We start from the raw sequence: 72089 nt of genomic DNA, 5'->3' as shown, positions 1-72089 counted from the left end.
GTACCCCCTCAGACCACCAGCTCTGCAGCCACTCTCCCAGGAAGCAACCCTTTCAAAGATGCCAACTGGCAGTCAGTTCTGTGGGTATAGCAGCCACAGCTACTAAAAAAAAAAAAACAGAAAAGAAAATTCTCACCCTCCAAAATTTTTGGCATTATTAAATGGCTAAAAATCAAAAACAGATATGGTTTTATTCATGGAAATGACATTAAAGCTGATGCATTACCATCTGCCTTGCTGGTATACCCTAATAAGGACCATGAAGACTTATTTGTTAAAATGCTTTTGTTTTTCCTCTTTTTCCAGTGAGAAGGAGAGATGGGAGGGAGAAACATTTTTTTGTTAATTAAAAAATTTTAAGGACTTTTTCTACCCTGCCAGTGAAACCTGAGATATCTCTCACCATTAGAATGTGAGTTCCTTGAGACAAAGTCTTACTTTTCTATTTGTATCCCCATTATGCTTTGCATATAGTAAGTTCTTTTTTTTATGTTATTTTGTTATTTTGTTATTTAACTTTTCAACATTCATTTCTACAAAATTTTGAGTTCCAAATTTTCTCCCCATCTCTCCCCTCCCCCCAACCCCAAACTCCAAGCATTCTAATTACCCCTATCACTGATCAGCTCTCCCTTCTAATATCTCTCCCTTCCCTTATCCACATCTTCTCTTTTGTCCTGTAGGGTAAGACAAGTTTCTATACCCCATTACCTGTATTTCTTATTTCCCAGTTGTATGCAAGAACAATACTCAACAGTTGTTCCTAAAACTTTCAGTTCCAACTTCTCTTCCTTCCTCCCTCCCCACCCATCCCTATTGGGAAGGCAAAAAATTCAATATAGGCCATATATGTATAGTTTTGCAAATGAATTTCATAATAGTCATGTTGTGCAAGACTAACTATATTGCCCTCCATTCTATCCTGCCCCCCATTTCTTCTATTCTCTCTTTTGACCTTGTCCCTCCCCAAGAGTGTTGACTTCTAATTTCTCCCTCCTCCCATTACCCTCCCTTCCGTCATCCCCCTACCCTGCTTATCCCCTTCTCCCCATTTTCCTGTATAAGAAGATAGGTTTTCATACCAAAAGGAGGGTGCATTTTATTCCTTCCTTGAGTCGAATGTGATGACAGTAAGTTTCATGTTTTCTCTCTCATCTCCCCCTTTTTCCCTCCACTGAAAAGTCTTTTACTTGCCTCTTTTATGAGAGATAATTTGCCTCATTCCATTTCTCCCTTTCTCCTCCCAATATATTCCTCTCTCATCCCTTAATTTCATTTTTTTAGATATGATCCCATCCTATTCAACTCATCCTATGCTCTCTGTTTCTGTGTGTGTGTGTGTGTGTGTGTGTGTGTGTGTGTGTGTGTAATCCCACCAACTACCCAGATACTGAGAAAAGTTTCAAGAGTTACAAATATTGTCTTTCCATGTAGGAATGTAAACAGTTCAACTTTAGTAAGTCCCTTATGACTTCTCTTTGCTGTTTACCTTTTCATGCTTCTCTTCATTCTTGTGTTTGAAAGTCAAATTTTCTTTTGAGCTCTGGTCTTTTCATCAAGAATGCTTGAAAGTCCTTGATTTCATTGAAAGATCATTTTTTCCCCTGAAGTATTATACTCAGTTTTGCTGGGTAGGTGATTCTTGGTTTTAATCCTAGTTCCTTTGACTTCTGGAATATCATATTCCATGCCCTTTGATCCCTTAATGTAGAAGCTTCTAGATCTTGTGTTATCCTGATTGTATTTCCACAATACTTGAATTGTTTCTAACTGCTTGCAATATTTTCTCCTTGACCAGAAAACTCTGGAATTTGGCCACAATACTCCTAGGAGTTTCTCTTTTTGGATCTCTTTCAGGTGGTGATTGGTGGATTCTTTCAATATGTATTTTGACCCCTGGTTCTAGAATCTCAGGGCAATTTTCCTTGATAATTTCATGAAAGATGATGTCTGGCTCTTTTTTTGGTCATGACTTTCAGGTAGTCCCATAATTTTTAAATTGTGTCTCCTGGATCTCTTTTCCAGGTCAGTTGTTTTTCCAATGAGATATTTTACATTATCTTCCATTTTTTCATTCTTTTGGTTTTGTTTTGTGATTTCTTGGTTTCTCATAAAGTCATTAGCCTCCATCTGTTGCATTCTAATTTTGAAAGAACTATTTTCTTCAGTGAGCTTTGAACCTCCTTTTCCATTTGGCTAGTTCTGCTTTTTAAAGCCTCCTCATTGGCTTTTTGGACCTCTTTTGCCAATTGAGTTAGCCTATTTTTCAAGGTGTTATTTTCTTCAACATTTTTTGGGGTCTGCTTTAGCGAGGTATTGACCCTCTTTTCATGCTTTTCTTGCATCTCTCTCATTTCTCTTCCCAACTTTTCCTTCACCTCTCTTACTTGATTTTCAAAATCCTTTTTGAGCTCTTCCATGGCCTGATACCATTGAGTATTTATTTTGGATGTTTGGGATACAGAAGCCTTGACTTTTATGTCTTTCCCTGATGGTAAGCATTGTTCTTCCTCATCTGAAAGGATGGGAGAAGATATCTGTTCACCAAGAAAGTGACCTTCTATAGTCTTATTTTTTTCCCCTTTTTGGGCATTTTCCCAACCAGTTACTTGACTTTTGGGTCCTTTGTCAAGAGTAGGGTATACTCTGGGGATCTGTAAGATCTCAGTTCCTCCAAGGTGGCACAATCAAGTATGTACACTGGTCTGGGAGCAAGAAGAGATTTTTGTGCCCAGAATCTTAGCAGAGTTTCCTCTTCACAATCACCTCGCCTCCAGTTCCACCAAGCTAGCACTGGAGACTGAGATTCTGTGTGAGATAAAGATCAGTTGCTGCAGAGCCTCTATATAGGACTGAGGAAAGAATCAGTTGCTTAGTGCCCCCAGGGGTTTTACGATCCAACAATGGATGCGGGCTGCTGTAGGGGCTGCTGTGGGAACTGCTGCTGCCTGCCTGATGTGGCCTCTGCTGCAGCTGCCTGAGGCCAGAGCTGTGGGAAGGCCCTTCTCCCTTCTCGGCCAGCTGAAAAAACCCTGTCGCTGACCTTTGGTGCCTGTGGGTTGAGAGATCTGCAAACTGCTGCTACTACGACTGGGGATTCCACCCCCAAGGCCTGCTCTTGAATTTGTTGAGAGTCTTTCTTTGCAGGTATTTTATGGGCTGTGTGGGAATAGCCAGTATATGTATGTCTTTCTACTCTGCCATCTTGGCTCTGCCCCCATAGTAAGTTCTTAATAAAGGTTTTTTCAAAAAGAAATTCACTCATCCAAACATTAAATGCCTTCTATGTATGGAGCATGATGAAAGATACTAGAGGACAAAGTTGGGAGAAGACACAATTCCTCTCCTCTTCCTCCACAATTCCTCTTCTTTTTCCCCAAATGTGAGGGACATCTTTAGTCCTTCTGATCCATATCTGGCCAATGGACCCAGATGACTCCAGAGAATAAAGTGAGGCTGGTGATCTCATACAGCCCTGCCTCACTTAAATCTGATTCACTTGCAAGTCATGGCATCACTTCCCTGATGTCATGGTTGTCTTCCAGAAGGACAAATGACAACCTGACCCTCTCATTTATCCAAATTCTTCCCACCCGCTAAGGCCCATCTCCAGCATCATCCCCTCCTAGAAGCCTCCTCTAGCTCTTCCAATATTTGATCACCTCTGAGTCCTCTGGAATATGACAGCATGGACAGTCTGCTTCCCATAACCTATCAGAATTAAAGACTGTCTTGTTTCATGCACTCTTGTTTCCAGTGTGTTTATTTTATTTTTCTGACAAGATTGAAAACTCCCTAAGGATGGGCATTATGCCATAGTTTTCTTTTCTATCTTTTTTAGTTCTTGGCACTGTGCTGGGCACGGAGAAAAAGCCTGGTAGATATTTGCTGACCTGACATCTGTCTTGAATTAATCTTATGAAATGGTGACTTTCCAGGCTTGGGCTAAGGGGAAAGAGGTACCAACAGGTAATTCTGAATAAGACAACGTGGCACATGGAGACACTCAGGGATCTGGAGTGCTGGTGTGTCTACCCCACCCCTTTCAGCTCCTCTTCCTAAGCCGCTGTACCCTGAAACTCTCTTAACATTCTTGTGGGATCCACAAACATTCTTGAGGAATCCCAAAAGCAGCCAGGGTTTCTATCCCAAATAGGCCATATTAGTGGAAGGTAATTTTTACTCTTTCTTCTTCCAGTACATGAAGGGAGAAGAGTTGCTGGTACGGTGGACAGATGGGGGGAAATTAGCATGACCTGAGAAAGGAGATGGTCCTAGGGAGGGCAGGGTCCCAAGGGCTACCTGCCTCAGGAAGCCCTCCTCCATCTCAGCCTCCCAAATTCTGCCTGCAAAGGGCAGTGTATTAGTTCTTGGCACTGCCTGGCCTCTGTTTTGCTGACTCAGCTCTCTTAGGTCTAGCACAGTAGAGCGTTGATTGATGGGAAGCCACAGACCCCCCAGGAATTCTGCCACCAAGACAGTCTAAGAAAGACCAAGTGTTGGGGGAGGTGTGGATGAGTTGGGACCAAGGAGGGGAAGAGAGGACAGCGTGGTGTGGGGTCCTAGGCTCCAACAGGGGCAGGTGACACTGTGCAGAGCACTTTGGGGGACTTACACAGGGCAGGCCTTATGCAAAAGTAGGTGTGGCAGCTGTTTGTAGCATGATTTAAAGGATGCTGCAAATTGTCCCTCTTTATTAACCTCCCACTTAAATACCCCAGTGCCTGATAGTGTTCCCTTAGTTACACAGTCACACAGTATGACTATGAGCAAATCACTTGACTGTTCAGAGACTCAGTTTCCTCATGTATAAAATGGAAGTGCCATTACAGTCATTACTTCACAGGGTTTCCAGGAGAAGAGTACCTTGTGTACTTTAAAACGCTACGGGAATTAAACTCTGTATTAGTGAAATACTGCTCTATCCTTCATTTTCTTCTTCCTCCTAGGTCTTCTCTGACAACAAAGGACAAACACAAGGTGCACTAAGTGGTTCAGTGGATAGAGCGCTGGGTCTGGAGTCAGGAAGATCTGAATGAATCTGATTTCAGACACCTATTAGTTGTATGATCCTCAGCAATTCACTTAACCTCTGTCTGCGTCAGTTTCCTCAATTGTAAAATAGGAATAATAATAGCACCCGTCATATAGAGTTATTGTGATGATCAAATTGCAACTTTCCCCATTACAGTTTTGATATATTGCAGGTCAGCATAAGAAATTAAATGGGAGTTTGGGGAGTTTTGAGGAAGCCACAGATGACACAGAGCCTATGACCAAATACTTAACCTAAACTTTATAGTAAGGTACAATAAACACCCCCGAAAAGAAAAATAAAAAAATCAGAGTACTTCTCCATCATGAAGGGAAGGTCAAAAAATTTACTCAGATTTTCCAGATTGCAGCAGATCTGCACCCCTAACTCCCATGATATGGAAGGGATAACTGTATTTATAAAACACTTAGCACAGTGTCACACATATAGTTGTGGTTGTGTTTGTCCTTCATTCTTGAAGACCATGACATCAAGATGATGACATGACTTGCAGCTGACTTTGATTTGAGTGAGGGAGGGTTGTGCAAGGTCACCAGACTCACTTTCTTTTCTGAGCCATTTCCAGGCATATAGTAGGTGCTATATCTATTTCCTTCCCTTGCCCTCTTAAAATTTAGTTGCATTTGAGAGAGAGGAAATTAATTCACATCAGGATCACTGATCACAGAATGTCAGAGCTGAAAAGTACCTGAAAGATAATCTGCTCCAGTTCTCATATCTGACAGGTAAAGAAATCGAGTTTCAGAGTTATGTGACCTGCTCAAGATCACACAAGTTCTAGGGGAATTTTCACATCCCATTCCCAAGATAGGCAGAGGGTATAGGAGGGAAAATAGGAAGAGAGGGTGATAGGGTCATGGTGTCAAAGACATCCTTGCCAAAGGTTGGACTTGCCCATATATCCAAGCACTTCATCCAGGAATTGGCCATTAGGACCTGCCCATTGCAAAACCTATTAACATCACAACTTCTCTAGTCCAGTTTATCATTCATCATACATTTAAGGAGCACCTACTGTTTGGAAAGCCCTGTGTGACAGAAAGTAAAGTGTTAACAGGAAGTTCCAATGCTAGAACCCTGGAGAAGAATGGAGTCCACACGTGTGCTATCCATCACCACAGAAAGAAGAAGGGAGCTGGGAACAAAACCAAAAGGCTAGTTAAAAATGCATACTTCGTTACAGGAATAATCAGAGCAGCCAGGAATGATGACAGAATGAAGCAGAGACCCAGGATATAACATCTGGGGTCCTCTTGGATGTGGCCCTAGATAGGAAAAGAGGCGTCTCAAAGTGCTTAGTCAGAGATGCAGACCAAGGCCAAATCTGAACCATCCATGTCATCACAGATCTTTCCTTCCAGGGAGTGGCAAGCTGAAATCATCACCCCACTTCCCGTCTTTCCTCTGGGGCAAGAATTGATTGGAAGATGGGATGTGCAGATACCTAATAGTCCCTCTGCACACCACCCTTGCATGAACAGCTGCTTTCCCAGGAGCCAGACCATAAACAGAACACATGGGTTACCCAAACTGCAGCCACAGTTTTCCCAATGTCCCTAAAACTAATCTGGGTCAGTTCCTCTCTCCCTGATAATCCAAGTATACCCAATGGCAGCTAGCTGCCTGTATCCACCAGGGTTAGCTGGACCAACTAGATAGCACAGTAGACAGCCCTGGGCTGAAATTGGGAAGGTTGAATCCAGTCTCAGACACTTATTACCTGCATAAGACCCTAGGCAAATCACTTAACCTCTGTTTGCTTCAGTTTTCTCAACTGTGAAATGGAGTTAATAATAGCACCTACCTCCCAGGGCTGTGAGGTTCATGAGATACTTGTAACACTTATTGCTTCTTGGTTTCCTTCCAAAGGTAAGTTGGGTATATACTCATTATGCTTTACTTTGTTTCTTAGAGGGAGAGCCTTGAGTTCAGTAACAGGAAACTCTGGAAGATGAATAAGAACGACTTTCTGGCCTCATGAATCTTACCATCTAATAGAGAAGATATGTCAAATAAATACATAATAGAGGAGATGCATAAAATAAAAATAAATAAGTATAATATGGCAGGATGTAAAATTTCATCAGAGTATTATGGCTTGGAAAAGAGAGAGATCACATCTGGTTGGGGGAGAAGGGAAGACTTCAGGGAGGAAATGAGATTTTAGTCCATTCTTAAATAATAGGTAGAGGACACTTTCAGTTGTACTTGCCCCCTCTTCAGCTGGTAAAGGGTTACACTCCAGCATAGTCTGGTGAGATTTCAAAGTTGATGACTTGGGCCAAGATCTGGAGTGAACAAACAGTTTCACAGACACTGCACTCAACACCATATCCCTCATGCCTCCAACTCAGTTATTTTGATGAAAGATTTTTGTTTTACTTCTTGGAACCCTCACACCACACAGTTGGGCAGTCAATGAGTCTATAAAGCAGTCATCAAGTTTTAATCAAGCACTTCATAGGTACTAGTCGTCACAGTTCTGTTCTTTGTTATTCCATTACTATTTCAGACTGTCCTCCTTGGAAAAAGACCTTGGCTTGGAACCAAACCATTGATAGCCTTGCCTCATAGTTCCAAAGCTCATCCCAGTTTATAAAAAGGCCTCAGTTTCCTCATCTGTAAAATAAGGGGGTTAGACTAGATGATCTCAAAGTTTCCCTCCAACTCTAATATATTGTGGTTCTTTTATTTTAACAATTAGAAATGGGTTTTGAGGAATAGCAAGGAGAAGCAAAAAAAAAAATGGTCCTATCTTTATTGTTGGTGAGAAACATATCTGGGTATGATTATATGTAACCCATATAACATTACATGTAACCCATATGATAGAAAGTCAGGCACTGGGTTTACTAGCATTGGACACAATCTTGGGGGCTTCTACTGTACAGGTTATATTTATAAATTTGGGTTTTTTTGCCCCCACCAAAAGTTTTTCTGAGAACTCCAGAGTATTACTTGGTCTAGATCTCCACAGATATGGGTAATAAGGTCCTAGCTCCCATTCAAGCACTCAAGGTAACAATGCATATCAGATATAGGACAACCTATACTTCACATGTAAAACAATACAAAGGACTCATAGTAGCCCATAAACGGGTAATACAATGATCCTACCCTTTCCAATGAGTCCCGTCCTTACCATAGGGACCTATATAGGCCTTTAGTTTTGCCAAGCTTCTTAAAGTGTTTGAACTCCCCTAAGAAGGGAGGCTAACTTAAGGCTGCTAAAGGGGTAAGACTCTACTTCCCCTCTTTACTTTAAGGCATTCCAGTGAATCCCAAGTTCAATCTAAGGAATTATACAGGTCAGGTGCTTTACCCAAATTGCTTGGGCTCCACTTAGAAGGGAGCTCTATCAACCCTGATGGTTCCCTGGGAGGTTGCTGGAATGTAGAACCTTTAGAATCCCACTGTGAACCAAAATCTGCTCTCCAGTTTCATCTTTGATCTGTGCTCAGCTCTCTATGGCTCTCTTGAATTGATATGAAAGCCTTTTATAGGCCCAGTACAAAAGGGTTGCTCTAATCCATAATAGCTTGCTCCAGGATTACAGAATTTGAGCATTGGGATAGACTTCAGCAGCAAAACTCATAAATGAAAGGAATTTCCAGTATAATGTTCCTGATAAGTGATCATCTAGCATCTGCTTGAAGACCTTCAAGAAGGGGCCACTCACTCTTTCTCTATGTAGCTAATTCTACTTTGGGATAGCTCTAATAGGAAAGATTTCACCTCCCCCAGATATTAGGCCTAAATTATTTTCTTTACAATTTTTGTCCATTGATGGTACTACATAGGAAATGACCCAAGATGTGAGCTTAATGGCAGGGAGGAAAATGCCCCACGTGTGTGGGCAGTGTGGGAGTGTGTTTATATATTTATTGTTCTTCATTTCCAAAATTATCAATGACATCACAGGTGGTGACTTGACTCCTGCATGAATTGCATTTAATTGAAGCAGAGTTGCACAAAATCATCAACCTCATTCTCTTTCAGGGTCATCAAAGTCCAGTGGTAGAACCAAAGTCAGGATGACTGGAGATGGCCTGGGATGTAGTGGATGACCTTGGCATCTTCATATCTGATCTAAGTGCTACACAGCATCTGCTTCAGTCACTTTAATGGCCATTGGAACAAAATTTTCTCATCCACCCAGGGGAAGTCTTTACATGGTTGGGGCAGATATCCCCCTAACTCATCAAAAGGTTTGAGGTCTATCAGTTAACCTCAACTTGGTTTAGCTCTGGTTTATAGAAATGAATCTTCACCCAGAGGGAATTGATCAAAATTATGTTATCAAAGGAATGCATGGTTAGAAAGGAAGATGGGTTAGTAAGAGAAAGTTATAACCAATGGATGGCCTTTTTGCTCCACTGGTATTCTCTTATCAGGTCAAAGCCAAAACATGTGTATGTGTATGTATGTGTGTGTGTGTGTGTGTGTGTATACACACACACATATATATTATGGTAAGACTTGGATTGGAGATGCATAGAATAAGCAGACATAGGTTGAACTGTATTTCCCTTTGTTGAAGGGATTAGACACATGGTGAAATGAAAGACCCTCCAAAGCATTTGAACAATATCCTCTTTAGCCCCATGGTCATTCAGAAAGGATGATCATCAGGCACTAGGCAGGCACCTCTGCTGCTCCACCCCTTACCACTGGGAGTCAGACTGTTCACCGGCTTACAATGGAGTTTGGCTGTCATGAATGACTCAATTTCCGCATATTGAATACCTCCCATTTCTATTCAGTGGCCAATCACAGAGGCCCAGGGGAGCAGACTCCAGAACAATCTGCTTGTTATGTCCTCCAGATTCCTGGGGCACCTCCATTTGACCTGCCAAAGTACCCCAAGGTCCATTGGGCCTTGTCATTTTCCCTAGCATTGAATCCTTACGGCTTCCAGACTTTTCCATCTGCTTTACAGATGAACTCACCAGTCAGTTGTTTCTTCTAATTAGAGTATAAGCTTCTTGAGAGAAGAGATCACCTTGTTTTTCTATATTTATCCCCAAAGCAAAGTAAACACTTGGTAATGCTTTTTAACGTAAGGATGCTTTCATTCTATCCGATTTGCAGAAAGAGCCCAGACAATGCCTTTGCTTGGCCAATAAATTTATCATTGGGAAGAGAGTTGAGAATGGGACAGGAAGACTATGAGGTCATCCATTCTGCTCAATTAAGAAGTCTGAGATTTTTCTGGTTTAAGGACATGGCCTCCTCCATTAAAGTCTTTCTCTGATAACTCACTGTAACATGAAGGTGTCTCTGGGGTCTCAAAGGCTATGTAAGTAGAATGAGAGTTTTGTCAGTTCCTAACAAGCTGAGAAAGATTTGAGAGTCTGTCTAACGAAGGGCTATATGTCTATGGTCCAAAGACTGACCTAGTTAAATGCAGAAAGGCTCATTACCAAAAAACTAACTACCAAATGAGGATTAAGGGAGCCAAAGAAACTCATTTCATCTGAGTGGAGAAGGACTTGTGATCTTCATAAGTAGAGAGCTTACCCACACCAGTGCAAATACAGATCCTTGAAACACTGAGAAACAGAATTGGCTTTGGGTTAGAGAACCCAGATTCAAATCCTGACTCTGCCCTTTACTACTTAGGTGACACTGAGTAAGTCACTTAACCCCCTTAGTTTTCAGAATCCTCATCTGTGACATGAAGGAGTTGGACCAAATAGTCTATGAGGTTCCTTTCAGGTCTAGAACTGTAATCCTACATAAGATAACTCCCTGCCCTTGAAAGTTAGAGCCCCTCTCGCACCCTGAATTGCTTGACTTACTCTTGCAGAGCTGTGACCTTTACTGATGCCCCTTCCCCACCTCTTGCTAGTACCTGCCCTCCCTCAAATCACTTTGCTTTTATTTTGCATCAATTTTCTATACGTTTATATAGGTATGTGTCTTCCCTGATAGAATGTTATCTCCTTGAGGGTAGACACTGCTTCATTGTTGCCTTTGCAAGCCCAACACTGAGCACGATGCCTGGACAGAACAAGTACTTAATTAAATGCCTGTTGACTGATCAGTTGAACCTTAGCTAAGAATCCCCAATATTCCTAATTTTGGACTTCTAGACTAGGGAATATGAACAAAAATGTCCTGTACAACCTGGGTTGTTAGCCCAAACAGGGCATGGTGGGTGATGTTTTGCATAAGGGGCAGGGAGATGCTAGGAGGTTATATTATAAGCAGAGAAAAACAATGAATGGTCAGCATAGGAAGTTGAGGATAACATGTCAGGGAGTTGAAGACCTGAGTATTTGCTCCATCCTCACGTTAGGTTGGGTTGGGCACATTGGAACTGTTAGACAAGAGTAGAAGGCAAGCCAAGAAGGAAGAATCATAATGCGTCACGAGTCTGATGAAAGCCCATGGAGAACAAATCAGCTGAGTATGGCTAATGCTCATGATTGACTGCTGGTAGAAGGTATGCACTGCAGTCCTTTATACATAGCAAATTTCCCTGTCTGCCATGTCCTCCTTAAAGCACCAGGCTCATAGATGCACCTTTCTCCCCTGAATATCTCATCTATTCTCTCCCTGTCTTTGTATACTGTATGGAAAGAGTCCTAGACCTAAAGTAAGGAATCCATGATCTCTCATCTAACAGCTACGTGAGCAAACTCACCTCGCTGTACCTCAGTGTCTTCTTCTATAAATGGGGATAATAAACCCTGTATTACTCAGTGCTTATACCTACCTCTGTTTTCTTTGGTTTCCTCATCTGTCAAATGGGGATAATACCACCGCCTACCTCATGGAGTAATTTTAAGGATCAAAGAAATTAACCTGTGTAAGTGCTTTATAAACCTTCAATGGTTATAGAAAAGCTAGCTATTCTTGTTGCTGTTATTATACAGTTGTGTAGACCAAGTGAGACAACATTTATACTTTCTAAACTTTAAAGCACTCTACGTATCAGATGTTTTTTAATGTGGTTCTAATGAGAATTCTTTTTGTTACTGTTTTTCTTAGTCTCCTAAGAAAAGAGGCTGCTTAGAGAAAATAAATGTTATGGACCAGGCTGGGCAGATTCTGGAAACTGGGTGGAGTAATACATAGAAAAACTAAAAACCAACCAGCACACTAAACAAACCCTTCAGAATTTGCTGAGTCCCTTAAACCTGAGGGAAGTAGATCCCCCTAGATATTCTTCTCAGGCAATCTTCCCTATCTCTTTTTGATTATTATCCTCTCAGTTCTGATGGCTTAAGACCAAATGTGAGGTGTTCTTGTCTGAGGTGTGATCAATCAAGTAAAATTTGTAAAGTGCCTACTATGTGCCAAGCATAGTGCTAGATAAAAGACATGCTGATGACAAAAGTTTCAGTTGCCCATCTCACTGTGCCCTCCAATATGGCTGGCACCAGAATACACCTGTCTCAGATGAAATAATAGTCACCTATTTTATCCTTCACAGTCCCAAGCCAAGGATGTCTTTATACAAGAGTTTATTCATTAGAAGAGAAAGGGGAATTCTAAACAATTGCCAGTGGCATCGAGATTTTGAAAATGGTAACCAGGGATTAAAAGCAAGAGAGGCTAGAGCCAGGGCCCAATTAACTGGTCAGTCATCATTAGGCATAAGCTTTCAAATCTAAGCTCAGTGCACCCTAATTTGGGCTGCATGTAATTGGGCAGCCTTGTTATTTATCTCAAGAAATCAGCAGTCACAAAACCAAAGAATCTTAGCATCTCAGAACTAAAAGGGCTGGGGCTCCTGAACTTGGTTTTAGAAAATATTTTGATAACTATGTTTTGACATAATGGGTTTCTATTGTATGTATTTAAAAAGCATTTTTTTCTGAGAAGAGGTCCACAGGCTTCACTAGACTATCAGAGGTATCCACAAAACAAATAAGGATGGACCTTTAATGCAATTGGTCCATGAAAAGGCATCCATTCTTCTACTACATCTCTGATAATTGGTCATTTAGCCTTAACTTGCAGATCTCCAGTGAGAAAAAATTCACTAGATCCTCGGCCATTCCATCTACCTTTTGGAGAGCTCTCAATGTTAAAAAGCTTTTTCATTAGGATTAACTTAGATCTGCCTCTCTACAACTTCCATCAATTGCCCTCTGGAGCCAACTATAATAATAATTAATAAAAATAATAATAAATATTTATACAGTGCCTACTATGTTTCAGGTACCACACTAACGTGCTTTACAAATATTGTCATTTTGGTCTTTACAACAACCTTGGGAGGTAGGGGTTATAATTATCTCCATATTTTACAAGAAAACTTTTCTACACCCTTTTAATTCTAGTGCTTTCCTACTCCTAGTTTTTAACCTATTTAATGTGTATATAGCTTACTTTGTATATAGTTGTTAGCATGTTGTTTCCCCCTTCAGATTGTAAGCAACTTGAGGACAGGGATGACGTTTTGTCTCTTTTTATATCCTCAGTACATAACACATAGAGCTCATACTGAACATTTAACAATTGGCTTTTTGGAGCCGAGTTGAGCTGGATCCAGCACACCTCTGGTTGTAGGAACAAGGAGTATAAGATATGATCAGTACCCTCAAGTACTTTATATTCTAGCTGGGAAGAAAAGACTAATGCACATGGAACTATCCTTCCATAATTCAATGGACTTATAATATCCAATAAAGTTTTGCAAAGCATCAAGCCCCCTATGTACTAGAGATTTTCAGTTTCTTTTAACATTCCATATGGACCAGTGTGGCACCCAATCTATCCATTTGTTATTCAGGTGATAGATATTAAAAGGACCTTTGCAGTCATCTCATCCTCTGCCTTCATTTTTACAGATAAGGAAACTGGGGCTTAGAAAGGTGAAGTGATTAACCTTAAGTAATAGAAGTAGAAAGTGTCACAGACAGAACTTGAACTAGGGTCCTCTGACTCCTAATGGATAACTCACTCCATAAGGTAAGTTCTTTCCTTTTTTAGTTCACCCCTTTCTTAGATGATTTTATTCCTGTTTATTCCTTTTCTAGTAACAGGTTATGTCTGCTTTTAGAGGAGCAGCAAAGTTAAGGGTGAAAAAGCCCTTCCCCAGAAGTTTTGCCATTGGTGGATGAATTCTTTGACAATAGAAACCAAAGAAAAATACAAAAATGGTTCTAAGGCCTTCTGCTTCTGAAATTAAAGTGCCATACTGGTAGAAAGGGGACAAAGAATGCTAAGAATTACAGCTTTTAGATCATCTATGAACAAAAATTCAATTGTTGGTGTCCTGAATCTGAGATTTTTATCCAGTGACCAATGAATTGATATTCCCCTAGAGGAATTTAATTATACGATATCAGTGTGCTTGCTATAAACAAGACAGGAAGATTAAAAGAAAGTGGAAGGATGTGGAAGGATGGCTCACAGATTCTCTTTGGAGAGTCAACTAAAGGCGTCAGTACAGCTGATTTTATCCTGTGTCCAAATGCAACAGGAGACATCAGTTCATAGCGAATAGTGCACAAGATGAATATTGCAAAAAGACCACCATCAAGATAATACTATCCCATGTGCCTATATTTATGGCAGAGGATATGGAGGAAGGGACAGTCTAAAAATAACTTGAATTGGTTGTCCAAACTAAACCAAAAAAAAAGAATATTCTTTACTCCCAATTCAAAGTGGTCATAAGGGAAGACAGCAAAAAATATGCTGGAAAATTTGGTTGAGGATTAAGAAATTAAAGAGCTCAAAGGTCAAGTTATAGCCTTGTGCCTTTATGTCATGATTACTTCTTTAAGAGACAAGCAGCACTGGATTTGTTAACTTTTTTATAAAGATGAAGTTGACTTCTTAATTGATAGGAAATATCTTAATTGATAGGAAAGAACTAGATACAGATGTGGAAATTATTTCCAGATCAACTGATTCTGTAATCAATCACCTAGTATTATAGCAAAGATATAAAAAGTCAATGCCAAATTAGGAGAATAAAAGTGGAGGGTGTCATAAAACCAGTTCCAATCTGAGCTATTTAAACAAAGGATTGACAGTTAAAATGGGAAATGGATGGGGAAAAAATAAATCCAAGCATTACTTAAGGACATTTAACCAATGGAAATGAATCATCACAATAAAGAGACCAAAGCAGCCTAGAAACTTCCTCAGCTCACAAATACTTGATCTCCTTGTCAAGTGGTGGGACAAGATGTGGGAAAGGGTGATACCAGCTAAGAATATAAAGTTGTTTTTAGGATTAGGATTGTAGATTTAGATCTTGAAGGTACCTTAGAGGTCATCTAGTTTACCATTCTCATTTTGACACATAATGATGAAACTGAGATTCACAGATATGAAGTGACATATTAGGTCTTAGAAATAATAAGTACAGAGGGAGGATTTGAATTCCGGTCCTATAAGTGAAGCCCAAGGGTCATGAAAGCCAAGGCAACAGAAGAAGTACAAAGGTACTGAGATTCACAGGTTTGGGCTATTGATAAAAGTTTATTTAATTGTGGAAAGGTGTCCACAGAAACGAAAAGCCAAAATCTTCCAGAGACCTAAGATACTTTGGCTTCATGGGCAGCTCAAATACCTTTGGAAAAATTCCCATTGGAGAAATATGCTTGATCATTGCACCATTACCAGTTTTCCTTGACTACAGTTATTTTTTTATTTTTTTCCAATTGCATTGGTAATATACATACATACATACATACACATACGAATATACACACACACACACATATATAGTTTAATAGTATTTTTTTTTTGCAGTTACGTGTCAAGAAAATGTTTAGTATTCATTTTTACAAGATTGTGAGTTCCAAATTTTTCTCCTTCCCTTCCCTCTCTTCTTCTGAAAATGGTAGGCAGTTTGGTACAGTTTATACATGTGCTACCATGTAGAAATATTTCCATATAAGTCATAGTTGTGAAAGAAGAAACAGACCAAAAGGAAAAAAAAACAAGAAAGAATAAAGTAAGTGAAAAACATATACTTATTCTGAGTTCAACAGTCCTTTATCTGGATATGGATAGCATTTTCTTTTATGAGTCCTTTGTACTTGCCTTGGATCATTGTGTCACTGGGAAGAGCTGAGTCATTCCTAGTTGATCATCACACAATGTTGCCGATACTGTGTACAATGTTTTCCTGGTTCTGCTCACTTCACTTTGTATCAGTTTCTACCAGCCTTTCCAGCTTTTTCTGAAATCTGCCTGTTCACCATTTCTTATGGCACAATAGTATTTCATTACACTCATATACCACAGCTTGTTCAGCCATTCCCCAACTGATGAACATCCCTTCAATTTACAATATTTTGCTACCATGAAAAAGGCTGCTATGAATATTTTTGCACATGTAGGTTCTTTGTCTTTTTTTATGATCTCTTTGAGATACAGACCTCTAATGGATCAGTTACGAAAAAGATTGAGGGCAACAACATACTAATATTTGGGTGTCAAAACCAACAAGTGTGAAATTAAGCAGGTTATAACCTATATGACACAGTTATGGTCAAGGTCAACATACTAATTCATAATGATTTTCTGATATAGAGTGAAAGGCCTACGTGTGACTTGACTGTATTAGGATACATTGCCAACAAAATTTTATTTATTTAATCTCTATCTGGCTAGCTAGATTGGTCCACATTTCATAAACAAGTTTTCACTTTGAAAACAAAATTTATGGAGCAAAATGTTGCAAGATTATGAGGAGTATTGTTTCATAAAACAGCAAAAAGTGGTTTTGCCAAGTACAAACCAGTTCACTCTCTTAATCTGTTGAATAATGGACCATACTCTTTTTCCAACTCCTTTTTCCATCTAAAATATTTGTGCTGATGGACCCACATTGGACAAACCACTTCTCATCCCTAGGTCTCAGTTTCCCCATCTATAAAATGAGGATGGCTTCCAGTTCTAGGGGCCTCATGATACTGATGCCTCAGGCTCTATGGGCTAGCTGTTCAACTGATTGTCATTGTCTGTATAATAGGTACTTTTCTTTCACTTGTTTTTTAGAGATCACAAGTTGCAAAGGGGTAACTCATGGCTCCTGGTTGTTGGAAATCTTTTCTTCTCTTTTTGGGGTGCAGCTTCTTTGCCAATTTCCTTGTGGAATCATGAATCTATATCCAGTCTGTCCTTGGTTCCTAATGCAGACATTGACATCAGCTGATTTTGGGGTGTTGCTAGGATGCCAATGGGAATATGGGAAGTCCCAAATCTTCCAGACCCTTCAAAGCTTGAAAGACTTTGAAGGCCAAGGGTGGGAGAAAAGGGGACCTAGGTTGTAGCCCAGGTTGAGGTCTTTTCTTCCCTGTTCTCCCTTCCCCACTCCCCACTTCCCAACCAAGAAGTCCTTCCCAGGTATTTTACTGGCATTCCACACTTACTCCAATCTCTGGAATAAGTACAATTCTCAACTAGTTTGATGTTTTATAAACCATCCCCAGAGTGACCAAATTTCCTCTGCTTATCCAAATGCAATTTCTGTGCAACATCACTCCCATTCATTTGAGGACCTTTTACATTTAGTTTAAAGCCTATGGTTGACTGGCACCTGTTCTTATCTCCTTAATATATCACTTCATCATTTACCTTGCACCTTATCACTTACTTTTAGTGGGATGGGATAACTTGATTGATTTATTCAGTCAATGCTCCACCCCTGTATGGGAATGAAGAAATAGAGGCAGAGGCCCACGTATTCCCAGCTCACATATGGCCCAAGTAAGATTAGCTTATGGACTCTCTCCACTCAGAGGCTTAAATACTGCTTTCTCTCAATTACAGCCAGAAAAAAAAAAAAAAAGAGTTCAATTGCCTACTTAGAGGTCTTTTGTATTCATGCTTAGTTACTACATAACAGTCATCAAAAAGTCCCTTTCTTCACCACACAGTTAGCAGAGGACACAATCACTGAATACTTGTGCATGTTCCAAAGTCCAGGTTGGGATTTAGCCAGGCTAAGCACACTGAACATGCTCATCAGGGCTGACTTCTCATTGGTCAGTCCATCTTAATACTAGAATGTGGGGGTACAGTCTATGCTGTAGGAATTTAACAAGAGGAGATCAGCTGTGGGGATGATAATGATAGATTGGGGGAAACTGAGGATTTGGGGGCTAACATCTGGTTTGAAGTATCCTGTAATAAATATCCCATCATACACTCTGCATTCCAGGCAAACTAGGTAACGATGTATATACAGTGAACTTCATCTCCCATATCCATATCTTTGTATTGCCTGGAATATATGCCCTCCTCCCTTCTGCCTTTTAGAAACCCCTGCTACCTTTAATGCCCAGTTCAAGTGCTACTTTTTACATAAAGCCTTTCCTGATCTCTCAGTCATTAAGTGTTCCTTCTCAGTAAATGGTTTGTAAACATTTGTACATATTTTGTATTTATTGTGTGCATGTTGTTTTCACTCAGTGGAATACAAATAAGCTCCTTGGGGGCAGGAATTGCTTTGCTTTTTATTTTTATATCCCCAGTAACCAGCAGAGTGCCTGGTACAAAGTAGGCTAATAAATAAATGAATGCCTGCGGAATAAGGGAATAATTTAATAGCTAACACAGGAAAGAATTTTCTCAGGGTTTTTATAGGATCACAGAATTCAGAGTGAGAAGGGGCCTGAGAGAAGACCTAGCAGAAATACTTGTGTTGTGGTTTGTTCTTTATTCTCAAAGAGAACCATGATATCAAGTAGATGTTGTCATGACTTGCAAGTGAAGTGGATTTAAGTGAGGGAGGGCTGTGCAAAGTCACCAGCCTCACTTTCTCCTCCAGAGCCATCTGGGTCAGGGGCCAGATATAGATCAGGAAGACTGGAGATGACCCAGTGAGTAGGTTATAACACAGTACGTGCCAGACACATAGCAGATGTTTAATAAATGTTTATTGACTGACTAATTGATTTGACAGGTAAAAAAAATGAAGCCACAAAAGAAGTGACTTATCTAAGATCACATAGGTAGTAAATAGCAGAGTTGAGATTTGAACCCAAGTCTTCTGACTTCCAACTCAGTGTTCTTTCCTACATACAATACTTCCTGATTTCTGACATCTCTGAAGAGTCTGGAGTTTGTGAATGGAGAAAATGAGATGTCTAGGGTTCTGTGTGGAATTCCCACAAGATCCAAAGACATCACGAAGAAAGAAGGAAGAGGTTTGAAGCTAGGATGGGAAGGAATGAAACAGAATGGGAAGAGTCCAGGACAGTTAAGAACCAGAAGTACTGACAGGGTACTGGGAAGGTGAAAGAAGGAACTTTCAAGGTGAGTTGGCCAAGGGAAGTGAGACCCAGAGGAAAGTGAAAGGTAGTAACTGCTTTGTGAACACAGAACTCACTCTGTTGTGCAGGGGAGGAAGGACGTGGAGTTCTTCCTTTTCAATCAGAGCACACACAAGTCCTGGGGTTCACAACTCCTCATGGTTCCTTTCAGCAAAGATAAGAAGAACGGACAGTGGAGAAAGGGAGAGAACTATGGACAAAAAAGGACCAGGGGAATCCAAGTTGTTGCTCCAATGCTCCCAGCAAAGAAAAGGAAACAAGTAAGCTGAATTAGTGTCTCCCAGGGATCTCTTCATCACTTCCATCCTATGAGGAAGGAGAACATCTTAGATGTTCTAAGACGAGGAGAGGAGAGAAAGGGAGAGAAGAGAAGAGCTGGAATAGGGAAGACAACTAAAGCTATAAGGCATCTGGGAATGAGAGAAGGAAATAGGTGGGATGATATAACCCTGCAGCAATGCAAATTTTAATGAATTTCATATCTCCTCCTTGTTCTCCAAAAACCAAGTAAGGATAACTGGGCGGAAGTGGGGTGGGGTGCTGAATAGGAAGGAAAGGAGAAAATGGAGGGAGTAAGAAAGAGGTAAAAAGGAGAAACAAGGAGGAGGAGGAGTGGGAGGAAAGTAATTGAGGCGGGGAAGAGAACTGACTGGAGGAGGAGGAAGGGAAAACAGAGGAAGGGAGGAGGGAAGAGGAGGGAGACCTCAAGAAGGAAGAAAGTGGGGAGAGGGATGACAGTAAAAGAGAAGAGAGGAAAGATGGAGGAGGTGAAAAGATGAAGGAGAGAAGGAGAACAGGAAGTGGGGGGCAAAGAGAGAAAGGAAAGTAAGGAGAAAGGGAGGAAAGAGAGAAAGGGAAAGGGAAAAGAGAAAGGGAAGAAAATTAAAATGGGGAGATGTGGTGAAAAACAACATGGAAGAGAAGAGAGGGAAGAGAGGGGGGAAAATAAAAAGATGAAAAGGAAGAGGAGAGAGGGAAATCAGTCTGTGCCAGAAAAGAATTCAAGGGTATCAGCCTCCAAGAACCAAATTATCCCTTCTATTGAAAAGCTCAGAAAGCGGGAGGGCCATTACACATCAGAGCTGCAAAATATATTTGGCTCGACCTCTCCCCTCTGTCCCTAGGGGTTTCTCTTTCCCGCCCTCCTTCCCATTTCCCCCCTCCCTCCCACCCACCCCATCCCTCTTTCTGTCTAGAACAAACAGAAGGGAGGGTGGTAGCCTGCCCAGAGAGCTACTGCAGAAGGTGCCCTGGCAGGATGAGTGATGCTAATAATATAATAGTGCTAATAACAACGAGCTGTGTGTACATAGTACCTGCCTCTAAGGAGCTCAAAGCACTTTGTCATAAGGACTTCCAGCAGCCAGAGGTTTCTCCATCCTCCGCTGAGGAAAAAGGGATTGAACTGCAGCATGAGGGACAGCAGTTAGATAGAAGAAAGAACTTCCTCCTGGTTATTCCCTCTTAGAACAGGCTAGGGGTAGGGGTTTTTTTCTGGGGATTTTAAAAAAGGAGATGAGTTATCCAGATTGGTTGGGATGCCAGCCACGCATCTCTTATCCTTCTCCTGGTGCCTGGGCAGGTTTCTGTGTGCTGGTTTACCCAGCATTCTGACAGCCAGGAAACAATCAGCCAAAGCTACCCCATGACCTTGCCCAAAAAACATGTTTTGCTTTTTGTCTTCATTCTGTGGTTTGGCTCAGACCAGGACCCCAAATTTCCTTTACCTGAATGTTTCAGCTGTAGTATCACAGTTTCCAGTCTGTTGCTCCTCTGTCCTTGGAGAGAATGGGGCATCCCGATTTGGGGCCCTGAGATCAAGATGACAATTTTTCTGGACTCTGGGACTGGGCAAAATGGTCACTCTCAGATCACCCCAATTCCAAGATCAGGCATACATTGAGTCTAAGATGATGAGCAGAGTGGAGAAGGTGAGGTTCAGGTCACTGTTATTTTTCTTATCCCCATCCCTTTCCAGAAGAGTATATATCTGATAGCTTCAACAAATGTCAACTTGAGACATTGAACTTACATATCCTGTAGGTCCAATGTAATTCAACTTGAGACATCCTGAAGATGCCATTCAGGAACTGTCTAATTTGTGCAAAGCACAATGTTAGGCACAAATCTAATGGAGGAGACTGGCCTTTGAGAGAGGGTGTCCAGTCTTGTCTGTGGACTGTACTGGTGGGATGAGGTATTGGCTCAGCCAGGGGAGGGGAGATTGTGTGGCAGCATTGACTGTCTTCTCTAACTCCTCATGGTTTCTGTTATTTCCACTCTTGGTTTGGGTTTCCAGCTGACAGTTTCATAGCCAGTGTAAACACAAAGAAGGAAACACACTGTCTCTTGGCAAAACAGACTCAAAACAATACCTTTCCATCCTTCCAGTGCCTCTTCTGTTCCCAAACTCCAATGAAAAATGTGTTTATCCTATTTTAATGTGTACTTGAGGTCAGACTGTGTGTGCAGATACTCATCTACTGGCGTTGGTATTACCTGTGTTTGACTGTCTGCTAATGGGGTTTAGGGCTGGGACGTAGGGGTGGGGGAGGAGGGAGGGAAGGAGGGAGGGTGGTGACCAAGTCTTTCAGCTTGTTTGGTACAGAACCACTCAGGCGTTCATCACCACCCCCATATATACACATGTCCTCCAAGCACTCTCCCTATTGTGAAGATCTTTCTGGAAACTAAAAGGGAAGTGGAAGGTGGAGATACAAGTCTTACACTTGGGAAGTTCCCAATCTAATGCAAAGATGAAATCTCTTCTAGGAACCACAATTAACACAGGACAAAAGGAGGTCTTTCCCCAGGGGTTTGACAGCAGGTGGACAGAAAGGGACTTTTCCCATGTCTTGACCTGGGGTAAGGAGAATGATTTCTCCCCAGTGGGACACAATTCACCTCCCAATCCTCTGGTGCTTTGCACTATAAGGGGCCCCATGCCATCCCACCTCTTCAAGGATGAAGGATGAACACCTGGATAGCAACCGTAGCCTTGTTCAGTAGGATGGTCCTCCATGCTTCTCCTTCCCCCCCTACTCCGACTGTTCTGTCCCAGGCTCAAATATTCCCAGTGTCAGCTCTGTCCCTGCCCTCAGAGAGCTCCCAGGATGATGCAGTAAGACAGTTGCTGTTCTCAGGGAGCTCATGATCTGATGGGGGGAGACGGTCTAATGGGGTTGACAGTGTCTTCCCTCAAAGTACTCCCAATTAAATATGAAATATAAGTCACAGCCATAGAAAATCCATTTTAAGACTTAGAAATACATAGCAGTGAATGAATTATTTACAAACCCTGAGCACGTGTTCAGAATGACAGGGATGTTGTCAAAGCTAGATGAGTTGTTCCCTAGCAAAGAGGGCTGGAAGTTATTTTTTTTTTGAGAATGCTCATGATTGCAAGTGTTTTATTAGAGATAGAGGTCTGACAGTGCAGAGTTCGGATGGAGGAGGGATCCTTACTGATGGGCAGGTCCAAAGTGACCCCAGCCACAGATGGCTGCCACATGTAACCAGCAAGGGGGGAGGGGAAGGTTGTTATTCCCTGTCCTCTTTTTCTGGAGAAGCAGGGGGCCCAGGGAGGGGAGGAGGTTAATTCCTCCCCCTTGGAGGGGAATTGGCTGGTGCCAGAGCCCAACAGCAATGAGACTGGAGACAGGAGGAGGGGCCTGAAGAGGAGCTAGCAGGTTTGTGGTTTTGGTCTCTGGCTGCTTCCCTTCCCCTCAGCAAAGGAGGGAGCCAGGGTACATACCAACCCAGTAGCTTGTCCAGGCTTGAGTGGGGGGGGGGGGGGTTGGGGGGGAGGTTGGGGGAGGGGAGGGTTGGGAGGAAGAGAAGGGAAATGTTGCCCAGCTTTCAGCCCTATGGATCTCACTTCTCTGTGCTGAAAGTTTGGGTTTTTAGGGTCAGTTGGCCTGTCTCCCCAAATAATAATGCTTCATATTTCTATATCACTTGGAGATTACAAAGCACTTCCTCATGAAAACTCTAAGAGGTATTGTCCATATTATTATTCCCATTTTACAGATGAAACTGATGAGATTGAGACTAAGGGAAGTTACATGACTTGCCCAAGGTCACATAGTTTGTGAATGTTGGAGCTGGGGTTTGAAGGCAAGTCTCTTGACTCCAAGGCTAACACTCTTTTTATTGAACCTCACTCTCCCTCATTAGGCAAATCTCAACCTGACATACTGAACTGTGCAATGGGTAATGAGTGGGACAGAGCTGCTAGGTGGAGAAGTAAATAGAATGCCAGTCCTGTAGGCAGGAAGACCTGAGTTCATATCTACCCTCAGACACTTACTAACTGAGTGACCCTGGGCAAGTCCCTTAACCCTGTTTGTCTCAGTTTCCTCATCTATCAAATGAGCTGGAGAAGGAAATGTCAAACCACTTCAGTGTCTTAGCCAGGAGAATCCCAAATGGGTTCATGAAGAGTCAGAAATAAGTGAACAACAACAACAAAATGGGTGGGTGGGAACGGGATCAGGGAAGCAGAAGATGGAAAAGGTGGCGGGTCTGCCGAAGTAGGTCAAAGGTCTGTTATTTACTGATTGTCATCTCTGCCGCCTAGAGTTAGGAAGTTCCCTTTCCCTTGCTTTCAATCCTGCACTCCTTTCCTTTTTCTCATTAGTTTTGTTTATTTAGCATCTACTAGGAGAGGACACAACCAGGGATATGCAGAAAGGAAAGCCATCGTGCCTGCCTGCTGCGAGCTTCTGTTCAGTCAACAAGCATTTATAAGCACTTTTAAGTTATAACTAACTTTATCAATTATTTATTATAAATTATAAATATTGATTAGATTTATATAAAATACATAATTAATACAGACAATATATATTTGTACAGACATATAAATACTATAAATTATAAGTAACTACAAATTACTTGTAAATTATAAATATATTTATATATAATGTCATGTATTATACCACATAATCAACATATGCAATACATTGTATATTTATATAGAAATATAGACATTATGTACATAAAGTATAAGTAACTTTATAAATTACTTATACTTGATAAGTAATTTGTTGTATTAATTATTCAATATTGATAATATTATAATAATAAATATTTGGCACTTTAAGGCTTCCAAAGCTACTTCTATTTATTATCTCATTTGTCATGATGGAGTACCCCCTACGGGCCAGCTCCTTTCCTAGTTACCGAGGACATGAAGACAACTGGGAGATGGCTTTTGTCCTTAGGGATCTTACATTCTAATGTGTACATATGTAAGAACAGCAACCCCTGATGACCGGGATGTGGCAGCCACAAGGGCTCTGAGTGGTACAGCTCTTCCTGGGCTAGCCAGACATTGTAGCATAAGGTTATGCAGAATATATTCAAATTAAATACAAACTAGTTTTCTAAGTAAGGGCACAAACAGTTGGAGGGGATTCAAAAAAGTTTCTTATAGAAGGGGATCCTTCCAGTTTGTGTAACCCAACATATATATGAAAATATTGCTAACTACCTCAGACCCTGCCAGATGAATTGCAAAGTCAGTAAGCATTATAATGTAGATAAAAGAAAGAGATCTCTGGGAATGGGGTGATTTGGAAAGGAGGCAATTTTTACACACCTTCCAGGTGTGTCAGATGGAAGTAAGGAGAATGGATGAGAAAAAGAAGACAAAGAAGGAGGAAGAGGAGGAGGAGGAGGAGAAGAAGAAGAGGTAGAAGAAGAAAAAGAAAAAGGAGGAGGAGGAGAACAAGGAGAAGGAGAAGGAGGAGGAGGAAGAGGAGGAAGAAGAAGAAGAAAGAGGAGGAAGATGAGGAGGAGGAGGAGGAAGAAGGAGAGAAGAAGAAAAAAAGAAGTAGAAGAAGGAGGAGGAGAAGAGGAGGTGGAGAGAAAGAGGAAAAGAGGGGAAGGATCTCATCTGGGCCTTAGGTGGCATGTTAACTTCTCATATTAACTAGATGCTAAGCTCTGTTGTTTTGAAACTGCTGCAGGACCACAAGTATTATTAGCAGCCTAAATTTAGCAGCTTACTGCTGGGACAAAACCCATGTCATCTCCACCCTCATCATGACTATGGACTCTAACTGCACTTTGAAGGTTGTTTCAGCTGCCCAACCTGTGAGTCATTAGAATAGGCCAGAAAATTAGGCCCAGGGCCCAGATAAGCAGATTTTGTTTAACTCCACCCTTCAAGAATCCTACTCAGTTACAAAAGGGGCACTGGCCTCATGTACATTTCCTACTCCCACCCTTTCTTCTCTTTCACCTCCACTTCATCCAATTACTCCAGCTGCTTTCCTACTCCTTCATCTCCTTCAAAAACATAGCTACCAATTTGTCTAACTGCAGCAAATGCACCCAAAGGAGCACTCCCACATCTCACTTCCAGATCCTTTGAATCTGGAAAAGAGATGGATTCTCATCTCCTCTACTTCTCTTCTAACCTTCACTGAGTTCCTCCTCTGAACTTCTTGGGGTTGTACACTACCCAGTAGCATTATTTCCTATTTCAGGAGTGTGTACAGCATGGTATAATGAATGGAATTTCTGATGGAGACAGCCCAGAAGCCTGAACCCAAGAGTCTTGGGATTAGCAATACTTCCAGCTCAATGCTCTTGGCCATGATCCTGGGAAGCAACAATAGTGGAGGTTCTGCCTGGCACCTACTACTCCAGGTGCTCCACAGTCATGGATGCTAAAGATCCAGAAAAGAGACTTCTCGACATCATCAAATGACTCATCAGAAACTGATAGGATTTTATCAATGGAAATGACATTAAGAAGAGGCATTGCCATCTGTTTTGCTCCTGTGCCCTAAAGACCATGGGACTCTTCCTTTGGAGTTTCAGCTGAAACTTTCCTTATATGTTGTCTTCTACTTTAAAATGTGAGCTCCTTGAGAGAAGGGACTATTTTACATTTCTATATGCATCTCCAGTGCTTAGAACAGTCCTTTATACACAATAAGCACCTAACAAAAGCTTTATTCAGAGAGACAGACATAGATTATATGTGTGTGTATACACATACATCTATAGAACATATATAATATAATAATATATAATACATGTGGAGAGAGAAAAAGGGAGGGAGGGAGGGAGAGAGAGAGAGAGAGAGAGAGAGAGAGAGAGAGAGAGAGAGAGAGAAAGAAATCAAGAAGACCTGAGTTGGAGTCCTGCCTCTGAGAAATACAGTCTGTGTAACCTTGCACAGTCACTTAAATCTTTCAGTGCCCTGCACCAGTGGTCTCTAATTTTTTTTAAATCTTATGCCCCTATCAGTAAAAAATACCTAGAGTAGCAATATCTAAGACAGGGTGGTCAACAGTGTCAAATGCTGCAGAGAGGCCAAGAAGACTGAGGATTAAGAAAGGACTATCAGAGTTGGCAATTAAGAAATCATTGACAACTTTGAAGAGTGTCAGGCCTAGAGGCCTAAGGGCTACCCGAGTCTTTCCTTACCTGTCACAGGTCTTCGGCTGGCCAAACCAGATAAACATATGAGAGAAGAGACTTTCCAGAGTCGAACAAGGGTTAGGCTTTATTCAGGGTCTTGGTTACATGTGCAGGGGGAATTCTTCCTCAGGAGAGAGGAGTCCTCCTCCCAAGGAGGCAAAGATCTTACAGTAACAGGATGGAAGTGGGAGTGGGAGAGCGGAGAGGGAAGAGGGGAGAGGGAAGAGGGGCCTTCTGTCCTCTAAGGGCCCCTCAGCGCTAAGAGCGTCTTCAGGCTTTCCTGACCCTACTTAAGCTCTCTCACCGCATAGTTTGCACGTGAATACCAGGCGTGCTCTCAGCCTTTTAGATAGTCAACAATAGGTGTGCTCAGACCCTGGGCCAATCTCAAGGGTGGGATGGTCTCCCCAGCATGTATCCCACAGAGAAGAGACGGAGATGCACGAGATAGCCCATGTCTCACTCCTCAATTCCCAGCTATTCCCTGGGGGGCCTCATGAGAACTCTAAGGTTTAGAAGTCCTCACTTTTACCTGCCTGAGACTGTCCACATGGAACTGAGCTTACACCCCCAACAGAAGAGAACGGTTTTAGTGAAGCAAGAAGTCAAGGGCAATAAAGAGGTTGGAAACCTGGGAGACTGGAATATGGTGGTACCCTCAATGGAAGTAGGGAGATTTGGAAGAGAGGGAGAAAAGTAATATAATTGAAAGCCATCTATTTTGGTTGTCCTGTGTTACTCACTCTTTTCCACCAAAAGATGAAAAGGATGGGGAAAGTTACTCACCATCTATTGCTTTGGAATATGTAGCTCATGAACGTCCTGATCAGGGAATAGGGTGTGGGTATGGTGAGTGTGGGGTAGAATCACCAACAGGAAGGAAGATGAGTGACAATTTATTTTTCCACCCTCTACTGGTTGATTGTACATCACTTGGAGTCAAGCCATGGCCCTGCATTTTGAAGATTACTTCCCAAGGCAATTGTCTAAGAGGCCATAGGTTACTGAAAAGGTGCTGATCTACATAAGAAGATAGAATTTCCTGTTCCAATGAAATCATAATTCCAGTTTCTATCCCCATGTCACCAATGCTAGACTATAAGCTTCTTGAAGACAGAAACTTTGTCATGTACTTCTTTGTATTACTCAGAGTTCTTGCCTGAGCTAGGTGCATAGTAGTCATCCAAAGAATACTTGGCAAATTACTAAGTAGAAGGAGAGAATATATGTGTACTTTCCAATTACAGCCTGACAACAATAGACATTCTTCATCATCATTGTCATCATCCATATTAAATAATGGTAATAGCAAGAATTTGTAATTATTATATAATAAATAGGTTGAAAGAAACATTTAGCACTTTATATAAAGCATTTTGATATCTCATTCTATTACCATCCCTACCCCCAAATCCTATGGAGTTGACAAGAATCAGATCTGCTGGCTTCCAGTCAAGATGTCAATAAACAACTCTAAAGATGGATGTTGTAGGATTTTAGAGCTTTTTAACAGGAAAGGACTATAGAATTCATCACCACCTTCTTCATTTTTGCAAATGTTGACATTGAGGCATAAAGAAGAGGAAATAAGTAATAAAAAGGAATTAGTTGAGGAAGAGAAAATGGTGGAAAATTATGGGGAAAGTGACCAACAAACAAGGAAGAAAATGCTAGGCATAGTTCAACATTTCCCTAGACTTTACCAGAATGGATTTCATGTAACTTAGAGGAAAGGCAGATAGGATCCTATGGACTAAAAAGGATCTTAGAGATTATAATCCAATTTTCTTGTTTTATGTACGAAGAAACTGGGGCCCAGAGAGGTAAAATGTCTTGTTTAAGAATATATAGATATTTAGAATTGTATGTATGTGTATGCAATTGGAATTATATAGAATTAGAGAGTATTAAAGCAGGAGAGGACATTGAATGTTCTCTGGTCCAATCTACTTTTTAGTTGAAGAATTGAAAATCTGAGAAGCGAAATGAGGTTGACAGACATAGAAAACTACTTCTTTTCCTACCCATCTTCCAAAATATTGCTATTGAGTAATCTTTTTTCTTCTCATTGATACTTAAATCTTTATTTTCTTTCATATTATTAGTTTCCTTGACTTTTCTTTTTCTCTCACATTCATTTTGTTGTCCAATTTCTTGTATGCTTCATGGTATTCTTTCTTTCTACTGTATTTTATACTGTTGTCATCATCTTGACAAGGAAGAAAACAGGAAATTTTTTCAAGTAATATTTTGTATTATGGTTTTGCCACCATAGAGTTGACTAAAAGATGTAGACAATATAAGATTCCATAGTGCTTATTGTTCATTGACTACTAAAGAACCAGTTTGATTTTGTAGAGTAAAATGTGATATTAAAAATCCTCTTCCAACAAGGTGACTCCATCAAACTTATTCAAGATTCCTCAAAAGTTCAACCAAATCAACAAGTATTTATTTATTAAGTTCAATGACAAAGATAATCTTTTTTTGGACAACCCCCTGACCATTAGTGAGATAAGGCATGAAATAAAGATACCTCTGCTTACTAAAAATTTTCACTATTGTTATGAAGGTGATGCAGTTCAGAGTCCAAGTTGAAGAAGGATTTCTTACAGAAGGTAAGAACTTTCAGATGGTCCTCTTTAGATAACATTGTTCTAATTACATCATGCCCTGGAACATAGCCTTCTTGATAGTATCGATTACCACTAAAAAAGAAAAAAAAAAAGAGTTTGGCCAAACCATCCACATTGGAAAAAATAAGTGGATGAAGATGTTGCTATTGTACATGTTATGACAAGTAGTTAGATGAATAACATATAGAGTTTATCTTTCAATATGTATGTATACATATGTGTGTGTATATATAATTGTACATATACATATGTGTGTTTATAAATATGTTTGTACATGTATATAACGTATGTTTCTGGGCATAATACATATATTTGACAAACTAGCAAGAAAATGACAAGAATTTAAGGCAAGAACTGAACAAGAATTGAACAGCCAAATGGATTGTCTTTGGGAAATTATAAAGTTTTCTTTATTGACCCCAAACTTCTACTAGAAACAAAGGTCCATCTTTTTTGCTACCAATATTCTATTGTCAGTATCAAAGGACTGCTAGTCAAAGAACATGATTTCTGAAGAATTAAAATCAAATATTATCCAGAGGTCAACAAACAGGTGTATGGTGGATGTAAGCAGTCTGCAATTCATAGTCAATAAGGAACTGTGGAGATCTGGAGTAAGGAGATGTCATCAAAGAAATATATGATTAAAAAAATAAAAAATAGAGACTTGTCATGAAGCAAGGCTAAGATAACCAAGGAATGACCAATGTACTTCATTTATTTCCTCACAGTGTCAAAAAGAAGCAAGGAAAGTCCCTAAAAGTTTGACTGGAACCACCATGGATATGACCATGAGCATGGACAAGAGTCCCAAAGGCGGAGCAGGCATGGATCGGTTTCAATCTACTTCATTAGAAGAAAGAACCACATCAGTATATTCATAAATCTATGTGTGTGTTGAGTGATCACCTAAATCCTTTAAGATATTTCTCAAATCTCCCAGGGTTCTGGAACTCTGTTTAGAACGGATTTTCCCTTTTATTTTGAGTTCTCATTTCTATCCCTTTGGACACTTTGTTCCATAAGAATACTTCAATAAAGAAAGGGCTTTTCTTTACCTAAAGGAAAGAGAGAGAGATACTATTAAGAAATATTAGACCTATAACATTTAACTCTTCTATCTTACTTTACTGTTGATTAGGCGATGACTTCTTGTGGCAGGAACTGCGAATATTATAACTGGCCCAACTTGTAAGCACCTTCTCAATACTCAGAGGATTTGTGATGACCTGAGATTTGAAGTCATCAATCTAAACCAGGTGATTTAACTAAAGTTGTCAAAATACAAGGAATTTCCCTTTACTGTAGTTACTAAGCTCTTCCCTATTAAACTGCAAGCATTTCCAATACAACATATTCAAATGATTTGTCTTGTTCATCTTTGTATATTTCAATGTCTGGTATAGTGCCTTTAAAGGGAAGCAGTGATCAGTATAAGTCAGCATGGGTTCATTAAGAACAAGTCAAACTAACATAAACTTCCTTTCTCCCTTCCTCTCTCCCTTTTTCTTCCTTTCTTCCTTCCTTCCTTCTTTCCTTTCTTGGACAGTGTTATTAGTCTAGTTGATCAGGGACATGTTACAGATATAGTATAACAAATCATGCAACAGTCTTTCACAGTATTCTTATAGAAAACTTAGAGAGATGGGAGTTGGGTTGTAGTACAGATAACTGGATTCATAATTGCTTGAATGAGTGGACTCAGAGAACAGTGACTAATGAGCTCCCATCAGCCTAAAGAGAAGCAGCTCATGGGAATGAGTCATGGCTCTGTCTTGGGTCCTGTTATGTCCAACATTTTTGTGAATTATTTGAATTAAGACTTGATGGCAGAAGTATTATATTTCTAGATGTCAAGAAACTGAGAGAGAAAGGTAACATATTGGGTGACAGAATCAGAATCTGAAGAAGTTCATGATTTACCTGTAAAGCTTGCAGTTTTGAGGCAAACAACAAAACAATAAAACCTACTATGCCAACTTGTTTCTTTGCTTCTCCAAGGTACCTGTGAGCTATCCTTCCAATATATTCAATCATTTGTCATTGACCAAGGATATAACACTTGGAGTACTAATGGTCAAAACTTTTTTGGCCATAACAACCCATGAAATAGACAAACAAACAAATACATTAAAAATGGCTTATAGTTCTGTACAGTGCCCTTTCATTTCTGTAGTAATGATGACAAAGTAGAATGAAAGGAATGAGAAGGTGCAAATAAGTCACACATATTTTAGATAGTCAATAGACTTAATGTTTATTATGTTTAGAGTACTTTAATAATCTACTCTAAACATAATATCCTTGACCAATGACCAATGTGTGAATATATCGAAAGGATGGCTCACAGGCTCTCCTTGGAGAGGCAAAGAAAAGAGTTGACAGAGAGAGTTTCATTGCTTGATTCACAGCTACAAGAAATATTATTTCATAGAATATTTCATCCCATTCTGCTGTGCCAATGATAAATATCTGCAAAAAGACCATTGTGGAAATAATTGCAGCTTATAGACCAATGTTGCTTGATTAAGTTGTAGAGAAATCCTATGACAAACTTGATATGACCTTCCAGATAAAATCAGCATTAACTCTGAACTGATGAATTCAGTTAGGAATAGGAAAAAATAAGGATAAGGATAAATATATGGGAAAATATGATTCAGGAGGAAGAAATGAGAAAGGCCAAAGCCTTGTAGATTATAAGGAATCCTCAAGTCTCTATTATAAATACTGTCTTCAGAAAAAAAAGAATTTTAAGCATTGAACATGGCAAGCACCAACTAACATCACAAGGAATGAAACTGACTACATTTTAAGAGACAAGAAAAGACTTCTTGTGATTATGGGGGTCAGATGAGTCAGGTGGCTGTGCACAGTCAGACTAATGTGTTCACCCTTCGTTGCTGAAGAAGACCATACCATCAGAGAAATAATGACATGACTTGCACTTGACTTTGTTTTGAGCGAGAGAGGGCTGTGCAGGTCACTAGCCTCACTTCTCCTCCAGAGCCATCTGAATGCAGTCATCAGGATGACTGGAGATGACCCAGGATGAGGCAATTGGGGTTAAGTGATGGGTCCAAGGTCACACAGCTACTGAGTGTCAAGTGTCTGAGGTGAGATTTGAACTCAGGGCCTTCTGACCTCCTGCACTGGTGATCTATCCACTGCAGCACCTAGCTGCCCCCTACAGTCAGACTATCAACTTGTCAGAGGTAAGATTAGAATTTATAATAAATAAGAAGGAAGCATACTAATAAGAAAAATATATGATAGACAGTTGAGATTTTACCCTGAATAATGTAAGCAAGCTGTTGGGGGGAAAAAGGAAGATGGACAACAGAAGTGACATCAACACTGACTATAATAATTTTATCTGAAAGCTAAACCAATGTGACTTAATCACCACTAAAAAAAAAAAAAGTAAGGCCTTGACTAAAGGCTCTTAATCGGCAAACATTTTATTTACTTTCTAAACAGAGAAAGATAGCTTCCAAAAACAATACTGAGTTGGAATATTAACTCATATGTAGAAGGAAGATTGATGATTATGAGTGCCATTATCTCATAAAATAGAGAGAAACAAAAATAGCCTAAGGAAAGCTTGGCAAGATATTCAACCAACTAATCATCCCAAGAGCATTCAAGCATGAGAATAGAAAGAGGACTACAAACAGAAGAAAAATGGAAAAGATTTGCAAAAACAATGAACTGCTTTCTCCCTCAAGTATAATGGAAGCACCATACTCAGAGGCTACCATTGAAGAGCTTACAAAGCGAAAGAAATGGCCCTGAAAAGAACATAGATGATAAAGATAGCCTAGTTGGATAGAAGAGATTCATGTTGGTAATGACATGGTTATAAAGGCACTGAGACCTAAGTTATAAGATGAGGGAAAGATATTAAAGGTATGGGGGCCGAGTGGGAAATCTCAGATGTAATCAGTAAGCCCCAAAATGACTAAGAGAACACAAACAACTACCAACTATCCTATTTATACAAAGTCTTTATAAGGGTTATCTACACATGGATTAAGAGCATCTTCAATGAAAGTATTAGCAGGGAACACCTTCTCACAATTAATGGAGAGATGTAGAGAACATAAGATCTTATCATGCAGACTTTTGATGACATGAAAAGCATTTGACTTGGTAAGAGAGCTATATGATACCATATATCAAGATCATTCAGGACTCTGGAAAATGTAACAGAAGTAACCCTCTTCAATGACCCTTAGATAATAAACACCAGGTGAAGCATAAAACAGGGAGGTGTATACTTGCCAAAAATCTTCATCTGTGATAGAATTGATACGGTGCAGCAACCAGGCTGAGGATAGATTTCCAGTGAATGGTGAGTACCCCAGATATTCTTGTTCATGGATGATATCATGCTGATTGCATAAACTTAAAAGACATTTCAGAACTTCTGGGAAGAGATCTGTTATCACTCAAAGAGCTTGGCTGATGTATCCGCATGGGAAATATCAAATGGATGAACAATACCTGTTGTCTAGATTTTAACATGATTCTGAATGGACAACTTATAGCGCTTGTCCAATATGTGTACATGGAATACACGCTACAGATGAGCAATGAATTGTGTTTGTCCTTTGTTGCCCAAGAAGACCATACAATCAGAGAAATGATGACATGACTTGTACTTGACTTTGTTTTGAGTGAGGGCTGTGCAGGTCACCAGCCTCACTTCTCCTCCAGAGCCATCTGAATCCAGTGACCAGATATTCATCAGGATGACTGGAGATAACCCAGGATGCACTGGAAGACCTTGGGCCCTTTAGGCCAAGGTCTTTGCAGGTACTCACTTAGGGTGAGGCAATGCTCATTCATTGAATAGGCCTGTTTAAGAAGCAGCCAGGGCATGGCCGCTTTAATGAGGCTGAAAAGGAGGAGAGTGAGCTAAATTTCGTTTGGGAAATTGCAAAGCACTCATACTGCCTATAATGTCTAAGCTTCCCATAATGCAAAGGCCCATCTTCTCAATATAAGCATTTTACCAATGTGAGACATGGAAAACCACTGCCCCTGATGAAATAAATATGAGCATCATGCGAAGAGTAATGGGAAAGTATATAATACATGTGACCAAGGAGCAACATATAACATATAAGAGGAAGAAGAATAGGAGTCAATGATGTAATCAGAGTGAGGTATGACAAAAAGAGATCTAGTCACATGCTGAGAGCAAGGGGGTGACAGTTGGACAACCCAAATGCTCCATTGGTTTACTCATGGTTTTGGGAGCTTTTGAGGAAGGCTTCCAACATGATAAGTGAAGCCCTAAGGATATGTATGCAAATTGCACAGAATGGGTAGGCATGGATTGGTTGTGATGTGTACTTTTTAGAGGGAACTCCTGAATTTATGAAAACATAGGTCGATTTAAGAGTTGAGTACTTGAGTAGATTATATGCAGGGAAGTAATACATGAAAAGCAAAAAAAACAAACCCTGGAAAGGCAGGTTGCATCCAAATTGTGAAGATTTTTAAATGCCCACAAGAAGAATTTATTTATAATTTATCCTAGAAGCAATAGAGAGTCGCTGGAACTTCAGGCAAAACTTCTACTCCCACCTGCTCCCTGGTGCTTGAGGGAAACCAGATGGGCCCCAATCTGCAAAGTCTGTACAAAAAGCTCCTTTCTATTGCCCCCTCTTTCTTCTTGGAAGCACTTTGGTAAGGAGATATCCTTGTGGGAAAGTCTAAAATCATATTAGAAGAATACAAGGATTTTCCAAAGGCAAAGGCAAGGGCGTATCTGGGTCCAGAGATCATATAGGAAAGGATAGAACACTGGCAAGAGTGCTGGGCAAACTTCATCAGTTCCATCCAGGTATTTTAGGCCTCATTCCTGTGTTGCTTTGCAAGGTAATGTGGGCCATTTTGTTCGTGTGTGTGTGTGTGTGTGTGTGTGTGTGTGTGTGTGTGTGTTTCACTGTTCTTTGCAGTTTTGTTAAGTATAGTTCCTGGGATGATTTGAAAGGGACTTGGGCAAGTTACCCAAGTGTATGATGGGAGTTAAAAAGAATTTTGTACCTATATTCAAATAATAGATTGGACAGAGAAAGTCCAAGAGATAGGGAAACAAAAAGGCAGAAGAGTTTCTTCACCTAGGTAGCTGACTGGATATAGCTGTCTGGGGACTACATTGCAAAAGAACTGAAAATAGCCCCTAGGATTATAAGCAAAAGAATTTGTCAATATCCTTCCCTCTCCAACTCCCCTCCCTTCCCGCCAGTCATGGTGGGAAGGAAACTATGTTGCCGCTGAAGACTTGCAGAAGGCAACAGAGTAGCTGCTCAGTAAAGAAGCCACATAGCAGGTGATCAGCAGGTGGCAGCAGAGAGCACTCTAGTAGAGACACCCAGCAGGTAAGCCGCAAGAGAACAGTTCAGCAGAGAAAGTCAGTAAAGATTAAGAGTCAATCATGTAGCACTGGAGACTTTACTTGCATGAGCCACTAGTATTTGCTAACCATATGTGTTCTCTATCCGTGTGCATTCATCCCTATGTGCTGTCTGGCCAATACTGTCTAAACGTGTGCCCCAAATATATGACTGTTCTTACCTGGTAGTGTGGTAAACTGTGAGAAAGTCTATTTATATTTTGTATGTGGGGAAACCCTCCTAATTTATTTTGCTATGCTGTTTTATTAATGTATTTATTAAGGTATTTGAACCAATGTGTCATCTCATTGGTCTATCAAAAGTCACTGCACGAGGCTGGAGGGGGGAGGAAAGTGTGGTGGGGTAGCTCAAGAGATGGCTTTGAGTGTATGCTGATCACAAAGTGCTGGCCAACAGTTTTATGGGGGGGGGGCATTGTGAGGAGGGCCCTCAGTACTTCATATATAGAGAAAGTGACTTAAATGATCTCCAAGGTACTTCGAGCACTATGATTCTGTTTCTATAAGTGATTCTTCAGAGAAGATGACTTAGGTCCTGGAGTTAATAAAGTGTGGTCAGGGTCTCATTGACAGAATTTTTCCATGAGGGTATTCACCTAGCAATTAAATTTTGTGCAGGTTTGAAATGAGATGAGCTTGTGCAGAAAGCTTTGTTGACAGAGAACATGTCCCTTTGGACTCTGAGGAGAGGAGTCCTGTCCTTGCCATATGACTTTGGAAAATCTCCTGCTCTCTCTGGGTCACAAAGTCTCCCCCTGTCAAATGGTGTGATGTCAGCACACTATCACTTAGCTTCTATTTATTTAGTCTATGCTGTCACCTCTTCAAGAACATGACAGTAACTGCCAGCCCTGTTCAGAGGACACTTGGAAATCTCTGTTGCCTTGGGCTGACCAAAAGGAAAGCAATTCTTTGAATCAGAAATAGTCTGGCTAAGGACCCAGCTGTCCTGCTCATGCTCCTGCCCAGCCTATGGGTGAGGCTTCTTTGCATGCTTCTTTCTTTCTGTAATTCAGTTTGTTTTCAAAACATGGACCATGTAGGGTTTCTTCAGAACCGGCTGTAGCAGAAGGAAATGTTATTAAATGTGAGTCCGTTAGAAAGCATGATGTGTGAGGATTAATTCTTTGGGAGTTTTGGCTGCCAAATAAAGACTTTATTGTTGTCATCCCCACCATTTGCTAGATCCCTCCCTCCCTTCTTCCATCCTTCCCTCCCTCTCTCCTTTCCTCCCTCCCTTCTTCCCACCCCCTCCCCTCCCCAATAGGATCTAGAGGAATAGAAACGGGGCAAACACACACAGGGATCAGAACTTTGAGCAGTCAGGCTCACCGCTCGGAGCTCCACGGAAGGGTGGGGGAGGAAGAGGAGGAGAGAGACACTTTCCTGGGATTTATACACACAACTAAGAGGAAGGGCGGGTGTGCACAGGTAAGACCCAACAGGGGGGGAAAGGGGGAGCAAGATGTGGATCAGTCTCCCCTCTAGCAAATTTCTTCTTGATCTTTCCAAGTTGGAATCCTAAGCTGATACAATCAATCTTCTTTTTCCTTCCCTGCTTCCTCCTTTCCATCCTGCCTTCATCCCTTTCCCTTCTCTCCTTTTTTCTTTCTCTCTATTATCCCAAAGTTTAGTTTCCCTCATCCCCCCTTTCTCAGTTCTCTTTCTCCTCCTCTTTTCTCCCTCCCTCTCACACTACAATAAGCTATCTGTTTATTTCAGAAGTAAAACTTTCTTGGCACAGATGTTTTCTGTGAAGCTCAGGGCTCAATGCAATAATTCTGCAAATCAGGTGTTTCCATAGAAACATAACTAGAGAGCCTGCTTCCCCACACCTTTCAAACATTCTCATTCTCTCTTTCTCTCTTTCTCTCTCTCTCTCTCTCTCTCTCTCTCTCTCTCTCTCTCTCTCTCTCTCTCTTTCTCTCTCTCTCTCTCTCTCTCTCTCTCTCTCTCATACACACACACACATTCCCTGTGTTTGTCTCACACTCTCACAAATGTCTCCTAAGCTGTAAAGCAAAAGTAAAAGAGGGAAGAGAACCTTCCCACTGAAACCTCAGGACAGAGAAGAAAGTAGGGGAGTCTAAAGGGGAGGCTGAGGTGGGAGGAGATGAGCAGGATATCTGATTAGAGAGGAGGAAGGAAAGAGAGCCCTCTGAACCTTTACAATTTCTTGCAACCAGCCTTGACTTTACCTGACTCTCTTCTCCATACCACTTCTATTCTGTCAAAAAAGAAAGCGGTATGAATTCCAAGGCATGGCTCACTTCTGAATTCCCTCATTTCCAGCTCAAAGGAGGGATTAACCTTTTCTTGTCTGGTAACCAGAAAAAGCAGTATTGGTTACTACCACCCACCCCACATCTACACTCTTTTTTGACTTCTCTACTGGTCCAAGTTAGTGAGAAAATCTCAGAGTAGAGAAATAAGAGATCAGACAGAGAGGGGAGACACCAGAATGAGTAACTGAGGAAGGTACAACCCCAAAAGGGTGATTTCCCCCTTCCCTGGCCTTAATTAGTGTGACAGTTTCATGGTTTTAGAGGGGATTTCAGAAGTCATGGAATCACAGAGCTAGAAGAGACCCTATGGGCCATCTCATCTAACCCTCTCATTTACAGATGAGGAAATATTGAGTCACATTACAGAAGCACGTTGAGGGGAGATGCTAATCACTTTATAGGTGAGAAAACCCAGGCCAAGAAAAGTGATCATTTGGTCAAAGCAACTCATATTAGAGATGAGATTTGAACCTGGGTTCCATGGTTCCAAACACAGTGTTTTGAGAATGATAGATTATAGCTACACATTTTCTTGAACTTTAAGAAGTTGGTCCACCTGAGGTATCTTAAATGGAGATCTTTTGAGAAGGGACCAGCAGAGGCAACCCCTTAGAATGGGGCTCATTTCCATTCTTTTGAGAGGAGGAGAGGAGAGTTGATTCCATGCTTGGCAGGCTGTAGGTAGAGGGAAAAGCTGGGATTTGCCACATGCTTCTTTGCCCAGTTCCACTCAGACATTGACAGCTAGTTGCTTAGGCACAGTAAGCAAGGAAGCCCTCTTAATTTAGCTCTAAAGAACTTGTTTTTCCTCACACCTGCCAATCTTTTCTCCCTCAGCCCCTATGGGATTGAGAACACAAAGTGATCCCATCCCTTTCCCTCCAGTTTCACCCCTGCTATTACACAGCTGCACAGAAGGGTCTTTGTAATCTACAGATGGTGGTGTATTGAGCTGGTGACCAAAGGAGTGACCAAGGAAATCCAACCATGCTTTGGTAAATGTGGGGTGGGGAATGGGGGAGGGGAAGAACCTATCTAGCATTCCTTTAAAAGAGTCATCAAATGGTATCTAATATACCAATGATGTCAGGGATCAGAGAAGGGGTGTTCTGGAGAAAATAGATTGGAAGGGACTTCAAAATAGTGTTGTATTTATTTCCTGACTACAGAGTAGGACTATCCTTTAAACATTAGTAGTATGTAAGAAATGGTATTAGACTTGGAGATAAAAGATCTAGTTTCTCATCCTACCATAGTTGTGTGACCTTGGGCAAGTTCTTAACATCTCTGAGCCTCTGTATCCTAATATGTAAAATGAGAATAATGAACCCTACCTCCCTGGGTTGTCATAAGGATCAAATGAGATTATGTGTGAAAGTGCTTTGACAATATGAAGTGCTGTACCAATGTAACAGGTTGTTATTACTACTAATAATTAATGATTAGATCATAATAATAACCACCCTTGAGAAAAAGAATCCAAGGAACTAGTGCTTTGGAATCTTTTGCCAAATTCTTCTGGGTTTTCACAATCTCTTCTGTAGCCTTGAACACTGGGGGGATGGGAAGACAGAATGGGGTAGGTCTGGAGGAACTGACAGACAGGAGTGTTTCCCTCTTAGGAGCAGTTTGACCGGGGAAGGCAAAAATGACCCATAGAGAAGATGTTAGATGGTTAAGTGCTCAGATGGCCATTTCTAAAGCTTCTCCCTATCTTCTCCATCTCTTCACGTAAAATAAAAACAAACTTACTTTTGGCCCTGTACTTCAGCTCCAAAGCAAACCTGATCCTGTTTATAATTCTCTCTGGCAGGCCCAAGACAGAGAGAGAAAGTCCAGTCATGTGTATTTATGTTGAATGTTTTGCCCTGTAGCACGTATTCAGGTTCTAATTTTATTTAAGCCACAGTAACTAGGGTAGGGAAAGCATTAACCCCATCTTTTTTAAACTGAAAAAACTACAGGAATTCCAGGAAGTGAATTCATTTACCCAAGGGAGTATAGACTGACAAGATTTTGAATTTGAAAGAGGTATCAGAGACTCTGTCGTCTAACTCTTCATTTTACAGAATGATAAACTTTGACCCAAAAAGGGGAAGTGATTTGCCCAGGGTAACATAGCTGCATAGTGTTGGAACTAATGCTGGAAGGCAGGCCTCATGCTTTCTAAGCTAATGGTCTTTCCATTGAACCATGCTGCCTCATTTATTTGGGGGTAAGCTCTTCCAATCCAATTCAATGAGCCACTATTAAGCACCCATAATATAAGGCACTGTGCTAAGGATACAAAGAAGGGAAGCAGAAAATAAGTATTTATTATGTTCCTACTATGTGTAAAGTCCTGTGCTAAGCCCTTTACAACTATTACCTCATTTAATCCTCACAACAACCTTGGGAGATAGTTGCTACTGTTATGTAGTGAAGGAAACCAAGGCAGACAGAGATGAAGTGACTCGCCCAGGGTCACACAGTTAGTGAGTGCCTGAGGCCACATTTGAACTCAGATCTTCATTGAAAGAAGACAAAATGAAAAATGAATCCCTCAAATATTTTACATTCTATAGGATTAAGTTTAGATTCACTTGAATTTGTTTTACCAATGGAGTGATAGAAAAGCCACATCAAACACTATGTTATATTCACTGTAGTCTCCACACCAGATCCATCTTCACTCTCCTAGTTCTGCACAGCTAGGTGGATAGAGTGTCAGCCCTGCAGTCAGGCAGACCTGAGTTCAAATCCAGCTTCAGACACTTACTAGCTGTGTGACCCTGGCCAAGTCACTTAACCCTGTTTGCTTCAATTTCTCATCTGAAAATGAGTTGAAGAAGGAAAGAGCGAACCACTCCAGTATCTTTGCCAAGAAAACCCCCTAATGGCATCCAGAGAGTCACACGTGACTAAAAAAACAACTCAGCAACATACTAGACTGATGGATAAAGGCAAAGATGGTACACTCATCAAAAATGCAAATGACATAAAACTGGGAGGGATAGCTAACAGAGTAGATGATATAATCCCAAAAATCTTGATAGATTAGAGCACTGATGATGCAATTCAATAGAGGTGAATGCAGAGTCTCTTATATTTGGGAACAAAAAATCAGTTTCACCAGTATAAGGCAGGGAAGGTATAGGTGAACAGCAGACTTCATCTAGAAGACTGTATTCAATTCTGGGCCATATCATGTAACGAGGACATTTATTAAGTCAGAGAGTGGACATATTAGATAATTGCTTGTCTAGTATGTTATAGTTGGGATTCTTTTGGAGGATTTTAGGGATTGGACTAGATGGTCACCAAGGACCCTTCCAATTCTCAAATTCTGTAATCTTGTGATTGGAGTATGGAAAATGAAGAGGGACCATTGCTGCTGAAAACTGATTGCCATAGGCTGACTAGAAGAATAGACCTCAGAGATAGTAAAAAAACAACAACAACAACAACAAAAAAAAGTGTCATCTTGCCAGACATTTTTTTCTCATGGTTACTTGAGAAAAAAGGGTGAAAGGACAAGGGTGGATCTATACATATTTGGGCAATTAGGCTTGGCATAGAGATGCTGGAACTGAAAAGAGAGGCAAAAGGTCGTTCAGATCTCCTCTGGGTCAGGCTTCCTGGATGGAGAGAGGCTGGCCATTCTCCACTAGAGAGGAGCTGGGTGTGTTAAGCAATGTGTTGTAGACAGATTTTAACTTGACAGTGATATAAATTATGTTCAGACAAGAATAAACAACATGTATAAAGATAGCCTCAACCTCTGTATTAACCTCAATTTCAACAACTCAGCCTGGATTCCAGTACTATTGCCAGCCTCAACATTAACTCAAACCATAATCTCAGTTCTAATGCTAAAAGTAAAGTCAAATCCCAATCCCAACCTAAAGCCCACTCAACTGGAATCCAAGAGTTTACATTGATGCTTAGTACAAGTGTCACCTTGGGCAAATCATTTCCTCTAAAGTCCCTCTCAACACTAGATCTGCTTCTATGATTCTTTGATCCTGTGATGCTTCAGCAATAAGAAAACTGGGGTTCAGAGTTAAGCAACTTGCCCTGAGTCTTAAGTGTATCCATAGGTGTTAGGATTTAGCTTCCAAGTCCTGTCTTCTGACTTCAAGACCACTGCACCTTCTACTATGCTGCCTTCAATACAAACAAGAAACTCTACCCCCCAACTGTAACCTTAATCTCAAACCCATCGTCAGCCTTAATTCAAACCCTGTCACCTTAGCCTTGACCCAAGCAGCTAGACAAGATGAAGGAGAAAAGAAGATTCCCCCCAATCCCAAGGTTCTGGATTTAGGAACTCTCTAAAGGGAAGGAATTAAGCATTTGTCAAACCCCTATTATGTTAGAAACCTTGCTAAGTGTTTCACAAATATTATTTCATTTGAACCTTGAAACAACTCTAAAAGATAGGTGCTATTATTATCGCTATTTTACAGATGAGGAAACTGAGGCAGAGATGAAGTGACTTGCCCAGGGTCACAGACGTAGTAAGTGTCTGAAGCCATATTTGAACTCAGGTCATCCTTACTAGTAGCCCAGTGCTCTAACCGCTGTACCACTTAGCTGCCTAGCTGATGCTGGGTTTGAAAACTCTCTATGCAAAATTCTTTCATGGGGTTAGTGTGAAATCTGCAGGTGCCCTTTCTTTCCACAAATGTCCGCTCTGTATGTATTCTCAAGGAGCTTACAATCAGATTGAATGCATACAAATAGAAATACATAGTAGTGAGCCAAGTATGATAGGGCAAAAGAGACAGACAAGGTAGGGTAGGAAAATTTGAGGAGGTAGAGGTCACCTTCAGCTCAGGCTGGGATTCTTTACCTGGGGTCCACAGATAGATTTCAAGGGAATCCATGACCTTTATTGTCTACTAATCTGTAATGGAAATTTAGCATTTTCTCCAGTTATAAATGTAGGCAACAAATATTGTCCTGAGGAGTCCATGGGTTTCGTTGTATGTGGAACACAGTAGGCCAGGTACTTGTTAACTGAAACAAAGAAAGTTAAGATTTCCTGAGCTAGGGACACAGAGATTTCATGGTGGAGGTGACATTGAACTGAGCATCAAAAGATTTCAATACGTGGAGAATGAGAATCATCTGCACAGATGCAGAGAGGTGGGAGAACGAACGAGGAGATAAAGAAACAGCTAACAGTCCAGTCTGGCTGCATCAGGGATTACGCAAAGGGAAGAATGTAGAATGAGACTGAGAGGGGAGCAAAGCCAAGAAGCAATTGTTAAGTGATTACAGTGGAACAGACTCTGCCAAGTGCTGGGAGTACAAATAGAAGAAGAAAGAAATATAATCCCTGTCCTCAGCAAACTTGCATCCTAATGCGGGAAGACCAAAAGTAAAAGGGGGAGGGGAATGGTCGGGGAAGTCCAGAGAGCAGCCAGAATGGGACATGATTTGTCTGAATGCCGTTGTTTAGTTTAGTTTAGTCGTGTCTCATTCTTCAGGACCCCATACTGGCTTTTCATGGCAAATGATGCTGGAGTGGTTTGCCATTTCCTTCTGCAGGTGAGGAAACTGAGGCAAACAGGATTAAATGACTTGCCTAGGATCACACAGCTAATAAATGTCTGAGGCTGGATTTGAACTCGGTTCCTCCTGACTGCAGACATGACACTCTATTCACCCAGCTGCCCCTGGATCCCTGGTTTTCCAGGATACTCTTCTTAAATGGAGTTTCTGGGAATAGTCATCCAATCAGAGAGGGAGCCACAGGGGAGAAAGTTACTTCCGAAGCATAGAAAAAAAAGCATTGTAAGCATACTGAGGGAGTCATTGAATGTCAGGTTAAGGAGGCTGAAGTTCATTCTATAGGCAATATGGAGCCACTGAAGATATTTTAGTAGCTAATGGAGTGACAGGATCAGGTTTGTCTGAACAATAAATACTCTCTTGCCCATGAGATCCTCCACTGAAATCGTTCTCTTTCTCAAGGCTTAGCTCAAAGGCTACCTATTCCATGAAGCTTCCTCTGACCAGCCCAGCTGAAAGTGGATCCTTTTCTCCTTAAATTTTCCTGAAGCATCTGGTCCATTTCTCTTCTACTCTCCTCACTGCATGCTTGTCCTATGCCCACCAGTCTCCCAAGTCCTCATTAGGTTCTAAGCCCTTTAAGGGCAGGGATTGTGCTCTTTTGCAATTTTTGTAATCTCTAACACCAATTCCTCGCTCACAGTAGGGGCTGGTGAAATGTAGATCGAATTGAATTGAGAGGGTGAAAGGAGCCATAAAAGCTGCTAAATGAAAACGCACACAGCAAAACCAATGCTCAATGAATTGGGTCTAGTCAAAGCAAAGAACAGCAAGTGGTCCACAAGCATCTATTGAGCACTTAGTGTATGCAGAACGCTGTAGGAAGCAGAGGGTGGGAATGCAAGAAGAAAAGAAAGATATGCTTATGGTCTCCAAAAGCTTATTGTCTGGACCAGAGGTTCTTAACCTTTTTTGCATGGACCAAACCCTTGGGCGGTCTGGTGAAGTCTAGAGACCCCTTCTCAGAATAAAGTTATTCAATGAATAAATAAAATACATAGGATTACAAAGAAAATCAATTCTATTGATATGGACAGGTACTTTTTTCCCCTTCTAAGTTCACAGACCCCCTGAAATCTATCCCTGGATTCTACTCTAAGAACCCCTGGTCAGGAAATACAATCAGGGGCTTTTAGTCCTAGGGTTTCTGGTCCTCAGGGACCTGGCATTAGCATCCAAGGCTTAAGACATTAAGCTGCCATTGCCTTCGCAATGTCTGTATGGTCACATATTCCCTTTTCAGAGCCAAGCTGGAGGAGGAAGGGGCAGTGACCTGTCAGAAAAGCCTTAGGCGAGAGCAGTTTGTCCAGAACAAAATCAACAGAATTAATGGGCCTCAGGCTCCTGTGGTTAAGAGCAGCTTTTCCCTCTGGGAGGCATCGAATTAGTTCAGGGGGATTTAGAAACCTCCTGGAGACAGAAGGAGAAGGATTATAAAGAAAGGGGGCCAGAAGGGAAAATCTAGGGCACCATCCAAATACTGTAGAGGCTGGCCAAAGACTGGTGGTGTTGGTAGAAAGAGATAGGTAGGATGCCCTAGCACTGACATAAGGCTTTGAAGGACCCACCTGCTGTGTGAATATTGGTTAAAGATCAGTGGTGAGAAGAATGAGGAAGGACAAGTATTTCAAGGGTTATCCTATGGCAGACTTTTCTACTTGGCTCCAGAAAACAGAACTAGAAGAAAGGAGAAGGTTGAACAGGCCGATACCAAGGAGGGCTCTCCAAATGTGGAATGGCAGTCTGTGGGTTTACCATTCAGGGGAGGTCTTTAAGTAGAGAGTGGTTGAATGCTTTTCGGAGTTTTGTCAGAAGAATTCTTCTTTAGGGATGGGTTAGATCAGATGACTTTGGAGGTCTCATCCAGCTTGGAAAATCTCTGTTTCTGTAAGAGGGTCCAACAGTTCAGTAGCACTGGGCTGTGGCCCATTGGAGGAAATAGGAATGAAAACCTCCACCCAAACTGGTGCTGGGCTTCTGCCTCAAAGCTGAGATGAAGACATGACAGGGTCTCAGGAAGGCTGAAAGATTCTGGACGTTAGACACAGGGATAAGAAAATATTTCAAGGTTTGCTTTGAATAAGGTAGCAACCTACATAGATTGTGAATTCAAGATCATAGGTTTGGAGTTGGGAGGGGCTTTCAAAGCCATCAGGTCTGGCCCCCTCATTTTATAGAGGAGAGAATTGAAGCACAGAGAGGGTATGTGATTTGCCCAAGATCATACAACTGGTGGCACAGTTTGGATCCAGGTTTTCCTGACTCTGAGTTCAGGGTCCTACTATCCAAAAAGGTCACATTCTCAACCTTTTAGTGCAGTGGGCCCTTTTGGTAAAGCCTATGGATTCCTTCTCAAAATAATATTTTAAATACATGAAATAAAGTACATAGGATTACAAAGGAAACGAACTTTATTGAAATGCAATTACCCAATTTTAAGGCAAGCTCATGGATCCCAGGTTAAAAATGTGTGCACTAAAGCACCTTTAGCCACTTAATCCTACCTATTGCTTTATATTACAAATAAGGCAACTGATGCCCAGAGAGAAGAAATTACTTACCCAAGGTCACAAGGCCACAAGTGAACCTAGAATTCCCCTCCTAGTTCCCATCCTTCCAGTCCAATCAGTTTTAGGATTGGTCAGATGAGTAGCTGCTGAGAGGCTGTCAGAACTAGAAGGAAACATTGAGGCCTTTAGAGATGAAGCGACAGACCCAAGGTCACATGGCTGGTTAATTCTAGAGGGAAAACAAGAATTCCTAGGTTTCCTGATTCCAAGGCCATTGCTTTTCTTCCTGCTCCACTTCAGATCTTGAAGCTAATCCTCCCTTAAGTACCATCGGTTGTAGTCAGTTCAATTTTGTGTATGTCTTTTTGTTTTGTCATAATCCTGGAATTATATCCATAATAATTGACATTTAAATAGTGCTTCAAAGTTTACAGAGAACCTTATGCACACTTCTCTCATTTAAGCCTGACATGGCAAGTATTCATAGGGGGTAGATTTAGAGCCAGAAGGGACTTTTGAAGTTATCCAATTCAAGCCCTTTCTGACAAGTGAGACTCAGAGAGGTTAAGTGATTTCCTTCTCACCAAATACCTGGAAAGAGTCAGTCCCCCAAAGTAGAAGAGACTAAGGGATCCTCTAGTACAAACACCTCATTTTAGAGAGAAGGAAATGGAGGGTTAGAGTAGAGAGGGTTTTTGCCCAAAGTCATGTGGAGAGTCAATGCTTTGATGGCTATCTAGAGATTAGTAAAACAAAATTGGGTGGCAAGAGAATGGAGAAGTAAGGAAACAGCCATGGATGCCAGGGACACTTTGCACGGAAAGTACTTTAAAAGAAGCTGAAGAGCTATCCTGGAATCCAGAACAAGCCTCCTCCCTCTTGTCCAGGCATGGTGTGTATGTTCAAGGACATGTATGTATATGTGGGAGAATGCATATGTGCCTCTATGGACACGTGTGGGTGTTTATGCATGTGAGAAGGGTGAACCAACGCACGTGGTTATGGGGTGTGAGAGGATGTGACCCTAGCCTTGGAAACTGGCAGCGGATATCTGTAGTCACTCTGCAAGTGACCAGTCTTTCCTCTGATTGGAACCAGCTGGAAGGCATGCTACAGAGAAGGGGTGGAGGAAAAATGACCAGATGGAAGCCGAGAAGAGGAGAGGAGAGAAGAGAGGAGAGGAGAGGAGAGGGAGAGATGGGAGGGAGAATGAAAAAAAGACAGTGAGACACAGAGACAGAAACAGATGAGAGAGAGAGACAGAGACAGAGAGATGGAGAGAGACAGAGAGACGGAAAAGGAGGAAGAAGGGAAGGGAAGGAAAATAGAGGCAAGAGGTGCTTTCTGGGAAAAGTACACTGTCAGCAGTTACCACCATGTCCAAGAATGAGTGGGGGACTCACACAAGTCCCCCACTTTGGTCCTTTAAAAAATTTTTTTTCAATTAACAGGCATTTAATTTCTTCTCCCTCCCCCATCCACCCCTCTGAGGAAAAAAAGAAAAACAAAATACTTGTAACAAAAGTGCATAGTCAAGTAAGGCAAATTCCCAAAGACCTGAATTGTTGGTAGCTCTGAGGCATAGCAGAGGCTCTCCATTGTACCCTGTGACTTCTTAGGGACCACAGTCTGGTTAGGAAGGTTTTGAGAAATCTGGCAAAAGTAATTAGGGAGCAGCTAGGTGGTGCAGCGGAGAGAGAGTAGCGGCTGGAATCAGGAGGTTTCATCTTCTTGAGTTCAAATCTGACCTTAGACACTTGCCTTTTGTGTGTGACCGAGTGCCCCTACACAAGTCACTTAATCCTGCTTGCCTCAGTTTCCTCATCTGTAAAATGAGCTGGAGAAGGAAATGGCAAACCACTCCAGTATCTTTGCTAAGAAAACCCCAAATGCATAGGACACAACTGAAAAATGATTGAACCACAACAACAATTGAGGAGTGAGAAAGGAGAGGCAGATCTGGATTTGAGATATCACTCCTTGCTGAGGAGAGATGTTCCAGTGTCTGTGCAAAGAAGCGAAAGGGGTGGGCGCATGGAGTGGGGCTTACAGCAGATAGCTGGGGACATGCTCTTCATGTCCTTTCTCAGCTACCTCACTGATGCTGGGAAAACTTCTCAACTCAGGAAGGGAGGAGAGAGGAGGGAGTAGGGGTTGGAAGTTCTTGTTGTTTTACCAGTGCCCTCATCCTTATTGATATTTCCCCATCGTGAGTTGGACAGAAGCTGCTGAGTGCTCTCTGGGGGGTCGTCTGGGCATTCAGAGGCAACTGCCAGCTGGCAGGAACCCGCTGAGGGCTGGCAGTGCTCCTTTTCCCTCATCTGTGGGGCCCTTTTCTCCTTCTCTACCACTGCAGCCACCACAAGAACTGGGTAGCCCAGAAATCCATCTTGTGGAGGGGACCTGTTTGCCAAATTTATGTGAGCAGAACCAGCCATGGGGGCAGGGGTAAAGTGGGGAGTGATGGAGAGGGATGGCCTGTTTATACGGATAAGCTCTTCTTTGGGCTAGGTTTGGCCCCTGAAAGCAGACACCTACTCCTGATTCTACCACCCACTTCACTGAGGTGTCCCAGTTAGTCCCTTCCTGGAGGGATCCTCTGCTGGTCTATTAATAAGTTCTCCAGGACCTAAGAAAGAGGAAGAAGGAGTTTGGAGTATAGGGGGAGCATGGAGGTGGCAGGCCTGTTGGAAAAGTTAGAAGAATGTCATCAGTATTGATGGAGACAAACCTAGGTCACCTACCCTTTGAAACAGAGAGTCTCTCTTCCTTGCAGCTCCCATGTTGTGAGGCAGCCAATACTCCTGATGTCTTCCCCATTAGTCCTAAAACCTTTCCCTCTGTCAGTCCTCTTCTAATGAATGCTATTTGACCTCTTTCCTCTAGCTCTTCTCTTAGTCTCCAAGTTCTGCTCCAGATCAACTTCAGGGCTTAAAGTGGAGGAAAATGTCCCTCTGGAGGGTTAGAGCAGCAATCAATGGCCAGGGGAAAGCAGTTCACTCCCCTGGAGGGCTTGTAACTATCATTCCACCCCACAGTAGTTTGAAAGGACTGATCTTATGACAAAACCAACCCAATTCAATCCAAGAAGAATGGATCAAGGCTCTGGCCTTGGCTCTGATATTATTAAGACAAAACAAAATATAGTCCCTCTACTTACATTCTAGTGGATGTCTATAATATGCAAATTGATAAGGATATATACCATGGTGAGAGGAGAAAACATCACTAGCCAACCATGTAATTGTCCTTGTTTCTCTGATTGGCATCATGCATCAACTCTCTGACTTCCTTTTTCTCTTTCACTTGGAGTATTTGACAACTTAGATGCAATGTGACCCTCAAGAGGCCCCTGGGAAAATCCCAGTGATTGAGGAGGGGTAGAAATTGGGACTAGGAATTCCAGAATCCCCAGGCTAGCAAAAAACTCAAGGGGTCAACTTGTCCCTCTCTCTGACTTCAGACCACTTCTCCACCCCAAACAGGAGCCTCCCATTGGTGGGATAAGCCTCTCCACCTCTCCTCAGTCTCTCATGCCAATGTTCTTCCACTGTTCATGGCCAGAAAGTTCTTCCTGACATCTGCCTTCAGTCTCCTCTGCTATGGCAGCCCATATTCTTCTTTTCTTATTAGAGATGGATTGTAGCAATCCTAGTCAGAAAGATTGAAAGGGCCTTTTCTATCTCACATCTTTCTGTTTATTTTTCCAAGGAACACGGTGTCTGAGGGAAATTCTGAGTCTGTGTGCTGCAAAGACTGGGGCTGTGTGAGCCAAGTGGGAGGGGAGAGAGGAGAAGCACAGAGCTGCCCTGAGCAGTGCGGTGGATGGTTAGATTCCTAAGGTACCTTTTTACCAAGCAGCTCCCAAAAGGTTGGTAGTCTAGAGACTCAGGATCAAATCCTAGCACTGCTGCTACTCGAGAAAGTCACTCTCTTCTCTAGGTCTCAGCTGCCTCATCTGTAAAAGGAAGTTGTTCACCTAGTCTACCTTTTTTATGTCACCAACCCCTTGGTAATGTATTGTCATAGACTCCTCAGAATGTTTTTAGATGCATAATATAAAATACATAGGAATACAAAGGAAACTAAAGGTTAGTGAAAATAAGGATGTCTTTTTTCTCATTAAAGTTCATAGACTCCCTGAAATCTATCCACTTACCCATTAGGGTTCATGAAACCCAGGTTAAGAACCTTTGAACTGGATGATTTCTAAGATGTCTACCAGTTCTAATACCTAGGGATTCATACTATAGCACCACACTCCTTTTACTGGGGTTGGGAGGGAGAGACAATTTTCTTCTGTCACAGATGGGCAGATGAAAGGTTAGATGGCATTTTTGCAATCTTGACACAGAACTGAGACTCCTTATTCCTAATGGGCTAGTCACTGACCTCCCCGGAGTGACTCAGGCAAGTTCATACTGGGCAAAGTGTCCAGGTACTCAGGTCCCCTCTCTTCCTTCTCTTCTGGAAAAAAATCAAGAAAACACAGGTTCCTCACCCACCCCTCTCTCTGCCCATGGCCAGGGTTTCACTATGAGTCCTCTTCTGTCGTCTTGGAGACAACCCAGTTACAGGGTTGACCGTTTTCTTTGTCAAGGTGCCTTAGTCTAATCTATATGATATTCTAATGACCCTCCTATATCTCTCTACTGCAGGTGAATGCCCTGGACCATGAAGTCCTCTCTCTGCTGGACTCTCCTTCTCCTCTTCATCTTGTTCTCAGGAGCCCATAGCCAAAACAAGCCCCCCAGAAGGCGACCTAAACCCGGGCCCAGGCCCAAGCCTACACCCAGAGTCCCTCCTCCATACAGACCTGGTTTTGAAGAGCCCGCTGAACCCACAGACCTGCCTCCTCCCCTCCCCCCAGGACCCCCATCGATCTTTCCTGACTGCCCTAGAGAATGCTACTGCCCCCCAGACTTCCCATCAGCCCTCTACTGTGACAGCCGCAACTTGCGAAAGGTACCAATCATCCCATCCCGAATTCACTATCTCTACCTTCAGAACAATTTCATCACAGACCTCCCCATAGAATCCTTCAAGAATGCCACTGGCCTGAGGTGGGTCAACCTTGATAACAACCGTATCCGCAAGATAGACCAGAGAGTGCTGGAGAAGCTGGAGAGTTTGGTCTTTCTCTACATGGAGAAGAATCAACTTCAAGAGGTCCCCATGTCCCTGCCCCGCAACCTGGAGCAGCTGAGGCTGAGCCAGAACCAAATCAACAAAATACCTCCAGGTGCCTTTAGCAAGCTGGAGAACCTGGTGCTCTTAGATCTGCACCACAACAAGCTCAGTGATGGGGTCTTCAGGCCTGACACATTCCAGGGCCTCAAGAACCTCATGCAGCTCAACCTTGCTCACAACATTCTGAGGAAGATGCCCCCCAAGGTCCCCACAGCCATCCACCAGCTCTTCCTGGACAGCAACAACATTGAGAACATCCCCAACGGCTACTTCAAAGGCTTTCCCAACCTCGCCTTTATTCGACTCAACTACAACCAGCTGTCTGACAAGGGGCTCCCCAAAAACTCCTTCAACATCTCCAACCTGTTGGTCCTCCACCTGTCTCATAACAAGCTCAGCAATGTGCCAGCCATCAACAACCGGCTGGAACACCTGTACCTCAACAACAATGAGATACAGAGTGAGTAATGGACCACATGAGGGGAATGGGCATGAGTGAGGAGGGGAGGGCAAAAAGAAAGAGTCAGACAATAAACAATTATGAAGGGCCTACGATGTTCCAGGCTCTGTGCTGAGGCAAGAGGCAAGAATTTATTAAGGACCTGCTATGTGTAGGTTCCTGTGCTAAGGCAGGTAAGCAAAAATAATTTATTAAGTGTTTTCAGTATGCCAAGCACTGTGGTAGGCTCTGGGCAAAATATAAAGAAAGGGAGAGAAAGAGAGAGAGAGACACAGAGAGAGAGAGAGACACAGAGAGAAAGAGAGACAGAGAGAGAGAAACAGAGACAGAGAGATGGAGAGAGAGACAGAGACAGACAGAAAGTAGCAGATCACTTCTCTCAGCATCCTAGGGGTACCTCTGAGGTACCTGAAACACTGAAACTTTTGAGCCCCCACCAGCATGTTTTCCATTGTCAATCTGCTAATTGAACTCCATTAACTTTTAGAAAGGGGATTTATAAGAGAAGGTACTGCAAGAAGGGGATAGCTAGGTGTCATGATAGATATAGTTCTGGTCCTTAAGTCAGGAAAGTTCAGCTTTCTGAGTTCAAATCTGACCCCAGACACTTACTAGCTCTGTGACCCTGCATGTCACTTAAGTCTGTTTGCCTCAGTTTCCTAATCTGTAAGATGAGCTAGAGAAAGAAATTCCAAACCACTCCAGTATCTTTGTCAAAAAAAGAACCAAACAAACCCAAATGGGGTCATGGAGAGTTAGATATGACTGAAAGCAACTAAACAACAACAATAACTAGAAGAATTGGTGCAAAAACATTCTCCTACAAGTTACTTGTTTCTCCTTGCACTCACAAGGAAACTGGGAGAGGGGGCTCAAACTTAAAGGGTAGTGAGGTCCATGTGAAGGGAACATGTGTGACAAAGAAGCACCTCACAAATGCTGGCACTAGAAGTCCTTTTTCCTCCCTCCCTTTGTGGAATGCTTATTGAGTTCCCCTTTGATGGAGTTATCTGTTGAGCTTTGAGGATCAATGCCTTTCTGAAGTCCATAGCTGGCATTTCTGCCATTTCAAGGAAGCATGGTACCCAGAGCTGCCACTTTTTACCATCTGTCTGATAATGTTTCCTTTGTTGTGAACAACTACAACTATGGTAGCCACTGTTATTGTCTCTAGTCACCAGTGGGACCTTTTATGGCCCCTCTGGGTCCTCCAAATTCAGCAGGTCACCTAATCCCTCCATCTCAGACTACTTATTCACCTAAGATCAGGAAATAACAACCACGGAAGAAATAGAGACACTGTGTGTCCACAGAAGCATCAGAGCCGTGTGGAAGATAGGGCATTCCCTCCTCCCCTCCCCCACCAGCTGGAAACTGTTCTCCTTTTGCCAAGTCACCAAGAAAAAAAAGACTGGGAGTCAGTGTTTTATACCTTTTATGTGCACGCTTAGTTCTGTCTGAGCCTCCCCTGAGTTATCTGTTCTACTGGCTCCACAGCCAATTAGCAGACTTTTCATCATTACAGTACCAGTCCCTTAGTCATTCATGACCACAAGTAGGCTTACCAAAATTTCTACATGGTTGCTTAAACTGAAACCAGAGAATATCTGCCCATGGTTCAAGGACTGGTATGAGGCAAGGCACATCTGCTTATGCTTCAAAGACTGGCCCTTATAACACTATATGGCCATTCCACCTGTGTTACCTATATAAAGTTAATGCAAAGCAATGAGGGGTTATACTATCAACTTGGGGGATCAAGAAAGGCTTCACATAGGAGGCAACAAAGTGACTTTAACTTTGATAGGAGATAGAGGTTCCCAGAAGCAGAGGTGAGTAGAGGACATTCCATGCCCCAGGGCACAATTTATATAAAGGTGCTGAAATGGGACTTGAAATGTTGTATATAGGGAAGAGCATTTAGGCCAGTTTGACTGGACCCAGAATGGAGAAGGGAAGGAAGATAGCAATAAGCATTTATGTAGTACCTACTGTTTTCCAGGCATTGTGCTTAGCATTTTTGTAATGGTTGCTTTCTACAAATATTATCTCATTTGAACACAGCCCCCCACCCTAGTTCAGGCCCTTATCACCCTTTGTCCAGACTATAGCAATAACCTCATAATTGACTTCTCTCTCTTCTGCCTCTCCCCTTTTTCATTCCTTCTTCCACATAGCAACAAAATTAATATTCCTAAAGCACAAGTCTGACCATGTCACTCACATGACTAGGAAGCTTAGCGGCCACTTACTGCCTCTAAGACAAGATATAAACTCCGTAATAGGAGTTTATATTCAAAGCCAATATGGCTCCAAATTATCTTTCCAGGCTTCTCATGCATTCTACCTTCTGGTCAAACAGGCTTTTTTGCCTTCTCTCATAGTCACATTCCATCTCCCACTTCTGCGTCTTTGCCTAGGCTGTGCCCTGTGCCTAGAATGCCTTCCCTCCTTACTTCTGCCTCATAGAATCTCAAGTTTCCTTCAAATCACAGTTTGAGTGATAGTCCCTACAGGATGCTTTTCCTCATCTGCTAGTTATTACTGCTCTCCCCCTCCTCCTCCAAATGCATTGTATTGACTTTCTGTACATTTTTTATAATACTTTGGTATTATATGTTGCTTTCTTGTTGCGTCACATGTTGCTTTTCTCCCAGTGAGATGCAAGCAGCCTGACAGCAGGGACTGTTTTGTTTCTCTACCCTCATCACAACTAGCATGGTGCCTCCCCTACAGTAGGGGCTCCATTAATGCTTGTTGAACTGAATTGAAAGCAACAACTCCACCCTGCCAAGGGCACTGAGACCCTCTCCTAATGTGAGGCTGTCTCGAGGCAGCGTGAAAACCAGAACAGAAAGCATCTCCATGCTGCTGATCAAGCTGGCCCATTATGCTACAATCTCAGAGCCAAGAGGGTTGGAGCCAGGACAACAGATGGAACCAGTTCTTGGCCAAACCAGGAGGCCCTTAGGCTCTGCTCTTTCCCAGGTGGCTTTCCTCATGTATTTATCCTTGTGTCCTCCTGTGTTGTGTTCCTCAAGGAAGTCCAGCCCTTGGATTATACACTAAGAGGCCTGAAGTCTAAGGCCCAGAGAACACCAAAGGAGTGTGTGATGACGACTGTGTCATGAAGTCAGCTATAGCTATTTCCATGGCAGCATCTACTTAGTCTTGTGACAGCTAGGTGGGGCAGTGGATAGAGCATTGGGTCTTACTTCAAATCCAATCTCAGATGCTTCCTATTTGTGTGATCCTGTGCAAATCACTTAACCTCTGTTTACCTCAGTTTCTTCATTTGTAAAATGGAGATAATAATAGTACCTACCTCAGGGCTATTGTGAGGATCAAATGAGATAATATTTATAAAGCCCATAGCACAGTGCTTGGCACATGGCAGGTGCTTAATAAATGCTATTCCATCCCTCCTTCCACTTCTCTTTTCTCTCTAGTGTGCCTGTATCAGAGCGCATGTTACCCTGGCAGTAACATCAGCACTCCAAGAAATCTGCTTCCCAATCACCACCCCACCCCCATCTTAGTGGGCAATGCAAAGCTTGGGGGAACAATTGTACCAGATTGGTGGTAGCTGATAGGATTGCAGTCTGTGTTCACATCTTGTACAGGTTATGCTGACAAACTCTCCCATGGTTTCCTTCAGCAGTGACTCCATTAACAGCAGAACCTATGACTGTATCTCCACCTACATTCCTGGGACAATGGGGCAGAGATATCAGCTTTCTCTAGCCCTTGTCATCTGATCTGATAGACTTGGATCCAAGTTCTTCCATTAGAACAGGCACTGGTGATACTCATCAATGGGAAACTGGAAGAGGTTGTATTGATAGAGCTGCTTTATTTTTAGTGTGGTGCCCTTGTCATCTGACCTGGGGGCACCTAAGACTAGAAATCACAGTAATGCACCTCTCCTGGACTGGACTCACATTAATGAAAGTATACATCTCACCCCCAGAGCTCCACCAGATTGTTAAAAACTCAGTTCCATTGGGTAATGTGCTAATGGATCCAAGAGCTAAAGGAAGCTTCCAGGGAAGATAGAGGAGACCAACAGTGTTAGGATCAATAGAAGGGAATGCTAGGGAAAGTTTGAAAAAGTTGGGATTAGTCCTGTGGATGGTACAGAGATTTCAGTACCTGTGGGGAAGACTCTACTGAGCGCATTATAGCTCATATTTTTAGTGTGGTGCCCTTGGGACAGAGGATCCCTTTTTGCTGCTGTTCAGTTCTCTTCACCAAATCATTTGGGGTTTTCTTGGCAAAAATGCTGGAGTGATTTCCCATGTCCTTCTCCAGATCATTTTACAGATGAGGAAACTGAGGCAAGCAGGATTAAGTGACTAGCCCAGAGTCACACAACTAGTGATTGAGGTCAATTTGAACTCAGCTTCCTGACTCCAGACCCAGTCTTCTATCCGTTGCACAGCTCAGATACCATTCCCCCAACAGGAGAACTTTCCTCATCTCTATAATTGTTACTGCCCTCCCCTCCTTCTCCTCCAAATGTAGCATATTTATTCTGCATACATTCTATATGTGCAGTGCTTTAATGCTTGTGTACATTTGGAAAGCCTCAGAAGAAGCAGGATGCTACAGATTCATTGTGAGACACACATTGATATCCGACAGTTACCCATGTCATCAATGATTCCTAAGAATCAGCACTGTATCACCTCTTGTCTGGGCTATTGCAATAACCTCTTGATTGATTTCTTCAGCTTCAGTCTTTCCCTCTCTAATCCATCCTCCACACAGCTACAAAACTGATACCCCTAAACACAGATCTGACCACATGATTAGGAAACTTAAGTGGCCACTTATTGCCTCTAGAATAAGATATAAACTTCTCTGTATGAGGAGTTTCCATAAAAGGTCTCACTGGTGCCTCGAGGCAGTAGCAGTGACTTCCAGAGTTGTTGTTGTTGACAACAAAGGAAACTACTGCTTACTCTATCAGCACAGCAATGCAGAAAGAGATCTTCAGAAGGAGTTAAATGGAGATCTCTAAAACTAATTGTCAAGGCACCCAACTCTAGATAACCTGATGGGTCTGATGCATAGGCATGATGCTGATGCAGGTGAATGAATGGAAGGGAAAGCAAGCTCTGAATCAATGGGAGTAGGCAGAAGGAGCTATGGAAAAATAAATGAGAGAATCCTGAGCCCTTGTAGCTGAGGGCCAGCCATCAATGCCAGGCTTCTCAGGATTTGTGATAATAAGGTCAGCGTGGCCTGTCTTTCAGGGACAATATCTCTGGTCCCCTAACTTTGCACTGCTGTTGGGCCCAAGGTTAGGACCAATAGAAAGGAATCCTAGGGAAAGTATGAAAAAGTTGGGATTAGTCTTGTGGGTGGCACAGAGATTTCAGTACCTCTGAGTGTGACTCTACTGAGCCCATTATAACTCATATTTTTAGTGTGGTGCCCTTGTCATCTGGCCCAAGGGCACCTTAGACTAGAAGCCACAGCAATGAACCTATCTTAGACTGAGTTCCCTGTTATGTGAGTATACATCTTACCTCCAGAATCCTACCAGATTGATTAGAACCTGATTCTATTGGATAGTGTGCCACATGGATCCAAGAGGTAAAGGAAGCTCCTAGGGAGGACAGAGGAAACCAACATTCTCTTGACTGTCTGTAGGTTGGACCAATAAGTCTTTAGTATTCAGGAAGAAAGGAAGTATCAGAGAATATAACAATCCCTGAATGGAGATAGTCTCTCCATCAAAAGATATTCACTCCTGTTGGCAGAACCTTGAAAACACAAAGAGGGCAAAGAGGATGATTTCAATTGTCCTTAGGATCGCCCAGTCCTTAGGAGAAGTACTAGTTTCTCTAGCAAGAAGGTACCAGCTTCCCCCCCAAAAAAAGAGGAGTTAGAGACTGCCATATAAGGGTATACTGAGGCAGACCACATGCAAACTAACTAGCTGAGATTAAGGCAGTGGTCCAGCAGTTGCCTAGTATGGTAAGGAAGGCCCGCTCCCCCCTCCAATAGGAGAATAAAAAGGGGTGAGCCTTAGAGGTGATCTCTTTTACTACAACCAGAAAGGAAAGACAGATGATATGTGGGGACAGGAAGACAGCAGCTGCTGCTAATAGCTCTGACACGAGCATTAGCTTTTTACTTACATCTAAGGATGACTGTAGGTAATATAGAAAATAAGGAAATAATGTAATATATAAATATATTACATGCAATATATTATATACAAATGTATAATGCATAAATAAATATAAAGCAAGGAGATGAAGTGAGATTGGTATTTAAGTGGCCCCTTTATTCATCCATTACAAAATCATGTGTATTAGAAGGAAGAAAAGCAAGAGTCCAGTGAGACTTGCGACGGGGGGTGGGGGGGAGCGTAGATCAGAATGGCTCAGGGAGGATCTGCTTGATCTTCAGGACTTGCTCTGTGTGATACATGTCACAGACTGTATTGTGTGCCAGACTATCGCAGACTTTCTAGTCTTCAGCAGAGAGAACAACAGCCACTGGGAGAAGAGGACAAAGTCAATAACAGTTGTGTCTGGAACCATCCCTACCAAGCATTGCCTTGTTCTCTTGGATGTGTTTGTGTCAGATGTCAAGAGACCCTGTCAGATAGGATTCGATATGATAATTACATTCTCAATAATATTTAAGATAGTGTAGTGAATGGAAAGAGCCCTGGACTTGAAGTCAAGAGCTCTGGGTTCAAATTCAGACTTGAATTACTAGATATGAAAGTACGGGCAATTATTAACCTCTTTAAGCTTCAGTGTCCTGTTTTACAAAGAAGATAAAAATACATGCTTCATAAGGCTGTTGTGAGGAAAGTGCTTCATAAATGTTAAAGTGCTATAAAACTGTATTTTTTTTGTATGGCACTGTATCATTTTCAAAGCATTTTCATACACACCATCTCCTTAGGTCCCTTGATATAAACGTAAACACCTTAAGCACAAGGACTGTTTCCATTTTATCCTCATATCATTGGCATTTGGTACAGACTTGTATTTAGCAGGTTCTTAATAAATGGTAGTTGTTTGATTAAATACTACTACAATCTTGTGAATAGGTAACAAAGGTTTCCCTATCTAGCGATGTCTAGCACTCCCATTTTATAGGTGAGGAAACTGAGATTGAGAGTGGATAAGCTACTTGGCAGGGTTACGCTGCTAACAAATGGTGGTCAGTACTAAAACTTTTTCTTCCCATAATATTTAACTATATCTATTCTAGATTAAATCAGTGAAATAAGGAAAATACATCTCTAGCAGCAAGGTGCTTACATTCAGAACATCTACCCCTAATATTCTCTGGCCTGAAGTCAGGATGGTAAAAGGAGATGGTATCTCTGGATTCACAACCATTTCCAATCAGACATAAAGCAGGTGCAGAATTGTTGAGCAGAGGGGAGCTAGGAGGCAGGTGGACATTCAATGATGTGCAAGGGAGGGAAACCAGACATCACAGGCTGTTAGAAATATGTGCCAGGGGGAACCAGGGCACAGAACCCTACAGCATATGGAGGGATAGCTATTCTTAGCCCATTTCCCCTGGCCACCCAGGGTCAGAGAGAACATTGTAATCCAGAATTATCATTTCCTAACTTTAGCTCTCAGGTAACATATAGCACATTCATGACACTTCTCCAGGGACATGAATAATAGATACCACAAGGGCAAACACACAAGGAAAGTCACCCAGGAAACATCAGATACCCCTCCACCTTCAAGTCACCCAGAAATCCTGATTCCATCTGTTCCCCTGATGGAATTTCTTCCCCATCCTAATCCCAACCTATGTCTACTACCTTTTTCCCTTGCCTTATCTTCTTTCTCTTTATCTCTTCATAGAAATCAATGGGACCCAGATCTGCCCCACCAACCTGGTTGCATTCCATGACTTCTCCTCAGACTTGGAAAATGTACCACACCTCCGCTATCTGCGGCTCGATGGGAACCAGTTGAAGCCACCTATCCCACTAGACCTGATGATGTGTTTCCGGCTCCTGCAGTCTGTGATCATCTAACTTTCACCTTGATGCCAACTGGACTTCTCTAAAGAGACTTGAATACCTCTCAGTCAGGGGTAGCCCATGTCTCCACTTCCTGACTTGCTCCATTGCCTTTTCTACCTTCTCTGGGCTTATCCTTTCTCCACCCATGTAGGATTCCCTAAGGAAAGGAGGAAGACAGTTCCACATTCCTTATTGCACTTCCCTTCCCTCATGTGGGAGTATGAGGGCTGAGAACTTACTGTTAATCTGCAAGGTTCTAAGAACTGTCTCTCCTACATATAAACACCCACCCCAAACTTCTTGCCAGATGTAGTCCCCTTTTTTAGGGGTCCCTGAATCCACCTGGAAGTGCCAAATTATATGTGCTTTACCCAACCTCCTTCTTTCTCTCTTTCACCCTCACTTACTCTCATCCCCACCTCACCATCCCAGTAATGGACTGGCCCATGAAATAGAATCTAGATTATTGACCTTGACCTAGAAAAGAAGTTGTCTCTTCCCAAACAGGTCTCGAAGACCTTGACCTAGGGGAAGAGATATGTTTTCCCAAACAGGTATAGAAAATAAATAGGTGCCTATTTAGCAGTTTTAGCCCAGGAGAGAGAAGAAATCTTTATCACATCATCTCTCCTACTGATTTCTTCTCCCAAGATTATGAAGGGTTTCTATATCCACAACTGTTTCCTCTTCTACTCCTCATTGGCATCAAGCCCAAAACGTGAATATACTTGTCCCATTGTCGTTGCCTCTTGTTTTATAGTAAGAGTGTCAAGGAATAGCTAAGAACTCCTTCTAGAAAGAAGTAGATCTGGTATTCTAGCAAGGGCCAGTCTCAAGCAATCTCATATCCTCCTGGTTAGCTTTTGAAATGGAGAGTCTCTGATGATGTCAGCTGAGGATCTGTTTGTACTTTCTGAGAACTGTAGGCTAGAAGCTTCCCCCATCCTTCCATATGTATGTCCTCTCACATCTTCAAGGGCATTGAGAAAGTGTTGGAGGGGAGAAAAAGCAGTGAGTAGAGGGGAAGGTGGGAGGAAGGAATTATGAAGTATCTACATGGAATGGTTTGGTAGGGTTGGGTGAGGCAGAACACAGGAATAGAAATGGGATTTGTGAAAGCGCAGAACCTCCAGATCTCCTTTAACCACCCACATTGAGATGTCTAATGTCTTCTAGGCACTCAGTTCTCACATTATTGGGCTTGGTCATTCACCGATGCCAGCTTCATTATCTGGTATCTGTCTATGTGGCTCTGAATTAGCCAAATTAGCAGCTGGAGACTGCCACCACCTACCCAATATTTCTACTACTCAGAGTGCAGCAGAGAAAGTAGGAAGAAGCGGAGGGACAACTTAATACCTCCCAGAAGCCTCTTCCATCATGTGGAAATGCCCCTCCATGTCTAAGATGAGACATATTAGTGACATCTAGTGGTCAGTGGAAGTCAGTGCTGTGAGCTCCATTCTTTGACTTAGTACTTCCTGGTCTCCTGTTTGTCATGGTCAGTCAGTATAGATGCTGGTGATGTCTTCTTTTTTTTTTTTAATGATCCTGACTTGGGACCACCTTCTGACTTCAAAGTTACAAAGGAGGATACATATCACAGCCTCCTAACCCTATCCTCAGCTTGGAAGGCCGTGGGCATCTTTGAGCATTGGCTCTTCCCACTTATGATTGTGACAAGTGATCAGAGCTGATCACAAAGAAATGATGCCTAGCATTACAGCCTGGATCTGGCAGAGGCTTCCAGGTCAGAGATATCTAAGCAGCATAGGTTGTGTTTTACCAGCACTGATCTTGCAACACTAGCTGGGGATCTGAGAGCTCCAGTTTGGGATCCACTTTTTTTCAATCTGTTTGAGGATCTATTTTGAGAACTCATTATAAAAATCCAGTTGGGTCCTGGAGGAAACTAATTAAAAAGCTCGTCTTTCCCCTTTCATGACTGACTTTTCGATGGGATAGGTCCTAAGCTTCCATTCCCCTTCTCAATAATTTATTCCCTCTTCCCTTGCCTAATAAACATGTTGCACTCTATGGGCCTCTCCCTCCCAACTTCTTTCCTTTCTTCTTGTCTGGCCCCCAGGTTAAAGCCCTTGGCTGGTATCCAAGGTACACCTGGGGTACTGACAAGAGTAGCTCAGTCTTCCTTCCTTTGGAGAAGATTCTTCTCTCCTGGTTGTTACTATCTCTCCTAGGGTTGTTGTTTTTTTTTTTTCTTTTTTTTTTTTTTATCAGATGGCCTCATTCCACCTCTTTTAGTACAAATCTCTTTTCCCCTTTGTCACATTACTCCATGTGGCCTTGGGTTATTCTGTGTGTGGCTCCCTCCTTTTCTCCATCTTCCCCCCACCATCTCCTGGACTCCCCCTTTCAATGGTGTTTCATGCAGTCTTGGAGAAATCATTTCTATTCTAGAATATTTTTAATCTCCTAAGACCAAATACCACCAGCGTTGTCTTCTTCTCCTATCTATGGCCTTGCTCACTCAGAGTTATTTCTTTTTCTATTCTTTCTCCTTCATTTGATGAGGGGAAGATTACACTTTTAGTCTCGTCCGAGACTTCCTTTCCACTGAAAGATCTCATAGGTAATGCCTGCAGCAGAATTACCATTCCAAATTCCTTAAAGAAGTCATTTCAACTCTCCAAGCTTTGTTTTTAATACAATCCATGAGTTGAAGAGGATCTAAAAGGTCCTCCAATCCAACCCTGTGTCAAGATTCCATAAACTCTGATGAAGGAGCATCTCAAGGAGGTGTTGCTAAGTATGCATCTGTCATTGATCTTATAAAAGAATCATCCCTCAACATTATCCTTCAAACAGCTTGAAGATCATTGTGATGCACAAGACTCCATGAAGGAATGAATTGCAAACACTTATTGTAAAAGATCCAGGAAATACCAGCTCAGCCCTTCATCTTCAAGCCATATTATTCTTCTACCGAGATGTCACCTAATGCTCATCTTCTCCTTCCTGTCAACTAAGCCATTCATTTTGTAGATATAGTACTAAGGCTATTTGTTTTAGGAACACTAGTCCTGCAGGCAGCCTCAAACTGCAAAAGAGGTTAATTAGGGCTATCGGCAGGAGCTACTGTCTTCCTTGTTCTACACTTCAGCTTCCCTGTCTTCTTGATTGTGGTGGTACCCTTCCTGAAAGATGAACCCCCTCTTTAGGATCCCCATGTTCGTCTATCCTTTGCTTGAATACATCTGTCAGCAGAGAACTGAGTACTCATTCTCTTTTCAGATCACTCTAATTGCCTAAAAGTTCCTCCTTCTCTTGAGCTGCTCTGCCTTCTTATGATATCCATGGGATCCTAGTTCTGCCTCTAGGACCAAGAAGAAGAGGTCCAATCCCTCTTATTCACAAGAGTCCTTCAAACATTTGAAAATAGTTTCCATTCTCTCCCCCTGCCCCTGTCTTCTCTTCTTCAGTGTGAACATCCCTAATTCCTTCAAACTTTCCTCATATGATTTCATTTTGAGTCTCTCTACCATCCTGGGCACCCCTCTCTGGACACATTATAGTTCGTCAGTGTACCTCCTCCAATTCATCACTCAGAACTGAACCTATTATTTCTAGTGAGATCTGATGAAGAAAAAAGCAGAATAAGGGCCATCACCTCCCTTCCTCTGGACATAATGCCTCTATTGATGCAGTCCAATGGCCCATTTCATTTTTTTGGCCACCATCATTGATTCTCATTGCCTTCACCAAATTTCCAGATCTTCACACAAGCTACTACGTAGTCATGTCTAGCCCATTCTGTACCAAAATGTAAGACTTTCTATTTTTCTCTATTAAATTTCATGTTAGATTTGATCTGTTATCAGTATCTTGAGGTCTTTTGTCTCTGCTTTCAAAAATACAATACAGTTGCTTTCCCTCCTTGTTCACATCCTCAGTAAATTTGGTAAGTAACTATGCTTTTTTCCTTATAAATCCGTTGAACCAAACAGCAATAAGGACAGATCCTTCTAGCAAGTCAATTAAAAGATTTCTTCCCAGGCTGACATCAGTCCATTAATCAACACTCTTTAGGCCCGGTCTTTCAGCCAGTTATGAATTCACCTAAATGTTCTTTAGTGAACCCACATATTTCTCAGTCTTGTCTACGAGGTTATCATTAGAACCTTTGTCAAGTGCTTTGATGTAATCCAGATGTACTGTCATGACAATCTCCTGATCTACCAGTGTAGTTAGTGGCCCTGTCAAAAAAAAAAAGAGAGAGAGAGAGAGAGAGAGATGACATGATTTATCCTTAGTGAATCCAAACCTGGCTCAGCTGACAGACCTATACATTCAATAACCTGAGCTACATTTTTTCCAGGTTTTGGACATTGTATTTATTGGTCTGTGGTGTTCAACATCCACTTTTTTGCCCCCTCCTTTTTGAAAACTAGCGTATTGGATCATCTCTAGTCATAGTACTTCTGTTCTCCATGATTCTCCAAAGACCATTAATGGCAATCACATGCACAAGAATATAGATACTCTGGGATATAATTGTGCAAACCAAGTGTATTTTCTTATCTGGAAAACTGTAAGATTGGACTAAATAATTTCTAGTGCTAATATCTACCCATTCTAGAATCTACTTTGGCTCTGGGTTTTAAATATTCCTTTGGCTAGATCTATAATATAGGATCATGGGTATTGAAAATTCTAGAACCATATATAATGTTAGAACTTCAACGGGCCTTAAAGATCACTTTGTCCATTTCCTTCATTTTATCATTGAGGAAACTAAGAGACTAAATGCCCTGCCTGAGGTAGTTGGTGATAGAACTAGGACTAGAAATTAGTTTTCCAGACCCCAGTGCAGGACTCATTATTATTACACACTTCCCATCCTCCCCTTTCCCTCTTGCCACTTTTAGACATTTTCTTGGTAGCCTTTGGTGTAATAATCCACATTTTTTTTCAGGATAGGAGAGCAAACTTCTATAACAGTAGGTCTGAGCTGCACCTGTGCTCTCCTTCCTAGTGTCAGCATAGGACATTCCCAATTCCTTTAACTGGTATTGTTCTTTTGTGTTTGATAGTATAGGGATTTAACCAAAGTGGGATCAAGGAACCATACTTATTAATCCATCCTACGCTCATGCTTTCTTGCCATATCCTCCATCCTGTAGATAGTAGGTGCTTAATAAAGGCTTGTGGATTGAACTTAACAGTGAAGTGAATGTATCCCAGCCCCTGGTTTTTACTGCTTCTCATCCTGGTCAGGGGGCAGCACAGACCTGATGTCTAGCAATGTGGTAATGGGAGCCACAGGCTTTCAGCGTCAGGCTCCTCTCTGTATGACTTGTTGAAAGTATTTCCCAGTGATGTCCCTGCCCTGTTCTCTTTCACCATCATCCCATAGTCTGTCCTGGGTGACACTCATTCTGACTCCCAGCTCCATCTTCCATAAAGCCCTACCCTGGACACCAGGGTGGGAATGAGCAGAGCAAGAGGAGGTGATGGGTTGTGGAGTGGCTGTGACTGTACTATGAAGCTCCAGATGTGATGGGGGTAGACCACAGAGGAAGAGAACGTGTCAGTATTGAGTTGTGCATATAGAAAATGCCTATCACACACACACACACAGAAAACAAGTGGAAGTTAATATTGTGAATAGTCTAAATGCTTTAATCAATAGCTATTTATCATAAAGAGCAGTCACTGTATTTGTGACATTGAACTGAACCCTAAGGGAATAGAATAGTTAAAGACAATTCTCAAAATTTAATCCCTGCCTTGCAGAGGTTTCCAAGGTATCTCTGTTCTTTTCTTCTCTTCATTTTATCTCCATCTCCTGTCCTCTTTGTCAAATCCAGATGCCATTTTACAGAAGACCTCTTCCCCTGGCTATTAATTAATTAGTAGATTAAGTAATTTACTCTTCTGGTTCCAATTAGTCCTTCGAAGACTCCTGCTTAAAGTCAGCACATTACTGGGGGGATATATAAGCAGCCATGCTTCTATGGCTAGGTCAAAGCCCTTTCCTTACACGTGACTTTCAGCCTCTGTCCTTCTCACTTGGCAGTCAGGTAAGCACTACTCCCGTGGTCCGTAGGGGGAGGGAAGGAAGGATCTCCAAATGTCTCATATTGATTTGGGCATCAACAGCCTCATGGCACTGTACTCTTCCTCCTCCTCTTTTTCCTCCTCCTCCTCCTTTTCCTCCTCAGTTTGTGCCCTTGTTCCCAATGGCAGTAGCAAGCTGGACAGTCTCAGAGATAAGCTGGCTTTAGAGCCAATCACATCTATTGCTTTCTCTCAGATGCCTTTCACCTCCACATCATAGACAAAAGCCTCTATGCTGTATGTATACAAACATAACATGTGCATGTACTTATCCATTGTACGTGTATCCACTCTTGGTCATGTTAACTTTGTGGAGCTTTTTTCCCTTCTCATATTTTCCATAGGAGTGGAAATAAAACTGTATGAAAGGAATCCTGCCTGCGTTTGTTGGTGTTGGTAAATCATCAGATTTACTCCCCATTCCCTGATCTTGTCCTATTGCCAATCCTGCCTCTCCTCTCTCCCAGGGAGACAATAGGTGCAAAGTTCCCAGACTTAAAGAAGTCATAGGAATAAGGACAATGACAACTGACAGGACTCCTGGGTCTGCTCTTTTTTCCCCCACTTGCCATGGTATGGAAGAAAGTCTGCTCAATGTGGAACCACAGGACTTGGCTTCAAACTCTGGCTCTTCCATTACAATCTGTGTGACTTTGACAAATTACTTAATCTCTTAGGGCATCAATTCCTTCATCTGTGAAATAAGGGAATCAAACTACATCACCCACAAAGCCCTCTCCAGCCCTACATCTATGATCCTATAACATTTTGTATTATAACTTAAAGCTTTCAAAATATCTTATAAATACTTTCCTTTGAGACTCCCAACAATCTACAATGTCCTACAGGTATCATTCTCATTGTGTAGATGAGGAAACTGAGGCTGAGAGGCTAAATGAGTTGCCCATAGTCACACAGTTAATCCATGTTGGAAGTAGGATTTGAACCCAGATCTTCCTAATTCCAAGGCTATCATTCTTATCTGCTAAGTCACTCTGTCGTGCCATGTCCTTTTCTTGGCCACTGGTCCCCATACACTCAATGTTCAGAGACAGTTCTCCTTCATACTCACCTGAATCCCTCTTGCTACCCTTTCAGCCCAATATTTCAGATTCTCCCAATTGATAACTCATTTCTACAGTGTTTTCAAGTTTACAAAGCACTATCCCCATAATCCTGTGAAGCAGGTTGAGGAGTCAATTTATATCTCTGTTTTATAGAAGAGGAAACTGGGTCTTGCCCTGGGTTTCTCAAGCAGTAAATATCAGAGGTAAGATTTGAACCCAGATCTCTCAACTCCAAGTCTTGCATTCTTTCCATCATATTACATTGGTCAATGTTTGTGAAGTGCCTTCTCCAAACCTTCTTCTCGAGTCCCCTATTGCTGTCAAGGGCACCACCATCACCCCAGTCCCCCAAGCTCATGATCTAGGCATCATCTTCAATTCCTTGCTCTCTCACATCCCTATCTCCAATCTGCCACCAACTCCTGATTCTACCTTCAGAACATCTCTTGTATACACTTCCTTCCCTCCTTGGGCATTACCACCACCCTGGAGCACGTCCTTATCATGTCACACCTGAACTATTGCAATGGCCTGTTGGTGGCTCTAACTCAAGCCTCTCCTCCGCCCAGTTTTCAAAGTGGTCTTCCCAAAGTGCAGATCTGCCCATGTCACCTCCTCCAAACTCCACCATTCAATAAACTTCAGTGCTTTCCTATTACCTCCAGGATCAAATATAAAATCCTGTGTTTGGCTTTTAAAGCTCTATACAACCTAATGCCTTCCTACTTTTCCACTGTTTTTAGACCTTACTTCTTTTACATATCCTCTGCAAATCCAATGACACTGGCCTCTTTTCTGTTTTTCCAACAAGACACTGCATCTCCCAGCTCTGTGAATTTTCTCTAACTAGAATGTTCTGGAATGTTCTCCATCCTGGCTCCTTTTGAGATTCAACTCAAATCCCACCTTTCCTAAACCCCCTTAATACTAGTACTCTCCTCTGATTACCTCCAATTTACCCTGTATATGTCTTGCTTGTATACAGTTGTTTTCAAATTGTCTCAAGGACTATCTTTTGCCTTTTTTGTATCTCTAAGGCTTAGCACACGGTAAAAGGCACTTAACAATGCTTGTTGACTTGACTTGACCTACATGTCAAGTGAAGTGGTAGACACTGCAGGAAATACAAGCAGACCATCTACTCTATTGAAAGAGGCAAGATTATTGGGATAAATGATCTGTTATTTAGCGTAGAAAGGTTCTTGATTCTATGCTTAGTAGAAAGACCTCATCCTGAAAGTTGGTAGCCGTGTTCCAAAGTAGCAACATCCTTGAAGGAGCCTGAGTTTAGGTGAGAACAGTAGTTCTCAGCAGAGAGAGGAGCCATGTGAGTTCTTCTTCAAAGGCAACTATGTTAGGGAGCCAGGCTCAAGTATTAGGTGGATTGGAGTAGGACTGACAAGACTCAGAAATAGTAAAGACTGGGGACAAGATTCCCATGTGCTTTAATTCCAGAATTACTGGACTTTCTAAGTCTGTTATGCTTTTTTTCCCCTGTAGTATGGCTTACAAAGCATGGAGGTAGGAGTGGCTAGTCCTGACCCACAATTTAATTTGTATAGGGAGCTCCCAATGAGAGAGCTCCCTCTACAAATGCTGATCATTACCTATTCTCCAATTTATGGTCTTGGAAAGTTGCTTGGGAGACTGGCAAATTGGATGATTTGCCCAGAATTGCCCAGTCAGGATTTCTCAGAAAAAGGACTTGAACTCAGGTCTACCAGATTTCAGGACTAGCTGAGCCATGCTGCCTTTCAAAGTATTTTGCAGATATTATTCCATTTTATTCTCACAAAATCCTGGGAAGCAATAATCTAAGCTTATTATTAATATTTAACAGATAAGAAAACTGAGGCCAGTGGTTCAATGACCTGCACCAAATTACCTAGCTAATAAGCAGAAGAACAAAAGAATATGGTTTTCACACTCCGAGACAATGAGGGGTGGTAGAAACAGCTGAATCTGGAGTCTGAGGCCAGCTATTTATTACCTGTGTGAATTTGGACAAATTACTTAACATTTCAGGAACTCCATTAAATAGGGTGTTAGATCAGATGATCTCAGAGGTCCCTTCCCACTCTAAATCCATTGACTTCAGGATACGTGTAGGCACTGGTATGACATTCATTAATCTGTGGTTAGGATTTTGCCACATCATAGGATTTGGAGTTGGGAGGGCCTTGGATCACCTAATCTATCAGCCAATTTTATAGAAGAGGAATCTGAGACCTAGAGAGGTGAAATTATTTCCCTAAAGTTACCTATACCAAAGGCCACAGGTCAAATGTCCAAATGACTTCTTGACATGGTCAGGATTTGAAGCCACATCTACTGATTCAGGATCTTCTTTTCCCAATTCTCCTTAATCCTGGTGTCTTCCCTTTGAGACTTCCCTCAATTCATCCTATATGGATCTTACTTGTCTACGGTGGTTTCCATGCTTTCTCTCCCATTGTGAGCTCCTTGAGAGCAGGGATTAGTTTTTTAACTCATTTGGTTTTTCATTTGTTTTGCCTTTTTTTGTATCCCTAGTGTTTAATACAGAGCCTGGTACGTAGTAGGTGATTAGTAAATTCCTAGTTGGCTGACTGATTGGCTCTCTGCTACTATGACTCTAAGTTCAAGTTAGTTGCTAGAAAAACCCTTTTGAAAGGTCTGACTTTGATCTCATGTGCACTTAAAGGAAGGAAGGAAGGAAGGAAGGAAGGAAGGAAGGAAGGAAGGAAGGAAGGAAGGAAGGAAGGAAGGAAGGAAGGAAGAACTAGAAATAATTGGACTAGTAGGAAGTCAGGAAGGGGCTAGTGGCACTAGCAGTTTGCCAATGAAGGAGTCTCAAAGCCTCAAAAAAGTCTCAAAGTTCAATGTTACTGTAACTGAACAAGAAATAGAAAAAAAGACGAAAGGCCTGGGTAGGACTGAGCTGCATCACAGTTTTCAGAGCCTGTTCCCTTCCTGTATAGGGTCATTTCTTCCCAAAGAAGGACACAGCGAAAACAAAAATCAATGAACAAAGCTGGCAATACCTTACTCGTATTGCTTGGTGTGGATCACAAGGGTTCTTAAGGTCCAGAAAAGGTCAGCTTGGTTAGCATGCTCTGGACAGTGGAAAGGGTCCTTCAGGAGGTAGGAGATTTTGGTTCTAGAGACACAAAGCACACTAGCTGTGCAGCTCCTATAGGAGGAAAACCAGGGGAATTGGGGGCTTAGATCAAAATATCTGTCTGGCCATCTTCTCTCACCCCTCCCCCTGCCCAAGGAAATGCTACACTCTCTCTGTCAGTGGCAGAGACTGCCTCCCTTATGTGAAAAGGGCAGGAAGGATTCTGAATGTTTCTCCCTATCCCCATTTCAAGTCAAGTCAACAACTATTTGTTAAGCTCCTATTATTCGCCAAGCTCTGAGCTAAGCACTAGATACACAAAGAAGGGTAAAAATCATCCCTGCCCTCAAGGATCACATCAGATTCTAGTGAGGGAGACAAGTGAAAACAACTAGGTATAAGCAAGGTGTATACCGGAGAAACTGCAAGTCATCAATTGCAAGGAAGAAGGCACTACCATGAATGGGGACAAGGAAAGGCTCTTCGCAGAAGGTGGGATTTTAGCTTGGACCTGAAAGAATTAGAATCCGGGCAGCAGGAGATGGAAACAGGAGGGAGAGCTGGCCAAGCACAGAGGACAGCTATTTCAGAGGGGCTCCTGACAGGAAAGGCTAGCCAGACTTCTTTCCAGGCTGCCACCTCTGGTCCATCATATTGGATCCTATTCCTCCTAATGAGAGCTCTAGGTGTTGAACCTGCCCTTTCCACCCCTTGCCCCATGGACCTCATGCTCAGTGGGGCCAGAGCTTCCTAGGGTAAGGTCAGATGTTTCTCACACATGCACATGTCATTACATATATATGTTTCTCCTCCACTACATATACATAGCCCTCCCCACCTCTCAGAAATGTATGAAAATGAGAGAGAATGATTGATTTTGAGGGTGCATATTTGTGGGCAGGGTGCGTGTGTGTGTAGGTCAGAGAGAGTGAGGGCATGAAATTTTGTCAGACTGTGGAAATTGCAAGAAGGGTGTGGAAGCTTGCCTGTGTGAGTGGCTGTGTGTCTGTGTGGCAGCAAATTTGTGTCTTCATTTGATTGTGTGGAAGAGAACTATTAAGAGGCAGGACAAGGGAGAGAGAGAGAAAGAGAGAGAGAGAGACAGAGAGAGAAAGAGGCAGACAGACAGACAGACAAACACAGAGACAGACACAGACAGACACAGAGAGATAGAGAGAGAGGGAGAGAAAGGAGTTGAAAAGAGAGGACGATGGACAGTCTGCTACTAAAAAGAGCATTGGGGGAGAAGATGGCTGCCAACCCTGTCATCTGCTGCTACAGGTCCCTCCTTCTGCCTCTAGGTCCTCTCCTGAGCTCGAAGACAGTCCATGATGACCAGTGCCTCCCTGCTCCCCAGGCAGAAGGGAATCATGCTTCTCTGATTACCAGGTTCAAGTTCCAGGCTAAGTCCCCTCCCATGCCAGCTGGTACTCATAAACAAGATGACAGACCATCTGTTTAGAGGATACCCAGCCACCCAGGTTCAGCGTTCTGAGAGGCAGCAGTATTGTGGGAAACTCCTTGGCCAGGAAAGCAGGGGCCTCAGGTGCTAGCCCCTGTTCTATCACTACTTAGCTAGTTAGCTGACCTTGGACAAGTCCCTCTACCTCCTGGGTTTGGTTGCCCCATCCAGAAAATGAGGAGTTTGAGCTGACTGGTCTCTGAGATGCCTTTCAGGTCAGAAATTTTGTGATAATCTCCCAGGAAGAGCCAGAAAATGATTGTAAACTGGTAGAGAAAGCCATTTAAAAACAGAGCACTTGCTATAGACTTGTGAGCCTTTTCAGCTCTGTGTGGACAGATGAGAAGCATCTCAGGGAGGGAAGAAAAAGGAAGGGGTGCATGGATCAAGCGAAATCTCTCCCCATGTAAAAGACTTTCAGGAAGGGAAGCTGCGTGGACTTCTTCAGAAACCCCTATAGTGTCTCCAAGCATATCCAATCAGGAAGTGTTTCTTAGTATCTAACATGAATTCTCCTTGCTGCCGTTACAGGCTATTTCGCCTT

At 42.1% G+C, this 72089-nt stretch overlaps 1 protein-coding gene and 1 long non-coding RNA gene across 3 annotated transcripts; both read left to right on the top strand.

The window, feature by feature from the left end:
* Positions 1-19386: 19386 nt before the first annotated feature.
* On the top strand, positions 19387-30749 carry LOC140529459 (uncharacterized). 2 transcript variants are annotated; one of them, XR_011975563.1, is made up of 3 exons: positions 19387-19571; positions 29321-29366; positions 30116-30749. It is a non-coding gene; the product is annotated as an uncharacterized lncRNA (long non-coding RNA). The 2 variants fall into 2 exon arrangements; XR_011975562.1 differs by lacking the exon at positions 19387-19571 and adding an exon at positions 22894-23000.
* Positions 30750-37097: 6348 nt separating this feature from the next.
* PRELP (proline and arginine rich end leucine rich repeat protein) lies at positions 37098-63666 on the top strand. The gene is made up of 3 exons (XM_072648148.1): positions 37098-37242; positions 50824-51815; positions 59675-63666. The coding sequence occupies exons 2-3, from the start codon at positions 50828-50830 to the stop codon at positions 59848-59850; spliced, it is 1164 nt and encodes a 387-aa protein (XP_072504249.1). The 5' UTR covers positions 37098-37242; positions 50824-50827; the 3' UTR covers positions 59851-63666.
* Positions 63667-72089: the final 8423 nt, after the last annotated feature.

The sequence above is a fragment of the Notamacropus eugenii genome, chromosome 2, assembly GCF_028372415.1.
Source record: "Notamacropus eugenii isolate mMacEug1 chromosome 2, mMacEug1.pri_v2, whole genome shotgun sequence".
In the NCBI taxonomy this organism is placed as follows: domain Eukaryota; kingdom Metazoa; phylum Chordata; class Mammalia; order Diprotodontia; family Macropodidae; genus Notamacropus; species Notamacropus eugenii.
Note: the sequence above shows the minus strand (reverse complement) of the source record. Positions and strands in the feature narration are given on the sequence as shown.

Bases quoted from the DNA above. Each gene is read 5' to 3' on its own strand.
- PRELP (XM_072648148.1), top strand. From the start codon at position 50,828: ATGCCCTGGACCATGAAGTCCTCTCTCTGCTGGACTCTCCTTCTCCTC. The intron at 51,816-59,674 runs GTGAGTAATGGA...ATCTCTTCATAG, and splicing joins CAACAACAATGAGATACAGA to AAATCAATGGGACCCAGATC.